The 69,864-nt window shown below is 46.9% G+C and overlaps 4 protein-coding genes across 9 annotated transcripts; 3 read left to right on the top strand and 1 right to left on the bottom strand.

The window, feature by feature from the left end:
* Positions 1–15,884: 15,884 nt before the first annotated feature.
* LOC129678522 (tubulin alpha-3 chain) lies at positions 15,885–22,609 on the top strand. Its single transcript, XM_055609371.1, has 5 exons — positions 15,885–15,931; positions 19,338–19,560; positions 19,792–19,940; positions 20,654–21,334; positions 22,285–22,609. Exons 1-5 carry the CDS (start codon positions 15,929–15,931, stop codon positions 22,579–22,581), a joined length of 1,353 nt encoding a protein of 450 aa, XP_055465346.1. The 5' UTR covers positions 15,885–15,928; the 3' UTR covers positions 22,582–22,609.
* A 9,031-nt stretch (positions 22,610–31,640) lies between these two features.
* On the top strand, positions 31,641–46,147 carry Cd27 (CD27 molecule). 5 transcript variants are annotated; one of them, XM_055609446.1, is made up of 8 exons: positions 31,641–31,872; positions 36,008–36,153; positions 40,694–40,834; positions 40,967–41,098; positions 44,450–44,626; positions 44,807–44,899; positions 45,274–45,393; positions 45,611–46,147. In XM_055609446.1, exons 2-8 carry the CDS (start codon positions 36,057–36,059, stop codon positions 45,730–45,732), a joined length of 882 nt encoding a protein of 293 aa, XP_055465421.1. In that variant the 5' UTR covers positions 31,641–31,872; positions 36,008–36,056; the 3' UTR covers positions 45,733–46,147. The 5 variants fall into 5 exon arrangements, with proteins under 5 accessions (XP_055465421.1, XP_055465420.1, XP_055465419.1 ...); XM_055609445.1 differs by having other exon boundaries at positions 31,641–32,113; XM_055609444.1 differs by having other exon boundaries at positions 31,641–32,156.
* A 677-nt stretch (positions 46,148–46,824) lies between these two features.
* Tapbpl (TAP binding protein like) lies at positions 46,825–53,855 on the top strand. The gene is made up of 7 exons (XM_055609458.1): positions 46,825–47,044; positions 47,783–48,010; positions 48,135–48,407; positions 50,056–50,394; positions 51,646–51,939; positions 53,238–53,324; positions 53,490–53,855. The coding sequence occupies exons 1-7, from the start codon at positions 46,981–46,983 to the stop codon at positions 53,504–53,506; spliced, it is 1,302 nt and encodes a 433-aa protein (XP_055465433.1). The 5' UTR covers positions 46,825–46,980; the 3' UTR covers positions 53,507–53,855.
* A 2,031-nt stretch (positions 53,856–55,886) lies between these two features.
* On the bottom strand, positions 55,887–62,749 carry Vamp1 (vesicle associated membrane protein 1). 2 transcript variants are annotated; one of them, XM_055609431.1, is made up of 5 exons: positions 62,592–62,749; positions 59,371–59,497; positions 59,000–59,158; positions 58,421–58,472; positions 55,887–58,010 (listed from the first exon to the last, which is right to left on the bottom strand). In XM_055609431.1, coding segments are annotated over exons 1-5 (357 nt in total). In that variant the 5' UTR covers positions 62,594–62,749; the 3' UTR covers positions 55,887–57,993. The 2 variants fall into 2 exon arrangements, with proteins under 2 accessions (XP_055465406.1, XP_055465405.1); XM_055609430.1 differs by having other exon boundaries at positions 55,887–56,167.
* Between the last annotated feature and the right edge of the window lie 7,115 nt (positions 62,750–69,864).

Raw genomic sequence — 69,864 nt, 5'->3', positions numbered from 1 at the left:
CCTTGATGAATAGGTGGGAGGGGGGATGAGGACACAGTGTTGGGAAGGTAGGGGAAATGGATCTTGGAGAAGTTAGGGAGGGGTGGATATGTTAAAAGTTTGACTTGTAGGAAATTCTCAAGAAACTAATAAAATATGTAATTTAAGAACTATAGAAAAAAGAGAATATGGACATTTTCTTCGATATAGTAAAGAAGCAATTGCCAGACTGAAATGCTCGTGTCTACCTCACCAGCACTCCTTAAGTAACCCTTCAACCATGCTCTTGTAACCCACACTCTTCTGGGAAACTCCTTAGTCATGCTTCTGTAAGTAACCCCAATAAACTGACCAGTTCTCCAAGCCAGGCAGGTGGAATGTTCCAATGGTCTGTCATTGCCTGAGGTGACATGGAGGTGAAAAGTAATAGATTCCCTAGGAAAAGCTACTCTACATTCAGTATGGCTCTTGGGGAAAATCATGGCTAATCTTTCTAGTGAGGTATCCTGCCAGGCATGTAGTAGAAGTGAAATTGTGTACAGATTTTTAAAAAGATCTATTTATTTATTTATTTATACAGCATTCTGCCTGCATGTGTACCTGCACATCAGAAGAGGGCACCAAATCTCACTCTACATGGTTGTGAGCCACCATGTGGTTGCTGGGAATTGAACTCAGGACCTTTTGGAAGAACAGCCAGTGCTCTCAACCTCTGAGCCATCTCTCCAGCCCTGTGTGCTCAGTTTTTAAGCATTTCAGTCTATGCCTACACCAGTTTTGAAATCACTCAGGCTGGATCTTAAGTCCTGGCTTGGGGTATATGTGTAAGCCAAGCAGTTCTAGGGCCAGAGTGTGTTCTCTGCAGGCTTTCCTCTGTTTGGTTGCTCTCCACACTCTGATCTACTCTGTCTGCAGGCCTCACTCTACCCTGTAAACCTAGCAGGAGGATACTGTGTGCCCCACAGGGCCCTCTCAGCACTCAGCACCTAGACTCCAGGCAGCTGCTGCTGGAGAAGCAGTAACAGCTGGAAGGAGGGGCCCAGTTTCATTCTTAACACTGTGGTACAGCTGTTTAAAAAAAAAAAAAAAAACCCGAAGGATCAGGACCCACCTCTTCCAAACTCATCTCTTCCACTGTGTCCCCAGAAATCAGGGGTCTGAGAATGCGTCTTGGTTTCTGTGTTCCAGTGTGTTTTCTCACATCTCAGAACTAGCAAACCAGGAAAAGATGCTACATTTCCTAAAAGACAGGTGCTCTCTCTCCATCTCTTCCCTTCCTCCCATCCTGTTTTTGGTTTTGAGACATGGTCTCATCCTGCAGCCCAGGCTATCCTGGAATTCATTACAGAGCACAGGCTGACCTCACACTTTCAGGACTCTTCCTGCCTCGGCCTCCCCAACGCTGGAATTTCCAGTGTTGGATCTGAGATCCACTCCTCCATTGGCCCAGCAGTGTCTGTATTGCCTGAATACCACTGACATAGCCTGGAAACGAACAGCTGGACAAACCAGCCACACCTCACTGCCACGACTTGTAGAAAGTCACCTTCGAGTACAACAGCCAGACATGGTGGCACACATTACGGTCCCAACACCATGGAAGATGAGGCAGGAGGACCACCTTAAGTTTGAGGCCAGCCTGGGCTACACAGTAAGTTTAAGGCCAGCCTGAACTACATAGAGACCCTGTCTTGTAAAACACAAAACTTTTCCTAGCAGATATCTTGGCTTTTCTGCTGACCTTCCCCAGCTTTTTGAAGAGTTGTATTTAAACAGTTGTCTGCATTACATGTTCTGGTTACTTTCTTTGCTACCTCATTCCTGGTGCTGCTGCTTCCTCTTCCTCCTCCTTTGAATTCACACAAAACCCCCAACTTCTCACACACAGGAAATAATCACTAAACTTGAATTATGTGTGAATAAATAAATGAATGAATGTTGTTTAGCTCTCTGCTCCTCACGTTGCTTTCCTGAAAACAGAGGGTTTTCCAACTCTAAAAATCTCTTTCCCAACATTATTAAGCAAGCATTTGCTGAGTTCTTGTTGAGTTCCTCACCAAAGGGGAATCCCTTTAATGACTAGTTTATTTTTATGTGCATTGGTGTTTTGCCTGCATGTATGTTTGCGTGCAGGTATCAAAGTCCCTGGAACTGGAGTCACAGCCAGTTGTGAGCTGGTATGTGGGAACTGAATCCCAATCCTCTGGAACAGCAGCCAGTGTTCTTAATTACTGGGCAAACTCTCCATCCCAGGAAATCCTTTTTAAGTGTGTTGAAGGGACAGATATCGATTTGTTGCTCATGTTTTCTTCTAGAAGCAAGTCAGCCTAGCTGGTGAGACTACATGAGATGCTTTGCTTTGCCTCTGTAAACTGTCACAGGCATTAAAACCACCTGATTTCTATCCAAAATGGAGTTTGAGGAGGAGGCATGGCCTTGGGAGGTCCTTTCAGAGTGTGGCTTGCCTTCCATCTCAGTCATATCCCTGAAACCATGTAACATAGAGACAGTCTCTGGCTTAAGATTCTAAGTCTTTGTCTTCCTCGGTCATTTTCGAAAAAAGAACATACCTGTCTCGATACACATTTTTGCAGCTAATGCTGCTTATCTCGTGAGAATAAAATCACCCCAGTGTCTTCCTCCCTCTCTAGGGAACCAGTGCTGAGACCTATCTGACCTACCTCCTCAGAGGGTGGCAGATCTGTCTGAAAGCATCAGATCCCAAGAAACTGACAGCAGCAGAGAACTAGAACGGGAGATATAAAATCTTATGAGTTTGGTCCTAGAGACCACTAGCTTCCCCAAATCCTAGTTGCAGTATTCCAATTATATAACTTTCTAAGTAAAAACCCCAACACATGTCTTAAGCTGCTTAAAGGGAACCCTGATACCTACCTCTGCCCCTTCCCTTCAAAAAACCCACCCTAAGAACCACTGGTCTAAAGTCTAGGCTAGAAAAGAGCAGAAAGCAGATCATGTAAGGCCCTGGTGAGTTCTTTCTAGTATATTACAGACAGCCACAGACGGGTTTTGAGGCCAACTGCTCTGCCCTAGTCAGTGACCTTTCCTCCTCCTTAGTGATGATGTCCTACCCCTCACTTTGACCAGCCTGTTCTGCAGACAAAGCTAAGCCCTGGGAGGACACAAGGTGCCCAGCATCTCTGCCAGTTTGGTTCTAGGGATTGAACCCAGAGCCTCGCACTCTCCTCCGCTGAGTTACACCCCAAGCCCTTTGCCTTTTCATTTTAATAGCAATGACCTTGTAGGTAGATTGCAGAGGCGACACTGTGAAAACCCAAAAATCAATATTCCACCACCAGAGGGCACCCAAAGCCCAGGCAACAGGGACATGGTCCCTCCTGCTTCCATTCGACTTATGCAGAAGTGCAGTGTCTGTAAACCAAGGTTCCTCTGCGAGTGAGGCAGAGCTTGATGCTCCAGGTTATGCAACTGGCCCACACGGTCCTGTGACTATTCCTTCAGCAGCCTCATCTGCTCCCCTTAAATAGACTTTGTCACCACAGGTCCTTCCTAGGGAGGACCTCCACCCGGTTGTATAGATGTATAAGTTCCTGGTCCTGGGAGCATACATGTTCTCCATTTCCTGGAATGTTCCAGAAAACCTGTAGGTTCTGTCCAGTGCTTGGGTCATTGCTATGATTTCAGCATTTGGAATGGTGTTCAGAGGTTCGCAGAAACCCAGGAGACAGCAGATCTAAGCTTGCTGTGTGGATTTAAGATATCAGAACTATTAAATGTTGAGTGTAGTTAAATGCCTTAAGGAACTCTATGTACTGAATTTTCTAGACTCTGCTGGTTGTTTTTGTTGTCAAATTGACACAAATCAGGCATATGTAAGAAGGAATCTTACAACAACAACAAAAACTTTGTACACTTATCCTATAAGCAATTTCTGTGGGGCATTGCCTTGATTAATGACTGATGTGGGGAGGCCCAGCTCTCTGGGGGCTATGACATCCCAGGGCATATGGTCCTGGATTATATAAGAAAATGGGATGAACAATCCATGAGGAACAGGTCAGTAGCATGGTCTCTGTTTTAGTTCCTGCCTTCAGGTTTCTGCTTCAAGTTCCTGCCCTGACTTCCCACAGTAATGGACTCATTATCTGTAAGCTGAAATGAACCCTCCCTACCCAAGTTGATTTTGGCCAGGGTGTTCTATCACAGCAATAAAACCCTAACTAAGATACTCACATAGATGTTCGTGGGCCCAAATATGGGCCTGGGCCCCTGCATCTCTGACAAGGAGAGTACCCAGGCCTCCTGAAGTGGTAACTTCAAATTATAGTCATCCAGTGACAGTGTTCTCAGTGGGCAAGGGTCCTTTAACATTAGGAAAAATTGGAGCCGTCATGTTCTTTCTACCATCTCAGAGAAGATAAGATCACATTTCCTGGATATTCCTCCTCTTGCGGCTCTGGATAAGGGCTGGCCACAGGAGAAATGTGGAGAAGCATGGAGAGGCAGAGAGCAGGCTGGAATCTGTGGCCACAGTGCTCTGAGGGACACTGGCACAGGAGTTGCCGAGTTCACTTGTCACTGGCTGACTGAGGCTACATGAAACCCAACGAACAGCTAGATTTCTATCTCTCCCAGGCCCAGCTGGATTTCCTTCCCTCTCTAGCTTCTCGGCCGCTTGTGCATGAAGTTCCCTGGTAAAGAGGGCTGCACCCTTCAACAGACAACTCACCTGAGGTGGAGGTGATGAGGAACAGGTTACTTGATTGTCTCCACTTCACACCAGTGTGTCTTCTCTCCTGACCTGCAGTGGTCCTCAGGCTCACCACAGACACAGGCAGAGGTCCCAGGCCTGCTTGGTCCTTTTTCACAGTCACATAAAGACCTAAGCACTAAAGTGAGCATCAGCAGTGAAACAAATGCCACTCATGCTAGACACTATGATGGGACAGCCAGTATGTTTGTTAATGTCCTACAAAGGTTTTTATAAAGGATTTGACCTGGAGAGCTATAGAAGTGCCTCATTGTGCTTGAGAAATATGTAGTTTTAAAGATATAATCATTTCAATAGTGATTCTGCTGGCTAGTTTTATGTCACCTTGACACAAGCTATGTCATCCATTGGAAGACAGGCTCTCTGGGTTGGTGGTCCTTGGCTCTATTAAAATGTAGGCTGATCAAACTAGGTGGAGCAAGCCAGTAAGCAGCACCCCTCCACAGCACCTAAGTTCCAGAAGAAAGAGACACACACTAACACACTGGACTGGAAAGCAGAATCCATCTTTCTGCTTTGCCCAAGAAACATACCTCACCTTGGGATAAAAGGATAGGAAAAATATTCCACACAAATGGAACCAAGAAGCAAGCTATTTTAATATCTGACTAAATAGATGTCAAAGTGCAAGTATTTAGAGAAGATAGAAAAAGACTACATGCTCATGAAAGGAAAAATATAGCAAGAGTTTAAACACTGTGCATCAAAAATGGCATCCAATTAAATGGAAGAAACAGTACTATAGCTCAAATATTACCCTAACACAGTGATGTTGGCATTAATGTCCAACTTGTACCTACAGACAGGTTATCTCAAGGCAAACACTAAACAGAAAAATACTGGAGTTAAATAATTCCATAAATCAAGCGGACCTAACAGACATCTATAGAACAGTCCACACAAACACTAAAGAATTTACTGTCTTCTCAACATCCAGTAGAAGTTTCTTCAAAATTAACAGCATCTTAGGCCACAAACCAAGTCTCAGCAGGTATGAGAAAATTGAAATAATATCCTAAATCCTATCTGACCACCATGGGTGAAAGATGGATATCACAGATATCCAGAAATAGATCTATCCAAAATAGGTATGGTGGAAAGTATGCAAACTCATGGAATCTGAACAACTCACAACTGAAAGAACAATGAGTGAGGTTGAACTGAAGGAAAATGCAAACACAGCAAACCCCATTGTATGTGGCATAATGAAGGCAGTTTCAGGAGGCCTGTCCATAGCACTAAGTGCTGCCTCAAAAAACTGGTCTGATGTCATTTTAATAGCTCAACGACACAGTTGAGTGCTAGAAAACCAAGAAGGGACAATATAGAAGAAATCATTAAAGTCAGGGCTAAAAGAAATAAAACAGAAACTGGTTCTCCCTACAGGGATCACACACCCTGGGAACAGCTGATGGCTAGTTCAACTTTAATTCCGAAGAATATATAACCCTAGGGGAGTGGTTACTGGGCTCCAAGAATAGGTGTACATAATTGGTTGAAACTAGGCACTTCAGGGATGCTTGATTTGCATATAGGCGCAGGGAGAAGAGAGCTAGCAGGGAGCTGTGTCAGAGGCCATATATCAAGTGTGGCTAGGGGAATCTGTATCTAAAGGAACTCTCCAAATGAAGTCAGGCAGAGAGCAGGGGAGCCCGCTGAGGGAAGGGGGTTCAGCTGGCGCTCCTAATGTCTATCTGGTGCAGGCAAGAACCGCAACCTCAACCAGCAGGGTACCTCCAACAAGAAACAAACTGAAAACAACAACAAAGCATCAATGACTCTTTGGGAAAAAAAAAATCAATCTGTTTAACAAACCTTTGGCCAAAGTCATTTTCAAACAATGGAGAATGAAGATACTGACGACTAAAATTAGAGATGAAAATGGAGACACAATGGAAGGAACCTCTACTGAGAAAATGCCTCCATAATATCCAGCTGTTAAGCATTTTCTTATTTATAGTGTTGGGGGGGCAGCTTATGGTGGGTGGAGTCATTCTGGTGGTCTGGGTTCTATGAGAAAGCAGGCTGAGCAAGCCATGAGGAGCAAGCCAGTGAGCAGCACCTGTCCATGGCCTCTGCATCAGCTCCTGCCTCCAGCCCTGCTTGAATTCCTGTCTGGACTTCTTTCAGTGATGAACCAAGATGCACAGTGTAAACCAAATAAACCTTTTCATCCCCATGTTGCTTTTGGTCATGGTGTTCCATCGCAGCAATAGTAATCCTATCTAGGACATGATTCTAAGTTGGAGATGTTTGCATGCTGACTGTAATCAATTATAATCTTTCCAGGAATCATGATTGCTTAATGTAAACCTTTGTTAGGCTGATAAGAAGCATTTAAGTAGTTAAGAAGTTTTTGTGTTTTGTTTTGTTTTGTTTTTTTTCTCATTAGGGTTAGATGTTGAACTAGTGGTATTATACACTTAAAATCCCAGAATTCAGGAGGCTGAAGGAGGAAGATAAAAGTGTTCAGGGACAGCCTAAGCTACACAGTAAGCTGAGGCTAACCTTGGCTACATTGCAAGACTATGTCTAAAAAGATACTGCCCTGTCATGCATCTAAATGCCTAAAAAGAGAACCAAATATACTTGATGTTAAATTTAGACAAGCAATTTAAAATATTTAAGAGGATCCAATGGACCATATTTATAATGGAGTTTAGACTGTTCAAGTTGAGTTAATAAAATTTTAATTTTAAAAAGGATAAATGGGAACTAAGACACAGTGGCAGATTATGGAGCCAATCAGGGCTACATAATGAGACCCTATCTCAAAAGAGAAAGGGGGGAAAAAAAGATGGGGTCTGCAGAGAGGGCTCAGTGGTCGGGCAAGGAGTTGCTAAGCAACCTGAGGCCTGAGGTTGAATCCCCTGCTCATACACATGTACTGCTTCATGATAGAATAACAAAATGTGTAATTTGAACCCAAAAGGCATAAGGAACGTGAGAATGTTTAATTGATTAATAAGCTAATGTTTATTTGAAATGTCAGCAATTATTCCCAGACCATTCTTCCGTGTTCTCTAATCCAAACTACACAAACAACTGGCCATGGTGCTAGGAGTCTGTAGTCTCAGTGCTTGGGAGGAGGAGGCACGAAGGTAAACAGCATGAGGCCCGTTTCTCTGTGCAGTAAGTCCTAGGTCACTAAACTATGCAGAAGACCTTGTTTTAAAAATAAAAATAATCAACCTACCTCTCTGCAAAAAAAAAAAAAAAAAGAAAAGAAAAGAAAAGAAAAAGTGAGATCTGCTAATAAACTGAGCAGATATATTTTATAGACCTTTCAAGTCATATAACTTAATAATTGGATACTTGATCGTTTAATTTTATTATGTAATCAATAAAATAGTGATGTGTACTTGTGTTATTCAACCATATATTTATACTTTCTGGGAATATATGGTAATTGTTCTGTGGAAGAAATAATATGTCTGTGTTTAAGAGCTTGTAAAAACTTACTGTGAGAGCTTCACCATCTAAATAAATGATGAAGCTTAAAAAAATGATAATGCAAAAATAGAAAAAAAAAAAAGAAAAGAATCCAAAACCACATGTCATCCTCCCTCCTAGTCCCCTGCGGTCTGTCACATCCTTTAGCATGGAAATGTGCTAGTCACTTCTCAGCCCCAGAAGGGTCCACACTGTGCTCCTCAAGTTCCCGCTTTCCCATCCCACACTCTAAGAAAGAAGATAGTTTGTCCTGTCTGTACTCTCTACCTTGTCCTCCTGGAACCTTTACTCTTTCCCTTCCACTCTGTCCGGCTCTGCCTCAGGAACCCTGAGTTCCCACGCTGCTCTCACCTGGCGAAGAAGGCAGGAGCTGGAGACTGACTCGTTCCCGGGCACGTTTTCCACCACAGGCACCCTGTGCAGCTCATCATCTGACACCATTGCTCATATTCTCCCTCTGAGGTCAGCGCCAGCATGGTGCCTCCCTGTCACAGCAGAGCAGACTCACTCAAAGACTGAGCATTCAGCCACTCAGGGGCAGAGGGGTGGCCCCGGGGAAGGGCAAACAGATATTTACCTCAAATGGCCCCCCCCCATTCCTTCAGATCTTTGCCATCTGACTGATCCTTGGGTCTTTTTGAGACTCCCACCTCAGTCTCCTCTGGCCCCATCTTGCTGGTCTTATCATTCTCAACATTTTTCTCTAGACATTGGGCTCATCAAAAAGCCCATTCTGGTCTAATTTGTATGTAAAAGAGAAGAGTCGAGTGTCCAGTTTTGACATGAGCACAGTAACTGAATAAAACCTACCTCCTGACAGTACATACAAAAATTTGATAAATAAAATAGGACAGTGGCCAGGCATGGGGGCACCACACCTGAAATGTCAGCATGTGGACCATCCTCAGATCTATATCCAGAGTTTGAGGTCAGCCTAGGCTACATAAGGCCCCATCTCAAACAGAAAAGAAAAAAGAAAGGAAGGAAGAAAAGAAAAGTCAACACATCCCCTGTCCCCTAAGGAAGTCCCTGTTCCTCCAGAAGATGTTCGCCAAAATCCTACACAAATGAAGGGTCGGGGAAGGCATCTAGAAGAAATAAGAACTCTTTAGACACAAACTCACACTTCTGCTCAAACTTTCCCAGCCCAGGGAGCCACCAGAAGTGAAGGTGGTGTGGGAAAAGTTAGTCAGACACGTTCCTCTTCCTGTCACAGAATTTAACTCTCCATCTGTGACTTGACGTTACGTGACACAACCCCAGCAACAGCACACAGGCTGTCATAGAAACACACCCACACACCGCGCTATCATCGTCCTGTTCTACAGAGAAAACAGTTGCCTTCTTCAAAAGACAGCATGCAGCCAGATGCATGGCACTCACCTGTCATCTCAGCACTTGGGGGGGAGGGGATTAAAGGACATCTTCTGCTACACAGTCGGATGGAGACCAGCTGAAACTACAGGAGACCCTCTCTAAACAAACAAACAAACAAACAAAACAAGCAACACAAGCGATGGATAACTTGAAATTAGCTGGATGTAGTGTCACATCTATAGTCTGGGTGTTTAGGAGGTGGGGACGGGAAAATCCGATGTTCAAAGTCAGGCTTAGCTACAAAATCAATTTGAGGCCACCCTGGACTGCTGAGACAGTGTTTTAAAATTGATTTAATAAGTAAAATAAGACTAAGGACCCAGGTATGGTAACACAAACCTTTAGTCCCAACACTAGGGAGGCAGAGGCAGGCAGATCTCTGTGAGTTCAAAGCCAGCCTCATCTACAAAGCAAGTTCCAGGACAGCCAGGGCTCTGTTACACAGGGAAACCCTGCCTCAAAAAACAAAACTGAAATAAAAATAGGGGGAAAATTCCACTTACAATAGCATCTATGTAAATACCAAATGACAAAACCTTACCAAGAAACTCAACAAATGAATTGTAAGGCTTTTACGTTGAGAACCACAAAGCAGTACTTAAAGGCATTAGTAAATACTAAATAAATCAGAAGATTTTGTTGTTTGTGGATTGAAAGAGCTGGTCATATTATGGGGGTAATACTGCCAAGTTCCACCTGTGTATCCAAGGCAATGCCTATAAAAATTCCAGCTGCCCCTCTTTGCAGAAATGAAACTGATCCTAAAATTCATATGGAAGTTCAAGACACACAGAATACCCAAAATTATTTTGGAGAAGCCAGAAAGATGACTCAGTGGATAAAAACATTTGCCACCAAGCCTGTGACCTGAGTTTAGTCCCTGGGACCCGCAATGATGGAAGGAGAGTGTCAGCTACGGCAAGTTGTCCTCTGACCTCCACACGTGTGCCATGACACACTCATGCCCATACCCACACGGAAAGTGAACACACAAAGTAATGTAAAAAATGCTGTTTCAGAAAGGAACAAAAGCAGATGACCCATACTTTCCAGTTTTTGTTTTGTTTTAATTTTGAGACAGGTCTCACTATGTAGTATGGGCTGAACTTTAATTTGCAGTAATCCTCCTGCCTCAGGCTCCCTACTGCTGGGATTACACAGGCATGCACCACCACCCCTACCTTATACTTCTTGTCAAAACTTAACTATAAATCTACAGTAATCAAAACTGTGGGACTGACGTAAAGGTGGACACAGCTTAACGGATAAAACTGAGAGGCCAGAAATCAAGCCATAGGCTTCTACAAGACTGTTCAGTGGGGAAAGAATAGTCTCTTCTGACTTGAGGTGCTGAGACAATTGCATATCCACCAGTGAGGGACTGGAGAGTGGCTTCTATCATATTTTTAAACGAACAAACAAACAAGCAAACAAATTAATTAATTAATTAAAAAACCTGCTCGACACAGGGGTCGAGCACTTGCCTAGCCTGTATGAGGCCAGGAGTTCAATCACCAGCACTTAAGTAAAAGATTAACTCAACACAGATCAAAGGACAAAATACAAGAACGAAAACTATAAAACCGTTTGAAGGAAACCTCTGTGGCTTAGAGTAGGCAAAAAGATTCTTAAGCGCATCACCCAAAGCATAAGCAACAAAAGAAAAAAAATAGATGAATTAAAATTTAGGATTTAAAAACTTCACACATCAAAAGATAGCACAGAAGGAGGAAGGGGAGGGGTCAGAAAGAACTGAATGGTAGGAAGTAGCAATTTGGGTGGGATTATTATTATTTACCCTTATTATTAGTGTGGGGGAGGTGTTGGGTGCACGCACACCCGGACACAGGCACATGTGCCTTTGCATGCCACAACATGCATGTGCAGCTCAAGGGACAACTTTTACATTTGTAATTTTTTGTGGGGTTTTTTTTGTTTTTTTGTTTTTGTTTTTTTCAAGACAGGGTTTCTCTGTGTAGCCCTGGCTGTCCTGGTACTCACTCTGTAGACCAGGCTAACCTCAAACTCAAGAGATCTGCCTGCCTCTGCCTCCCAAGTGCTGGGATTAAGGGTGTGTACCACCACCAAACCTAACATTTTGTTTTTGTTGATGTGTATGTGCCCCACACGCATACAGTGCCCACAGAGACCACAAGAGAGCATCAGATCCCTTGGAACAGGAGTTATGGGTGGCTGTAAGCCACTTGGTGTGGGTCCTGAAAACTGAACCGAGGTCCTCTGCAAGATTTGCAAGTACTCTTAACTTCTGAGCCATCTCTCCAGCCCCCAGAGAGATGGCTGTTCTCTCTATTCACCTTGTTAGTATGATCTCTCATTTCTGCTGCTCTGCGTACTCCAGGCAGTTGGCTGTGAGCTTGCAGGCAATTCTCTCTCTCCTACCATCTCCCCATGGTAGGTGAGACTGCAGATGTGCGCATCAGATCAGTGTTCTCACATGGGCTTCAGGGACTGAAATATGCTTAATAGTTTTGTGCTGAGCATTTCACCAGCCCCAGAAGAAGGCACTTCTAAGTTGCATATTCATTAAAGAACTAGTACCTAGACTAATTAAGAAAAAAATACTTCTTACACAGTAGTATAAAGGAAAAACAATCCAATTATTTGGACTGTCTATTAATAAAGTATTAGTCGTAGGCTATTGATAATATTAATTATTAACAAAATGTTAATGACATATTTTATTATTAATAATAATAATAACAGAAATGTTAACAAAAGTAAACCAACAGAAAATTCAATAAACATTTTCAGAAATATATATAAATGGCCAATAAGTACCTAGAAATATGCACATTACTGGTCTCTCAGAAAAGTAAATCAAAATCAAATGGACAGTCTACTTATGTTAACTGGGAAAACGATACCTTTTTTTCTTTTTCCATTGTTGTGTGTGAGTGGTTTGTTTGTGAATGTTTGCTTGTGTGGTGGCACATGTGTGGTTGGATGCAGGTTCACAAGGGTGTACTGCGTGAGGAGGCCTGAATCATGCTAGAAACACACTCAATTATCCTCCTGCCTTGTTTCTTGAGTCAGGGTGACTCAGTCAAACAGAATACATCAGTATACACGTTTGCATGCAGACACACTCAGAAGGCCAAAAAAAAAAAAAAAAAAAAAAAAAAAAAGCCTTGGATCTATTGCACCAGGAGTTAACAGGCAGTAGTAAGCCAGGCATTCTAGGATGCTAGATGCTAGGAACAAGAACACCTCAGGGCTCCTAATGTTTTTTAAGTCTGTGTATTTTTGCTTTTTCTCGAATTTCACAATTTCTTGAATTTTATACAGCACGTAGCCTTTCAGGCTGACTTCTTTCAATTAGCAACACACACTTATGGTTCCTTCCTGAGTTCATTGCTTGTCAGCTCTTTTCTTTTTTTCTGCTGAATGATATTCCAACTGGACAATTCAGAGCTCACCTCCTGGAGGATATCTTGGTTGCTTCCAAGTTCTCAGAATTATGAGTAAGCCTGAAAAGACTTGTGCAGGCAAGTTTTAAGTTCAGACGCAGCTTTCAACTCATTTGAGTAAATACCACACAGTGGGGATGCGGAGCAGAGGTAAGGTGTTGGGAACTGGCAAGCTCCTTCCAGAGAGGAAGCATCAGTTTGCCCTCCAGCAAGCAGTGGCTGGGCGTTCCCTTAGCTCTTGGTGGTCAGCACTCTGGCCTGTGGCCTTTCTGATAGATGTGCTGTGGCAGCTCACTGTTTCAGTCTGTATTTCCCTGACAGTCGATGCTGTGAAGAGTCTTTTCCTTTCCGGTATAATGCTGAGGTCTTTGGTCCACTTTTCGGGCAGGCTGTCTTCTTGTTGTTCTAAGGGACCTCTGTCTATTTTATCTCCTGGCCTTTAGCAAGACACGACTTTTGCCTGTGGTTCACCCTTTCATATTCTTGAGCATCTTTCACAAAACATGAAAGAAACCTGGCTTGCTAATTACTTCTTTGTGTGCCTTCAGTGTCAGACCTAAGCAGTCATGGCTAGGCCAATGTCATCTAGACTTTCTGTGTTGTCCTTTAGGTTTATGTTTGCATTGGGATGTTAATTTTTAGGACACTGTAGGTTTATTTGTTTGTTTTTTGAGAATCAGCCTTGGCAAGTAAGTGCCCAGCTGCTTTAGCAGTTGAAAGACCATTTTCCCCCATCATGTTGCTGCTGCCCCTTTGTTAAATCATGTTTATGCAAGTCTGTTCCCACGTTCTCTGTTCTGTTCCACTGGCTGTTGGTCACTTCTTTCACCACCAGTACGCTGCCATTTTGATGGCTGTAGCTTTCTACAAAGCTTGGGTCCTCTTGGTCTCCAGGTCTCCAACCTGTTCTTTGATACCACATTAGCTCTTGTGCTCATTACTGTCCTCACTGCTCTGATAAAGACATTGAATAAGAAGCAACTGAAAGAAGGAAAGATTTTATTCAGGCAGGGATACTGAATATTCAGTCAAGGGATACTGTCCATCATGATGGGGGCGGGGGCAGGGAGGACATGGTGGCAAGAAGGTGAGAGAGCTGACCACAATGCCTCCAGTCAGGGAGCAGAGTGATGACGCGACTTGGCACACTTTCTCCTCTTTCTGCATTCACATGCAGGGTGAGTCTTCCTACTTTAGTTTCCTGAATCGAGACACCTGAAACAACAGGAGAGGTTCTGGAGCAGGGCCCATCCACTGAAAGCTCCAGTTCGTGAGGATGCAAATTTAGTTGAAAGGAGAGAATCTGAACTAAGAATGAACTGAAGGGGCTCCCTGCTCGAGAACAGCTACCTTTTAGTCAGGCAGACTGCTGGCTGTTTTCACCCACTGGATTCTAAAAGAACTGAGGAGGAGTCTGCAGCTGGTAGCAAGCACAATGAACCATGAGCCAGCGGCTTCCCTTCAACAGGGCCTCCCTTTCCTGCTGGGATCCCAGAGGACACAGAATGCTAGCAAAGCCAGCAGGGTGTCTCATTCCACGCTAGCCTCATTTGCAGCTGTGATCCGGTAGCTGAGGTGGCATTCTGTATGCTGAAACTGACATACATGAAGAACAATATTTACTCCTGTGATAAGAATATAAATTGACCTGTTTTCAAGCGCGTAGAGAACAAATCGAATACCCAACAATAAAACTGCAGCAAAAGATACTGTTCAAAAAGTGTTTACTGCAGAAATAAAAATTGTATTTGATCCTTGTTACAAAAAAGTCATAAATATTATACGCATGGGGATGAGAGATAAACAGTTGAAATGTCTCTCTCTAGAGACATCATGTGAAGCTATTGATTTACCTTTTTATTTCACCTTTCCCACACTTCCTGCTCTGAATGTGTTAATGTCATGATTAGAAAAACAGTCTTTCTTTAAAACACAGCATTGGGGTTGGGGTGTGGCTGGGTTTGGTAGAGTGCTTGCCAAGCATGTCTGAAGCTATGGGTTGGCTCCCCAGCTTGAGAGGCCTACCTGCAATCCCAGTACTCAGGAGGTGGAGACTGAAGGATCACGAGTTCAAATCCATTCTTGGTTACAGGGGAGTCAAGACCAGGTTGGGATACATAAGATTATGCCAAAAACAAGAACAAAATACAAAACAGGATGACACAGCCTACAATTCAATTACGTGCAGTTAGCTATCCCGAGGAAGGAAAGATATGTTGACTAAATACAGAATGAAGGTCTGACCCCACCAAGCATGGCACACATCTACAGCCCCAGCTCTGAGGTAAGCTGAGACTGAGTTTCTACTGATGCCAGCCTGGGCTACACAGACTTGGAGGCCAGCCTGCGCTGTGAAGCCATTCAGCACCTTCTCCCACAGAAAATAATGCCGGAAGAGACGACCATTCACACAGACTTCCAAACCGGCACTGGGTCCCAACGCAGGACTCTTTTGACAGGTGCCCAGAAACTCACGTCTCTCTGCAGAAGGGAGATCTGACGACCTCCCGGGCGCGGCTGAACAGCTCTTCTGCACAAGGTGAGGTGAGAGGAGGAAAGGCGAAGACGAAGGGTTGGCAAGTGTACACATCTGTGGCGCAGATCATCAGCACCTGAGTGCCCCACTTGTCCTGAGCTAAGCCGGTTGTTAGGGCCGCGCAGACGCCCAGACACTCTTCAACGTTCGTCCCCCTCCAGCCACTCAGGCGTCTTCCCGCCAATGCCACCTCCAATCAGAAAGTGCCAGCACTGCAAGCCGAGCCGCATCCAATCACAAGTGGGATGTGGGGCCTGCGCCCGCCCCTGGCGCGCTCGGGACCAATGAGCCACGCGCATCTGCGCAGGCGGCCTGGGCTGTTGAGCGCGCAGGCGAGAGGCGGTTGAGAACCGTGGTGAGGAACGGCTGAGGCAGCGGCTGAGCTGGTCGGCGGAGTGCAGCATGGTGAGAGCAGCCCGGGGCCAGGGGCTCTGGGCCGCTGAGGGTGGACCCCGCGGGAGGGAGACCGCCGACCCCGCAGAGCCCGGGCTGCTGCCAGGGTGAGCAAAGGCAAAGCAGCCCAGGAGGCCACAGTTTGCCCCTGACTGACTCCTCACGGTGCCCCGAGCAAGGAGATGCCCCGGGCCTTAGGTCGTGTGAAGATCCAGGATGGTGGGGAGGAGTTCTGACGAAAGGGGCGAAAGAGTTCGAGGCCAGCCCCAGCCTCCTAGGACTCTGACCTCAGGAAGATGCAACACAAGAGGGTGGCAGCAGGGTTTTCAGAGAGGGAGCTTCTGCTTTGCTTCCTGATATCAGTGCCCTTGACTGAGAGATCAAGAAATGGCGTTGGTTCCACAAGAGTCTAAAAGCTACCAAGCTTTCTGGTCTGACATTCACGGTAGGAAAGTGAAAGGGACTGAGCCCCAAAGAGCCTTTGTTTGGAATTTTAAGACAGTCTCCGAGCCCATGTTGCTCTCCAGCTCACTGTGGGCTGTGTGTGTGGAGGGGGTGCACTTGAACCCCTGGTAGCCCCGCTCCCTGCCTCCCCAGGGTCAGGATCATAGGCCAGCAGCTCTGCCCACCTTCCCAAAGAACTTTTGTGTTTTGTGGCTGCTGTTGTTTTCCATGTTACGTGGTTTATAGGTCGGATAGTTCTTGTTAGAAAGTAAATCTGAGCTGTGTGCTGTGGCAGGCCGTGATCCCAAACACTGGGTGGGCTGAGGCAGGAAAATCGGACTTCGAGATTAGTCTGGGTACATTTGAGGCCAGCATAGGCTATGAGAACTTAAGAAAAAACAAAATAACAAAAATAAATAAACAAATAAAATAAAAATATAAAAACCTGCAGGGGCACAAGTCTGTAAGCAGGTACATCTCTGTGAATTCAAGGCCAGCCTGGTCTATAAAGCGAGTTCAGGATAACCAAGGCTACACAGAGAAACCCTGCCTCCAAAAGCCAAAACAAAAAAGTTTAAAAAAAAATCCTGAGATGGCTCAGTGGTTAAGAGCACTGCCTGCTCTTCTAAAGGACCTGGGTTCAATTCCCAGCACCCACATGGCAGCTCACAACTGTCTGTAACACCCATTCCAAGCGATCTGACACCTTCACACTAATGCACATAAAAATAAATAAATAAATTCCTGAGAACCTATTTAAAAAAAATTTTTTTTTCTCAGTTTGAAATTGTTGTGCATGTGTGTATGTGAGAACTGTGTGTCCATCAGAGCAGTTTCCCAGACAGGCCAGAGGAGGGCATTGAAGGCCCAGGAGCTGCAGTCAGGCAGTTGTGAGCCTGGGAACCAAACTCTGGTCCTGTTAAGAGAGTGCTCTCCTAAGCACCAGACCAACTCTCCAGCCCCAGCAGAGAACTTCTGAAGTACTTGTATTGACTTAAAAGGACACATGGTAACAAATAACATAAAATCTAGGTCTAAAGAGCAGAATTTATCTTTGTTTCTGTGGATCTCATCATCCCTGACATCCTTAAACTCACATTTTGGTCTCATCCTCCTAATTGAGCTGGTCACTGCCATGTACCACCATGCCTGGTTTGATCATTGTTTTTTTCTCATTTAGAAGACATTTTAGTCCCATCATTTGTTCTTTTGACACAATCCTTGATATGCATGGAATTTGGCAGCGTGTTCTAAAATGCTCTCTGTTGCTGTGATTAAACACTGAACAAAACACCTTGGGGGAAGATTTTTCTGGTTTACAGGTTATAGTCTGTCATCAGGAACTCTGGGCTGCAACTGGAGAAAAACATGGAGGAATACTTGCTCAGCCTGCTTTCCTAAATGGCCCAGGCCCTAAAGTGCCTGCTGTGGGTTGGGCCCTCCACATCAGCCATTAATCAAGAAGATGCCCCACAGACACGCTCTCATTCCCTCCTCCCAGGTGGCTCTAGTTTGTGTCAGGTTGACCAAACCTAACCACAATGGTTTTGCATGTGCCTTTTGAAATTAATCTTTGAAACTGATATTGCCTGCAAAGTAAGTAGATTCTTACTTTTTGCCTCAAAAAAAAAAAAAAAATCCATATATGTTTCATTGAAGAATCTTTGTAATGGTTTTTTTTTTTTTTTTTCCTTTTTGGGAGAAGCTTCTGTTGATTTTTGAGACATTATAGAAGAAGCCTTGCTGGGCCTTTAAGAAATGAGATAAGGAACTTTTTTTTTCTTCTTTACATCTGTTTCAATGAATGTGCACTTGGCTGCCAATGGAGGTCAGCAGACAACTTGCAGGAGCTGATTCTCTTTTTCCCCCAAGTAGGTTCCAGAGATCAAAACAGGCCATCAGGTTTGGCAGTAAGTGCCTTTAATCACTGAGCCATGTCTCAAGCCTTATATTTGCTTTTATTAAGAAAGCTGGTGGCTGGGCATAATGGTGTATGTATGCCATTAATCCCAGAACTCTGGGGGCAGAAGCATCTTTGTGAGTTTGAGTCAGCCAGAGTTATATGGTGACAGTCTGTCTAGGAACAAAGGAAAGTAGAGAGTAAGGGTTTGAGCCTTTCCAACATAAAGTACCTCAGAAGGTAGCCATAGTAGCTTTATAGTTAAAGCTCAGCAATGATTCATGAGGCCTGTCTAAAGTATAGAACTATGCTAAGTGAAATTTACCTTTCTGCCTTCTAAACAGCAATTAACACCTATTCTATTGTGAGCACTGGTCAGATAAAACACTATGTTTCATTTTTCATCTGACCAAGCACATCTCACAGCTGATGCTACTAATTCAACCATCTTCTCCTGAAAGATGTCATGTCAGAAAGTTGCATACCACCATTTTCATAATGAAGTCACACATGAGTACTAATAACAAGAACACACATGTACTTTGCATGACATTGCAACAGTGGTCTCTGAAATTATGCTCAAGAACCCAAGATTTATGTACATATTACTATACATAGTTTATATCCACATTTACAGCGAGCCTGGGTCATGTTTGGCCCATGGCCCACAGGAAGGACACCCTGCTGTAGAGTATGTGATATGACATCCTCCTGAAATTTTCGTTTGACCTCTACATATTTGTGGGCATAACTTGTTTAAAATTGAGCACCTGGTTGCTGTGTATAGTTAGGACTTTGCATGAAATATGTATTCCATGTATAATTGATCAGTGAATCAAAAAAAGGCACAACTTACAAAAGTAGGGTTAAAGAACCCATAAATTGTTAATGGCCGATCTCTGTGAGTTCGTGGCCAGCCTGGTCTACATAGGGAGTCCAGGACAACCAAGGCTACAGAGAGAAACCCTGTTGTGAAAAACCAAAAGAAAATAGACACTGAGGCATTACAAAAAATTACATATCTGTCATACAGTTTCAAGTGAATAAGCGTCATGATTTTGCTGTGTTTTCCAGCGTGAGTGTATCTCTATCCACGTGGGCCAGGCAGGTGTCCAGATTGGCAATGCCTGCTGGGAACTGTACTGCCTTGAACATGGTATCCAGCCTGACGGTCAGATGCCAAGTGACAAAACCATTGGCGGCGGCGACGACTCATTCAATACGTTCTTCAGCGAGACTGGCGCTGGCAAGCATGTGCCCAGAGCAGTGTTTGTGGACCTGGAGCCCACTGTGGTCGGTAGGTGCCTGGGCCCTGGCTGGAGGCTTGCCTGGGTAGCAGAAGCCCGCCCAAGTCTCTACAGAATAGACAGGCTGTCCACTGTATGCTTGTGCCTTGGTCAGGTAAGACACTGAAAGGGCGTGTGTGCTGTATGAGTTACCGAAGGCTAGGAGACACGGTTGGCATACATGCACAGTGGAACTGAACGGCCCCTGCCTGAAGGACTCACAGCACATATGGTCTCTCTAGATGAAGTGCGCACAGGAACCTACAGGCAGCTTTTCCACCCAGAGCAGCTGATCACTGGGAAGGAAGATGCGGCCAATAATTATGCCAGAGGTCATTATACCATTGGCAAGGAGATTGTCGACCTGGTCCTGGACCGGATCCGGAAACTGGTAAGGGGATTGCAGAGGAGGCTTCATAGGCTGGCTGTCCTGATGGAGAGAGTCGGTGGTGATGGTAGTGGTCATTGTCCTAGTTAGGGCCACCATGGCTGTGGTAAAACACCATGACCAGTCCTCTCAGGGAGGAGAGCCTTTATTTGTCTTACATTTCCACATCACTGTTCATCATGGCAGGAAGATAGGACAGAAGCTCAGACAAGGCAGGAACCTAGAGGCAGGAGCTGATGCAGAGACCGTGGAGGGGTGCTGCTTACTGGCTTGCTCCCTGTGTCCTGCTCAGCCTGCTTCCTTATAGGACCCAGGACCACAAGCCAGAAATGAAGCCACCCACAATGGGCTTTGCCCTCCACCATCAGTCACTAAGAAAATGCCCTCCTGGCTTCCTGAAGCCTGATCCTATGCAGGCATTTTCTTTAATAAAGGATCCCTCCTCTCAGATGACTTTAGCTTGTGTCAGATTGACAGAAAACTACCAAGCACAGACATTTTGGCAAATCTGTTAGAATCAGGAATCTTTCATGAGTTTACCAAAATACCTCACACACCTGCGCTGCTGAGCTGCATCCATAGGTCTTGCTGTATTCAAAGTGCCCTGTGTATGTTGTAGACAGTCTGAATTTGCATCAGTTTGCAGAAATGGAAGTTGTGGAGGTCAGGGTTGCAGCATGGCAGGCATTGGCTTACGTGCTCTGGTTTTACCACAGGCAGATCTGTGCACGGGGCTGCAGGGCTTCCTCATCTTCCACAGCTTTGGAGGTGGCACAGGATCTGGGTTCGCATCTCTGCTGATGGAGCGGCTCTCGGTGGACTATGGCAAGAAGTCCAAGCTGGAGTTTGCCATCTACCCGGCCCCGCAGGTCTCCACCGCTGTGGTGGAGCCCTACAACTCCATCTTGACCACACACACGACGCTGGAGCATTCCGATTGTGCTTTCATGGTGGATAACGAAGCCATCTATGACATCTGTCGGCGCAACCTGGATATTGAACGGCCCACGTACACCAACCTCAACCGCCTGATCGGGCAGATCGTGTCGTCCATCACGGCCTCGCTGAGGTTTGATGGGGCCCTGAATGTGGACTTAACAGAATTCCAGACCAACCTGGTGCCATACCCTCGCATCCACTTCCCCCTGGCCACCTATGCCCCAGTCATCTCAGCTGAGAAGGCGTACCACGAGCAGCTGTCCGTGGCAGAGATCACCAACGCTTGCTTCGAGCCAGCCAATCAGATGGTCAAGTGCGACCCCCGCCATGGCAAATACATGGCCTGCTGCATGTTGTACAGGGGGGATGTGGTCCCCAAAGATGTCAATGCGGCTATTGCTACCATCAAGACCAAGCGCACCATCCAGTTTGTCGATTGGTGCCCCACTGGATTTAAGGTAGGACTGGGTGCTGTGACAGTCATATCTGCCGGCAAGCAGCAGGCTCTGCCTCGGAGCCATAGCTTTGGCCAAGAATTCCCCTTTCCATGTCAGGCTCCAGAGAAAGCATGTGTAGTAAGTAGTTAAGTTGCTAAGTGACGTAACACTTTTCTAAAAAAGTTCTGTCTGTGTGTTCATGGTGGCACATGCCTCTAATCCCAGCACCAGAGCAAGTTGAAGATCATTCTTGGCCACGTAGTGAATCTGCAGCCAGCCTCGGCTTTAGAAATGTAGAGCCTTTAACTTATTAAAAAGAAATTAGCATACTCTCAAAACCATAGAAATTTGAAAAGCTGAATTCTCTAAAGCCGTTTGTCCTTATAAGCCAAGAGGTGATCTCAGCATATTCAAGGTGTAGGATGCTTTTTATACAGGTGATGTTGGTTGACAGGCCAGCAGAGAGGAGCAAAGGAGACAACTTCCTCTTAAAGTGGGAGTGTGCTTCCTGATCTCCGTCCTTACCTGTTCCCAGCTTCAGTCTGGCTGTGTTCCGAGCTGCTGCAAACAGCCACTTGCTCATCAGGGTGTAAAACATCACCACCATTTTGGCATATTTCTGTGTTTATCATCCTTCCCAGAGCTCACTGCTGCGTGGGTGTTTTCTACACATGAAGATTTCAATCGCATTTCTTTTAACTAAGCATACAGTATGCCTTGGACAGGGTTCTCATTTTTGGCCTTGGTTGTACTAGGTGAATGTAGGACAATTCAGTGTTGTTTCCTGTTTGGCCACTGGTGGTTCAAGGAAGTACTTTAAAATCTTTATACATGTTGCTTGTGTAGGTGAGTGGCCATTCTCCAAAGTGACAGTATGAATGTTTGTAGTTTGAGCAGGGTCCACAGTTCCCTGCTGAAGTTACCATTTCTAAGGTCACTGTACAAGTCACTGTTTTCTCCTTCTCTGTCAGGTGGGCATTAACTACCAGCCCCCCACCGTGGTCCCTGGGGGAGACCTGGCCAAGGTGCAGCGGGCCGTGTGCATGCTGAGCAACACCACTGCCATTGCAGAGGCTTGGGCCCGCCTGGACCACAAATTTGACCTCATGTACGCCAAGCGTGCCTTTGTGCACTGGTACGTGGGAGAAGGCATGGAGGAAGGGGAGTTCTCAGAGGCCAGGGAAGACCTGGCAGCCCTGGAGAAGGATTATGAAGAGGTGGGCGTGGATTCCGTGGAGGCAGAGGCAGAAGAAGGGGAGGAGTACTGAGTGCGCGGGTCTGGCTGGCAGCCGTCCGTTTATGTCTTCCCCACCCCTGAAACTAAAGGATATATTTACTTATTAAAATTTCTGTATTGAGGTAGTGCCTGCCGTGTGTGCTGTACTTTCTAACAATTCCTTTCCAGATGCCTGCCTTTCCCATTAAGTTTCTCTGAGGAAAAGATTCCGGTTACCAGTTTTTCCCTAAGAAATGATAAGCACGTCTGTATGTTCAGTTTTAAGTTCTAACTAAGGACATTAGGAAAAACTGCTTTATTTTAAAAGGATTTGAAGGACACAAAAATTGTCTTCTGCCCTGTCTTCGGCAGCTGGGGAGGGTTACCCTGGGCCTCAGTTGTGAGTCCTGGGGCTGTAGAAGCTCCATGTCTGACACTTGATTCCACTGATATCATTGGCTTTCTTCTGTTGTCACATTGCTGCTGGATACACACCACCTACCCTCACAGTGCCCGTACTGTCCTTCAGTGGCCCCCATCAAGCCTTTGTTCCTGTTATAGCATTAAGTGTTGAGCACTGGCCTTAGCAGTTTCCTTTATGCAAGAACAAAGGGTTTTCTTGGTGTCAACCCCTTTTTGGTCAAAGGCTTCCCAGGACCATATCTCAGCGTAGAAGGTTCTCGGACCACACCACATACACCTACATGCAGTTGCTCCATCCTAGTCAACTAGTGGCGATGCTTAGGTGCACAAATGAGCCCCGTATGTTAAGGCATGAATCTTCCAGAATGACTGGGGCCATCTGCAGGTGAACATGAAACTTCTGGGGGGGGGTGGGAGGGTCCTGGTAGTACAGCCAGAATAGGTAGACAGGTAGTCTTGCTGGCCAGCTTGCTTCTGGGATGCCCTGTCTCTACCTCTGAGGCTGAAATTACAGGCAAGCCACAATGTACATCTGGTATTGACGTCAGTGCCAGGGCTCTAACTCATGTCCTCACCCTGCAAGGCAAGCACTTTAACCACTGAACCATCTCCCCCAGCCACAGCTATACATTCTGAGTGACATAAGTTAACATGGAAAAAAAAAAATGGAGCTTTCATGCACTGCTAGTTAGGATGTAAACTGATGCAGCTGCAGTGGAAAACACAGCTGCTATATCTGAGCTACTTAATAACACCTGTAGAGAAATTTTAACCCAGCAACATGGCTGTTCTGGCAAGAGATCACATCCAAAGACCTATGTGATCTGGCTGGAATACAGACATACCCTTAGTTCACACCTTTAATCCTTAACAGTGAAGGTAAGGTTAGTTTTTAGGAGGAGACGGCCATGTTGGAAAGTGATGCCTAGTTGAGGGTCATACAAATTGGTGAATCAGAGAGATTTGACAGAATGAGTCACAAGAACAGGACAGAAAAGAGGGGCTACGTAAGAGCAGCACAGGGACAGTTTTACAGAGGCAGGTTGCAGAGAAGACAAAAAAGCCAGAGAGTAAGAAGGAGCCAGAATATTAAAGTCTATTGCCAGAATTAGTTTGAGGCCAGGCAGAGCAATTCAATCAGAAGCGAAGAGAAGCCAGTTTGAATCAATCAGCTTGGAGAGGAGTTTGGGCCAGAAAACAGCTGAATTGAACCAGCCAGGGAGAGTTTCAGAAAGCTAGAAAGGCTTGGTAACAGCTCTTATCTCCTCATCTGAGGAAATAACACATACAAACACTTGCTTGGCAGGATGTGAAATCACCCATGAAGCAAATCTTTAAATATGTTTCTGAATGGGTTTCTAGACTGGTTAAACTGAAGTAGGAAGACCAATCCTTAAGGTGGGTGATGCCATGCCATGGTCTTGGGTACCAGAACAAGAAGGAAAGAGCATGTGGAACACGCTTTCAACTCTCTCATGTCCCCTTACGTGGTGGACTGTACCCTCTTGAACTGTGAGCCAAAAGTAACTTCGTCTCCTACATTCATAAAGTATAATCAGTATCAAGAAGTGGGCCACTGCTGTGAAAAAACCTCACTCCTGGTTCTTTGTAAGCCTTGAAACAAGTTTGCCAGAAGAACGTTCATGAAAGAGTTTGAAGCTTTAAGCTACAGAAACTCTAGAATATTATACAGGGACTTTAATGTGCCATCTGGATAGGAGTTCAGGAGACAAGAATACCAAAAGAAGTCCAGACAATGGAGGCCCAGTTCGTGAGGTTCCAGAGAGAAGCAAGGACTTTATCAGAAGCTGAGATGGAATCCAATAATTTAGCATTTCCCACAGAATCTTCCTGTAATCTGCCCATGACTTGAGAATGTGAGTAAGGCCTAATCCTTTTGAGAAAATTTCAAAACAACAGGATGACATTCAGACTGTGTTATGGTTACTGCTTAGTGCCCTTATCCAGTGAGGGAGAGAAGGAGGAAGAGTGAGCCGGTTGAGGGGGCAGTAAGTAGAGAAGAAAGATACAAAGATGGGCCATTCTGTGGAGGAAAGAAGGTAGTTTCGGATTGCAGACAAGGTGGGTGCCAAGAAAATAGCTGTAATTAAAGAGACTAGCACCGTTAAGGGGAAACCTTGAACAGCCAGGTGGAGTTGGTGCATGCTTTTAATCCCAGCACCCAGGAGGCAGGGGCAGGTAGATTTCTGAGTTTGAGGACAGCTTGGTCTACCGAGTGAGTTTCGGGGCAGCCAGAGCTACACAGAAACCATGTCCCAAAAAAAAAAAACAAACCAAAAAACAGAGGAAAAAAATGCCACCTATTGAAGGTTCCACCTTGTGAAGATCCGTTTGAATAGTGAAGGCCTAAATTAAGAATGCAGCTAAAGGAGTTTCCTGTTGAAAACTAACCCACCAGAGAAATGTTTCTCCAGGGTTGGCACGCAGAAGCTGATTCAACAGTGGTCCAGTGAGGCCGGGCTACACCTTGAGCTGGCAATAGAACGTGGCAGTGCCGCCCACGTGGTCCTGTTCGGCAGTAATGGAGCCTGTCAGGGTGTAGAGGCTTGTACCAACGTTCCTGAGAGCCTCGAAGGACAAACAGTATGTGTCAAGAGTTGGAGAGGCCATCAGGGCCTCCTGAGGTTGTGAAGGGGAAGCCACACCTGCAGCTGAGACCCCGGGACACTGAGTATGCCAGCACAGTGAGACGCCTGCTGATGAAAGAGCTTTGAGGGTCAAGGCCTGAGCTCTGAGAGCCTTAACAGTCTGGACCCGGTCACCTGCTCAGTGGGCCAGTTGTATTGAAAAGGAGAAATACAGATTTATTCAGTGTGGCCACTGGGAAGAACAGAGAGGTCCAGGGACTCCCCAAGTCCCATCTTTGCAGTCCTGAGAGGAATGCAGCTTTCTTTCTTTTAAATTGTGTCTGTATCGAACACGTGCACACGTGTACATGGCACACACACATGCACACTTATGCCACAGAATGCATCAAGCCAGAGGACGTCTTGCAGGAGTTGGTTTTCTACCACATGGATTCCCCAGTCTCCATCTCAAACTGTCAGCCTTGGTAGAGAGCATCTTTACCCACTGAGCAATCTGGCCAGCCCTGTATTTATTTATTTATTTATTTATTTTAGGTTAATGAGGAGCAGTAAGTGCTCTTAACTGCCGAGCCAATCTCCCCAGTCCTAAAGATACATAAATGAACCTTGACCTCGTTTTCTAAGTAGTTGGAGTCTTGAAAAGAAGAGCAGAAAGTATAAGCAATTATTATCTTAGCAAAACATGGAAACTTGATCATTTAAAATGTACACACACTTTCCCCTCGGGGTCCTGGCATGCAGTGGTTGTGATAAACTTGGCAAAGCTCCCTTGTCTGAGACGCAGCTCTTCTGGTGGCCAGGGAGCTTGAACTTGGCTCTGCAAGGAGCCTCAACCACACAGTGCTTACTGTGCAGCACTGTACATGCAGCCTGTTACCTCTACGAGTTGCCCGAAGGGATCCTGGGGAACGTTCTGGCAGTCACTCAGTTTCCTGACCTCAGTGCCATCTCCAGTGTAGGCTCCAGACAGGTGTGTCATCATGCCCATCGAACCGAGCCCTGGCATAGGGAACAGGTGGTTGAGGCTCCATGCAGAGCCAAGTCCAAGCCCCCTGGCCAGCAGAAGAGCTGTGTCTCAGACAAGTGTGCTTTACCAATTTTAATGCAGAGTTTGAAGGTGTGGTTGCCGAGAATCTTAGTTATCCCAGGAGCAGAGTTCATTTGAATGCTGACAAAATAGACGGACATCTCATACAGACAAAGCAGAGAAATCATTCCAAACTGTGCCTACATACAGAGTCCAGAGTCTTCTAAATGTTTGTCTTAAGCTCGCCTGGCAAGAAGTGTTTTAGAACATCTCTGAGCAGTCTGGGTCAATTCAGCCACCTTTGAGTGTGAGCTAGAGGCAGCCCCTCCCGCCCCACGAGGCTCTGGCGGGTCTGTCCACCTTTCTGCCACACTTCCTTTTTTCTGTCTCTTTCAGCTAAGCTACTTAGCTGCCAGAGGCTAAGTAGCTTCTCCTGGTACTCTAGGCTCCCTTGCTCTTTTTCTAAAGCTCCCTCCCTGCCACGAGGCCATGCAGCCACTTGTCTGCCACATGACTGTGTCTGTGTGTCTGCCACGTGGCTAACCTCCATGCCACTTTTAACTCACACAGCATGACTCTGTTTCCTATCTCCCTCCTCTAGGCCATTGCCAAGAGCTCAACTCTGCTTGTCAACTGTCTTTGAGCTTAAAAAAATAAATAAATAAATAAATAAATAAATAAATAAATAAATAAATAAGGTAAGATATTAGTCATCCATCTTGTAGAAGCTGTAACAAGATTTTTCTCAGCCTCAGTTTTCAGAATTAGCAGCTGCGAGGGTCAGACTCTGCCACAACCTTCCCACCTGGGTGATGGTGAACCAGCCAGTCACACCATTCCGAGCTGAAGCGGCCTCACAGTTACCACCCGCATAGGACAAAAGTTCCGTGAGCATCTCACCCCGGGCATGCTTGCTCGCCTGGTTTGTGTCATTCCACACCTTTTGCAAAAGTAAAAAATTGCCTTGCCAAGTTACTCTGGTTTATTCATGTGTCGCTAACTCTTTCCCCACAGTCAACAGAGTTCGGCCTGACTCAGGTAACGTCCCAGCTAACCAGTTTTGGAGTTTTGGGTTTTGGTTCTTCTTTTTCTTTTTTCAGTCCCAAATGTTACAGTTGACTATTAAATGTCTGTATTTTAGTTAACCTCCCCACCACCACCACCAAAGGAACAGTGAAAAAAAAAAAAAAGACACAGAAGCATAGCTCTTCTATGTTAGAATTCAGAGCAGACTCGGCTCAGGCCACACCCATGTGTCTCCTATACAAGCCACAGGCTGTCAGGGGCGGCCTGCGACACGCCACAGATGGCGGGCACACATTAACTAACTGGGTTGCCTCTCTCCTTTCTCCACATCCCCAAAGTCGGGTATTCCATTCTCAAATTCGAATCTCTTCCTCCATTTGACCTGGCTGCCCAGGAATCAGAGAGCCCATAAACAGGTGTGTGTCATATATGATGCACCAGCCTCATGCCATGGAACCTCCTCCCACCCTAAGAAAACCAAAAGATGCTGTTATTCTCCCACCTGGCCGGAGTTCTCAGAGCCCGCTCCCCCACAGAGTCTATCACTGGGGCTTGAATTCACCTTAGAACCCTTTCCAGGTTGCCCCCTGTGGCATTCATCTACTAACCTCTTATCCAAAAGGTAATCTGTCTCAGTTTCCCCTTGAACACCAAATCCAAGACTTTTCACTGAATGTATCAATATAAGCCCAAATCATTCCTAAACGTTTGCATTCATGAATGGATACACATACTCTCATTTCAAATTAAGTATGCCAAGGATTTTAGTGTTTTGAATAAGTTTAAAGATATTTCAAGAGGCTAGAGAGATGGCTTGCTTAATACCCTTTCAGAAGACCCAAGTTCTGTGCCCAGCATCTACACAGGGCATCACAAAACCACCTCTATCTTCAGCTCCAGGGGATCCAGTGCCCCCTTCTGAACTCCATAAGCACCCACATACACACATACATATGAATAAAAATGATTCTTTTTAAAAACTCAAAACTGAAGTAACCAGAGCTTTGCAACTCAGTTGTTTATTAGAAATTCTAAGAGGAAGTTAATCTTTGCCCCCATGCAAATTAATAACTACCCTAAGTCTATCAGAGGTAAGTCACTAGAATTCTCCCTAGGGAACATCACGATAGTTTCCAATGGTTACACAAATCATAATAGATACCACAATACCCTTGCTTCTCTGTCTCAAATGGTTCCACAGAACCCAAGGGCTCAACAGAGGAGCACCCCAAAAGACCAACACGTTCCAGCCTTCCCTGTAATAGGTGCTGGGATAAGTTCCTGAGGACCCCTGGGAATTGAACACAGGACGTTTGAAAGAACAACCAGCGCTCTTAACCTCTTGGCTATCTCTCCAGCCCTCTCCTGAGGACTCCTAATTTGCTCAAAAGCGCTGCCGAGTTAACAAGGCCTGCCATTCAGAGTACAGTAGCCCGAAGATCTCAGCAAGACCTCAGCTACACAGGGCTCCCAAAGACAAAGCCAGCCACCAGGAAGCAATTGCTGAAATGATACAAACAAACAAATCCAAACAGCTCAAAGGGGACCCAAACTACAAGAAGAGAAACACCCGAGGGGCACCCACTAGGGAGAAACTTACCAAAGGTCAGACTTTCTCAGAGCCCGAAACAAAGTCCAGTTCTCTGCTTTACCAGATAGAGAGGAAAGAAACGGATAATGGATGAGGTAGAAAAGTTAGAAAAAATCCCAGAAACAAAATCGTTTTGGAAGCTATGTAGGACTAGTTAATGTTTCTGCTCCATCGTCTGGGGTCAAGTGGCTAATGCCCAGAATGTTTGTTTTGATTTTTGGTTTTTGTTTTGTTTTTTGGGTTTTTTTTGTTTTGTTTTGTTTTGTTTTTGTTTTTGTTCTCCTCCTGGCCATGGCCTATCAGAACCTGAGCCCTGGAAGCCCTAACATATTAGGCTTGGCCACCTGTCCTCCATAGGCCAGTTAAACAGGCAAGTAATAGTGAAAAGTGGAAAAGGAGGCTGACTGGGTGAGGCCACATTAGGAAGAAGAGCAGAGAGTTCCAGGGACACCCAAGCCCTGGTGTGAGGTTTACATTTAAGCAGAGAAGTTCCTGCTCAAGATGTTGTCCCATCCGTCACTGACAAATCATTGTCCCAACCCTGCAAGATGGTCTAACAAATGTGTCAGAACTGTGTGAGATCTCTTTCCCAGAAACACATTCCTCCTCTGCCGGGCACCAGCCTTCAGACTCGTGAGATTCCTGGGAAATTCCAATTTCTTAGGGAGCCATTATTTACATACAGCGGCAAAAACGCCTGTCTATGAGGAAGGTCACACAGACGTGAGGCGGGGCTGGTCAAGAGGGAGGCTATCTGTGCTACAAGCAGCACTGGGGGAAGAGGTGTGGCTACCAAGCTGCTGGGAGCCTCATGGACCCTTGATGCCAACCACAGAGAGGCAGGAGTTGGTGTCCGCCCCCATGCTCCTCCGTGCAGAGCTTTGGTCTGATCCTTCCTCGCTATGTCCCCATTCCTCCCTTTGAAAGTGGAATAGTCACTATGTGCCATCGGATATACTGGAAGCCTGTGGCTTGTTTTTTATTTTATAGAAGAAATGTTGGACTTTTGGAAACTGTTGGCGCTCTTCTGAACTATGGGGACATTTAGTGATGGATTGAATTCACCTTATAAAATGGCTTTGTGATTATGGAGACAAAAGATGGAAGGTTGTGGCTTTAAAGTCTGGGTGTCATTTTGTCAAGGGGTGGACTTGTAATGGTCAACAAGACTTTTGAACTTTTCCCTGAGGAGAAAAGTCTCTTGAGCATGTCCTCGAGGGAGTTTTTAGATTGGATTAACTGAGGTGCTGTGGTGGTTTGAATAAGAAATATCCCCCCCCCCCCCCCCCCCCCCCCGTGGCCTCAGGTCTCCAGTTGAAGGTGCTGTTTGAGGAGGGTTAGGAGGAAATACGTCAAGGTTGGGGGCGGGGCAGGTTTTGAGGTTTAAAAGCTGCTCCCAGTTCTCCCTGTCCCTCTCCCACCTCCTGCAGCACAGGTCACTCTGACATGATGAGCTGATCCCCTGAAACTGTAAGCCCTCCCTCCCCTAAATTGCTTTTGTTAAGTATTTGATCCCGGCAATGAAAAAAAGTGACCCTCACACACCTATGACCCCGCAATCCCATTAGTTAGATCCAGGAGAGTTAAAAACGCGCTCACACAATAACTTGTGCGTGAAAGACCCTTCATAGCATTACGGTTTCCCTTTTTAAACTGTTTGGCTTGGCAATAAAGGGATTGAACACGGGACCCTACGTATGCCAGATGCCATGGCTGGTGTTTGTCAACTTGACGCAAACCCAGACAAAGGTGGGAAGAAGGAACCCCGTGAAGACTTGCCTCCGCAGACTGGCCTGTGCGCATGTCTGGAGCATTTTCTTACCTGCGAACTGACGGAGAAGGGCCCAGCCCACTGTGGGAGCTGCCCCGCCTGGGCTGCACAAGAAGGTAGCTGAGCAAGACCTGGGAAGCAAGCCAGGAGGCAGCATTTCCCCGGGTCTTTGTGTTTGCCTCAAGCTCAGGTCTTATTCCTGCCTTGAGTTCCTCACTTGGCTTCGCTTTCATGCCCCACACTGCTTTCTATCACAGCAACAGAAAACAATCCAGGACAGGAAACAGGCCCTCTACCACTGTATCCTTGAACCGTTAACTGAGCAATGTAAGGCCCTAGGCCCTGTCCCAATACCACACACACAAACATACACACACTCACTTACACAATCTCATACATACACTCACTTTCACGCATTACATTTAATCTCAATAAGAAAGAACACACCAAAGAGCCCTTCCATCTGAGCTGGGAGTTGGTACAGTCTTCAGGAAGTTATCAAGTGCTCAAGCCCTAGTCCCAACTGTCACCTGACAAGCCAGGTAAGGAACACACCAGCCAGGCAGGGCTGAAGCCTCACGTGGTTACTGAGAGAGAAAAAGGAAAAGTCCATGGTCCAACAGAGGCTTGTGTCCAACCCAGAGCAGAGGGCATCCACGTGACTGACAGGGACCCTGCTCCCTGCAGCAAGAGGACGGGACCCAGGGCTGGGCCTCCAAAGACTTACGGTGACCCAGGGATAGGAAGACATCGGTCACAACAGCGGGGCCACAGACAGCCCCTCCTGTCATAGGAGACCGGCCACCAAAACCTGACCGCACGTTCCTCCGGTTAAAAGCCAGGAAGCACTTTTAACACGCCAAGCAGAGAGAGCGAGAGCTGTCACTGTGCCGAAGGTAGGAAAGAGCACTGGCACAGCCGCTTTGGGAGGCAACTTACCAGAGCCTGTTCAGGAGAGGTGCTCGGCCTGAGACTCGGCAGGACCTGTGGCCAGTTCAGCTTTCACTGCAGACACACTCCTGAGTGTACAGGAAACTCGGTGTCTCTATGGAACACACCGTGTGCGGCCGTGAAAGGTCGGGAGAAGCCTCAGCGTTCGTGAATTTGCGACCCCTCAGATGCCTCTGTACAGTGTTGGTAAGGCGGCACTCACGTGTAACCCAACACTTGGGAAGTGGAGGTACGAGGATCAGGGGTTCAAAGCTAGGTTCAAAGCACGTTTGAAGCCAGTCAGTCTACAAGAGACCATATCTCAAAACAAGGGGAGGGGGCTCTGTACAGATGTCCACTAACAGAACCAACAGCTCCGGGTATAGCGTGAGATGAGCTACAGCACATATAATTGGACTTAAAAGGCGAATTATTATTCATGAACATTATTCATGGTAATACAAGTGTGCTGGGGCCCTTGGGAATTCCACCTGGCAGCCAAAGACACTAGACCAATAAAGGGAAAAGCCTGTTTGGGGTGTTTTGTTTGTTTGTTTTGAGACAGGGTTTCTCGGTGTGGCTCTAGCTGTCCTGGAATTACTCTATAGAGCAGATCTGCCCGCCTCTGCCTCCTGAGTGCTGGGGTTAAAGGTGTAGCCACCACCACTCAGCTTGTTTTAGTTTTCTTTATCTGAGAAATAAGACTTTAAAAAGCAAACCATGAACATGTGTGGGGGTGGGCCTGGGGAGATGGCTCAGCTGTTAAGACACCGGCTGCTCTCCCACAGAAACCAGGTTCAGTTCCCAGCACAACCATCCATACCTCCAGTTCCAGGGGATCTGACGCATCCTCTCCTGGCCTCCAAGGGCACCAGGCATGCACGTGACCAGGCGTGCCCGTGGTGCACTGTTGTTGATTTTTAATATTTACTATTGATTTATCTTTTAGTTAAACAGTGGTTATTCCTAAACCAGCTGTATACCCAAATCCCCACACAGAGACTAGGATGTATTTAATTAACCTAGAGCACAATGCTGGGCAATAGTTACTCCATCCTAAACCTCCAAGCCTGCATAGTTTCCTCCCATCCAGATTTCCCACATTATACTTGCTTTTAGTCATATCTTAGGTCCGGCTCATCTCTCCTCATGATTCCAAGTTCTCTCCTGCCAATCTCTCCTCTCTGACCCTCCCACTCGGTTCCTTCACCTCCCCTCCAGACCAGGATGTCCCACCCTATTCTCTCCATTGCACAGCATTGGCTGGATGCTTAATTGACAATATAGAGAACAAATGGTGGCATGTTTACACAAACTTGAGACAGGTGATGCTTAAAATAAGCATCACAATGCAATGTCTGGATAGAGAAATCAGCATCTGAATGAACAAGAGTAAATTGTATACATTCCACAAGAAGATTATACCAACTGTGCACAGACATACAGACAAAATACATATACAATAGTAAAATAATTTCTTTAAAGACAAAGAGTGTGTATCTGTCAATCATACACTGTTTCATTTCCAGAGAGAAGTTTTTAACTAGTGGAAAGACCTGAGTAGGATTTCTTCTTCAGCCTATATTTCTGGCTCTGTGTTCAGAGACTAATAACAGCTTTATTTGATGTTTCCCTCAGAAAACAGAGGTGACTGTCATGCCTCAAATAAGACAGGAAAAGTCAGTGAGGCAGGATGACACACCCTTATAATCTGAACACTTGGAAGACAGAGGCAGGAAGAGTTCAAAGTCAGAATTGGTTATACAGCAAGTTGAGGCCAGCCTGAGCTACATGAGACCCTGTCTCAAAGAACCAAAACACAGACTGATGAATGGCTCAGCAGAAAAAGCACTTACTGCCAAGCTTGACAACCTGAGTTCAATCCTTTATTTTTAGCAAAGAATATCCCTAAGATTAATTTTTTGGAGACAAGTTACCATGTGACCCAGGCTGGCCTTGAACTTGCCTTATAGCCAACAATGACTTTGAATTATGCATCCTCCTGCCTATGCCTCACGAGTGCTGGGATTATAGGAATGTGTTCCCGGGCCTGGCTTGCTACAATAATCTCTAAAGACGCACATGAGTATTTATTTGCCTAGTGAAGTTCTGGAAGAATACTCCTGAATCAGTGCTCTCATCTTGGAAGCAGACAGAGAACCAGCCCTGAGAAAGGAGACAGGCCAAAAGGGAATGAGAGCCAAGCTCCAGCACACACCCATAATCCCAGCATAAGAGAAATGCAGGCACAATGAGTGGAACTACCCTGTCTGCATACTAAGTTTGAAGTGTTTAAGTTAGCCTGGGTGACTCCATTTTGAAATGAGGAGCCATCTTGACCGGGAGCTGAACTCAGGTACCTGGAAATATCACAGAATATGCAGTTGGCAGAAAACAAAGTTAACTCTCCTAGCAACAGCCTCCAGGAAATATCACAGAATAAATACTTGATAGAAAATAGAGACAATCTCCCTGGCAATAATCAATGAGAATCTGTTGGGAAAATTCTCCCCAACGTTCCAGATGTAGCTTAGAAGAATGGCAATTGTGATTATGTAGAAGGTCACCTCACCCCTATGGCTTTTACCCAATCCTGTAACATCAAGGCATGAACCCCCCTGCTTGCTGTCATGGAAACCCCCTGCTTGCAGTTTTTCCCTTTAAAAACCCTGCTCACTCAGGGCTCGGGGTCGTACTTCTCTACTGCTGCATCAGTGAGACTTGGGTCCCGAGTTCGATTGCTCTCACAATGAAGCTCTCTTGCATGGAGTCCTCTCCTGGTGGTCTCTAAGGGTCCCGTGATCCTGGCATAAAAAGTTCAGGCTGGGCTACATAAGAGCCAAACTCAGGGGGCTGGAGAGCTGGCTCAGAGGTTAAAAGCACTGTCTGCTCCTCCAGAGGTCCTGAGTTCAATTCCTAGCAACCACATGGTGGTTCACAACCATCTATTGTGAGATACATATTATATATTATGTATATAATACATAATAAATAAATAAATCTTTAAAAAAAATTAAGAGCCCAATTCGTAGAAAGAAAAGAAAGAGAGAGAGAGAGAAAGAAAGAAAAAGGGGGGAGGAACTATTATCCACAAATTTTGATCTTTTTTTCTTCACTTAAAAATCTTAAAATGTAATTTACAGTTTTGTTGTATCATGAGCTCTGTTACAGATGTCTGTATGATATGAATGTCCACGGTGAGACAGTCTCTGGTTAGGCAGCACCAGCTCTGGTCATGTCCATTATCTCTCACCGTTCTGACCCCTCACCAGCCTTACCATTGATGTGTGCACTCAGATAACAGGGTTTTGCATCACATTTGGGAGCTCACGCCTATGAAATACATCTCACTCACTTTTCAAGGTTTTTTTTTTTTTTTTTTTTCCTTTTTTCTTTTCTTTAAGTTTTCAAGAATTATCTCTTAGGGGCTGGAAAGATGGCCCAGCAGTTTAGAGCATTTGTGGCTCTTGCAGAGGATGAGAGTTAGACTCCCAGCACCCACGTGGCAGCTCACAACCATCCACAACCCCTGTTCCAGGGGAGAGACACTCTCTTCTGACGTGCAAGCACACACCGGGCATGCGTGTGGTGCACAAACATAGATGCAGGCAAAACATTCAAACGAATAAAATATTCTAAAGGATGTCTTGGGCCAGCTAAGGGCTTTCTGAGGCTCAGGTTGTAGGGTGCCCTGATAGGCTGATTGTGGCCACGAAAGCGGGGTGAAAACTAGAACCAATCGTGGAAGAGGTAGTCAAATCAGATAAAGAGGGGAGACCCTTTGGGGTGTCTTTCTGCATTGTGAGGCATAAAGAGAGCAACACGCGGGACCCAAATGCTGCATGTGGGAGGCGTGTTCGGCCCAGCAAGCCGCCTCTGTGGCCTCCGTATGCCACCAGTTCAGCCCTGACTGCCGTTCCTTCAACCCCATCTCAGAGGACTTGCAGTCTCAAGTACCAGTGGAGGGGAAGAAGACATGAGTATCTATTGAGCACCTAAACATGGTGTCTTATTTTAGGTTTTATGGCTGTGAAGAGACACTATGACCGAGGCAACTTTTATCAAGGCAAACATTTGATTAGGTCTGGCTTACATTTTCAGAGGTTTAGTCCATTATCATGGTGGAAAGCATGGCAGTGTGCAAGCAGACATGGTGCTGGAGAAGGAGCTGAGCGTTCTACGTCTTGATCCGCAGGCAGTGGCTGGAGACTGTGTGCCACACTGGGCATGGCTTGAGTATAGCTCAGGTAATACGTTGCTCCCTGGAATGCACTCAGTTTTTGTTTGTTTGTGTTTGTTGTTTGGGGGGGGGTTGTTATTTTGTTTTTGTTTTCTGAGACAGGGTTTCTCTGTGTAGCCCTCGCTTTCCTTCAACTCCCTCTGTAGACCAAATCTGCCTGTCTGCTTCCCACCTGCTGGGATTAAAGGCATGTGCCACCTCCTCCTGGCTGGTGCTATGCTTGATACTCAGCACTGCACAAACTGGGTGTGATGGTGCATGGCCATCATCCTATCTAAAAAAAAAAAAAACAAACCTAAAATCAGAAAGAAATGTCAGACACAGACAGCATCCATGGGCAGTTGCCAGCAAGCACCAACCAGGACTTCATTAACCCAGAGTCTGGGAGAGAAAACCTTGGGAGCCACCAGACAGGAAACTAGAAAATATGTCCTCCTACATGAAAGTAGAAACCTAAACAAAAAGAACAAGAACCCTACTCAACACAAGTTCAGTCAGAAGTTCAGTATAGCCATTTGTCTGCCTCCATCTGAGTAGAAAGAAATAAAAGTTCTTCAGAGGCCCCCAAAAACAGCACATGCCATTGCCACTGCTCGTGGTGTTCACCACAAGTAGATGTTAAGACCCTATTACTGAAATCATAACGCACTGTGGGTGTTATGTCCCTAGAGAAGTAGTTCTGGGTTATATTAAAAAAAAAAAAAAAAAAAAAAGGCAGGCTGATCTCTGCTTCAGTTCCTGCCCCCCAAGTTCTGTAAGCCAGAAGTCTAAAGAAGTCTAAACTAGGCCTCAGGCTATGGATGTAGCTTGATGGTACATCACTTGCCGAGCACAGGGGAGACCCTGACTTCAGTCCCCAGGACAACAGGACAAGATGGGGATCTTTTGGTTTGCTCCAGTCAGGGTCGCTAGGCAGACAGCAGTGACCCTGCTGGTTCTTCTTTCTGGACATCCTGAGCCTCACAGCCTTCATCTTTCAGCTTCCAAGTCAGTAATTTTGGGCTGGGTGTTCAATCCCAGCACTCAGGGGGCAGGAGGGGCAGACAGATCTCTGGATTTGAGGCCAGTCTGGGCTACAGAGTGAGTTCCATGACAGCCAAGGCTACACAAAGAAACTTTGTCAAAAGAAAAGAAAGAAAAAAAAGGAAGAAAGGCAAAAGGAAACCCTTGTGGTGACACTGGGTCCGCCTGATGAAGCAAGACAAGCATTCCATCAGGGATAAGTGATTAGCAACTTTGACTCAACGGTGACTTTAAGTAACATCCCCCATCTAACATATTCAGTTCTGTGGGTGTAAACAACACCAAGAGGTGAGGTCCCCCTGAAGCCCAAGCTTCAGCCTATTCTTTCTTCCAATTTTTGGGGGGACCATTTTTGCAGTAGTTTCTGTAGCCAGGGGATATCTTCATTCCTGACAAGGCACAGGGGGAAGGGAAGCATATATAAGCATAAAATAAACCTTTTGAAGTTATCTAAGAAAAGTATTTTCAAAAACCTATTTCCAATAAGAGATCTGTATCTAAAACAACATGATGAAAAGGCCTTAGAAACATTGCTCCAGAGAAGAAACACAAATATCAGTAAGCATCTGAAAAGCCAAGGAGAGGAAAAATTAGATTGTTATTGTTCAGTGGGTATGGCGTTTTGATATATCTTGTGTGTATGTGAGAGGGGAAGAGAGAAAAGAAGGGAAAAAGGGAGGGAGGAAGGGATGGAGAGAGAGGTCTCACTATTTCGGTCAGAATGATCTAAAACTCCTGGACTCGAATCTCCTGAGGACCTAGAAGTGTAGAGAGATCATGTCTAGCTTCAGAGCTCCAAATTTATATGATGAGAAGAATACAGAGATGAAAGGTGGTGTGTTTGTTTCCATGGTTGTGGCAATACTTCAGAAGGCGACTTCAGAGGAGAAAGGACTTGTTTCTGGTTCACAGTCGCAGAGATGCCAACCGTGACTGACTGGTGCCATTGCTTCTAAGCCTGCGGTGAAGCAATACTTTATGACAAAAAGGTGAGGCGGAGTAAAACTACTCACTTCACGGCAGCTAGAAAGTAGACAGAGAGGGACAGAGAGAGAAAGGAAGGGCCTGAGGACAAGAAACAACCTTCAAAGGCTTGATCCTAGTGAACCCTCTTCCTGCTTAGCCATGAACTCATCAAAGGACTAAGTCCACAGATGAAACTAGCTAGCCTCCCAATACGCTGCTGCTCTGGCCAGGACCTTCAATACATGAGCCTTTTGGGATTCGCTTCAGATAGAAAGCATAACATCAGGGTTGCTCCTGGAGAGCCAGGCAGGCCCTGTCGCTGTTCCAACCCCTGTGGAGGAGTAAGTAGAAGAGGAAGCCTCAGGGGAGTACACATTTCATGGTCTGATCAAGATGTTAAGTTCTCTGCGCACTCAAAGCCCCCTTTTAGCAACTTTTTCTCTGAAGTTCCTCAACGCCGGGGTCACATCCATTCCTATAGGTCTAGCTATCCACTGCTCAACCCCTCACATCTGTCTGAAGATTTCTGGTTAACAGTGAAGATCCGAGAGCCTGGGAATGAGGGAGATAATTCCTCTAGTCCTAACACTGTCGTGGGCTGTGATGGCCACGTGCCTAGGGTGCTTTCCGTTGAGCAACTCTAAATCATAACGCGCTGTGGCTCCTGGCTTGAGTGGACCCTTGAAGTGCCGTAGAGGGGGGCTGGGGAAAGGAAGGAGGGTGGAAAAATTGAAGAGACAGGAAACTGAAGCATGAGAGACAGAGAGCAGATCTAACATCCCCAGGTGTGACCACAGGGCTGTGACATTTCACCAGCAGTGTGGAAACAACTGTGAAGCCCCCAAATGAGATAAGTCAGCAGGGGAAGCGTGGGGGACTTCAAAGGCCCATGCACCTCCAGGGCAGACTCCGACATCCTCAAGTCAGAATTCCCAGAGAGTAGTCAACAGACTTGACATAGGAGCCACCTTTAATGCCACGTGCCCAAGGCCACAAGAGGAGATGGTTCAGGTGCCCAAAGACACTGGTGACCAGGCCAGCCAGAATCAGGAAGGAAGAATAAATGAGATCAAGTCAAAGAGAAGGGTTGGCAAGAGTCTCTACCGACAGTGGGTCATATCTGTGTCACAGGCTGGCCTTAAGAGGAAAGGAAATCAGGCTGGAGTGGCGGCTTAGTCAGGAAAGCACAAGGACCTGAGTTTGACCTCCAAATCCCATGTTCTTTGGTTTGGTTTGGTTTGGTTTGGTTTGGTTTGGTTTGGTTTGGTTTGGTTTGATTTGGTTTGGTTTGGTTTTCAAAGGCATACGGTTGCGTGTATTCCTCTCCGTGCTGGAGGAGTGGAAACAGGAGGATCCCAGGGTTTGCAGGTCAGCCAGCCTCCTCCACTAGGCAAGTGACAGGGCAGTGGGAAATACTACCTTAAAATAATAATTACTAGTAATAATAATAATAACAAATAGATGCACCTAAGCAATAAAACCACGGCTGTCCTCTGAGCTCCACACACAAGCTTACATACGTGCATACACGTACACACGAGTCCCTGCACACACATGCGAACACACACAAGGATTAATGGGAATCACAGGCGATTTTGCAGCACAGAAAGGAAGACAGGAGACAAGGGCCAACTCTTGGCCTTTAACTATAAGCAATGCTGGAAGAGCTTTTGTGGTCAGAAAAGCAAACCCCAGTTATGCCAGGCTGGTTGCCATGACTCCTCCCCTGGGCACATGCAGTAGCTTTTGCATGGCCACCTCCGTACTGGCTCTACACGCCGGGGACCTCGCTGTGTGTGTGTTACGTCTGAGGCTGGCAATGTAGCCTAGATGAACGTCTCCGGTTCAGTCCTCAGCACCACATGAACCTGGCATGGCAACATACCCTTGTAACACCAGCAGCAATAGTGGCATGGCGGCACACCCCTGTAACAGCTGCAGCCCTCAGGAGACAGAGCAGAAAGACCAGAGTTCGAAGTCATCCTCAGCTACAAAGCAAATCTGAAGCTACCTTGAGACAGACAAGACTGTCTCCCAAAGCTGTCAGGTTTAGCCGTGTTACCTCACCTCTACTAGGGTGTTTTTTGGGGTGCTACTTCTATGCAGAAGCTGAAAATGTCACGACTCTAAAACTAGTCTGACCCTCTGAACTTCAGAGACGATCTGCAATCTGGCCCTTTTTCTTCTTTACACTGGTCATCTCTGGAAAGAATGAGAGAGGAGACACACCAAGGAGAGATGAGGGCATCTACCGGCCAGCCCTGTGACCAGGACAGGCAGCGTGTGCAGATAGACTAGACACTGGCTTCCTTAGCGAGAGTGGTGCCCAAGGAGGGCATGTGTCTGTGAAGAGCAGCAGGGCTGGGCTTGCCCCTTCATAGTCTCTCTAGGGTGCGGAAAAGAGAAGGGGGTGGAGGCTGCTGTGAGAGAGAGAGAAACAAAACAGCTGCAACTGCCGTCAAAGGTTCCACCCAAGTGGAAGCTGCTGCCCAGAGCACAGAGGAACCTATAGTGGCTCCCACGACCAGCTGGGGCTCAGAAAAGACCTCCCCGGGCAGGAGCCATGGCGTGGCCACCTCCCTACTGGCTGTGCATGCTGGGGACCTTGGTGAGGCTCTCAGCTGCCCCAGCCTCCAAGAGCTGTCCAGACAGACACTACCGGACTCGGGGTGGACTGTGTTGCCAGATGTGTGAACCAGGTAAGAGTGGGCCTCAGCAGGGCTGGGCGATTGCTGTCTGAGATGAAGGGAGGTGTGCGGGGTGAGGCTGCGCTCAAGCAAAGCGAGGCAGCTGCAGAGCCCGGGGTTTGACGCGGGACCCTCTGCTCACAGGTACATTCTTTGTGAAGGACTGTAGCCAGGACAGAACAGCGGCTCAGTGTGATCCCTGTATCCCGGGCATCTCCTTCTCCCCAGGCTACCACACCCGGCCACACTGCGAGAGCTGCAGACACTGTAACTCTGGTGAGAGGGGCAGAGGGTGCAGAAGGATGGCACCGAGAAAGATCTGCGGCCGCAAGGCCGGTGGGGCTGGCTGTGGGGAAGAGTCGGGGTCCGAGAGCTTCAGCTGCTCCAAGGCTTCCACGAAGCGGGGCCAGTGTTGACGCACTGCATGCCTTGGGCAGAGCGCGTGGGGAGAGGTCTAGGGTTTCATGGGAGATGCGCAGAATCTAAAGGATCCACCGGTGAGGAGGGATCCGTAAATAGGATTGAGACAATAAAGGGAGCGATGGGGCCCGGCGCAATGACACACGTCCATCAAAAGCCAACTAAAAGGCGGGCTGAGGCAGGAGGATTGCTTGATCACAGGAGTTCAAGGCCCACCTGAGCAACACAGCAAGACCCTGTCTCAAAGAAAAAGGGGTGGGGACAACAAGATGGCTTCGTCGGTGGAGGTACCTGGCATCACCACGCCTGGCGACCGGAGTTCATTCTCTGGGCCACATGGTAGAAGGAAAGAGTGAACGTGCAAGTTGTCCTCTGAGGTCCTGAGTACACAGAAACAATGAAAAATTGTTATTTTTATAAAATTTGGGGGGGTGGTGGCAAGGTAATTCCAGAAACCCAGGTTTCAGAAGAGCATCTTCCAGCGAATGAACCGCCTGTGTGCCCAGGGCACATCTGCAGGTCGGCTGCTCAGAATTTGGAGCTGGGGATAACGTCAGAAGCCAGAGCCTCGCAGCCTTTCTGCACAAAAGCCTTTCTGGGGGAAAAAAACAAATAGATCTGTCCTTTCTCCTAATTTATAAACTTCTGCTTTTTGCAAACGGAGAGGTAGGATATCCGCAGCTTTCTTTTCAAGCTTGGCGGTCATTTCCCCACCTCTGCTAGGGATTCAGGAGGCCTGTGTTATCTGGCACTAGAATAGGACACTTTAAAGAGGCCCCTTTGAAATAATGTTTGTCAGCAAGATACTGTTTTGTATATAGAAAAAAAAAAAAAAAAAACAAAAAAACCTCTTTACCTGCTGTTGAAAAAAAAAAAATTGTAGGAGCCGGGCACTGTGGCACACACCTGTGATCCTAGCACTCGGGGAGGCAGAGGCAGGCAGATCTGTGAGTTCAAAGCCAGCCTGGTCTACAGAGTGAGTTCCAGGACAGCTGGGATACACAGAGAGACCCCCATCTCAAACGATAGCAACAAAAGTTTTTCCACTATCAAAGAGATCCATCTCCCACCTCAGTGGTCTGGGCTTCGTCCTCAGCACAGCATTAAGAGATATTAGTCATGGGCTCACATCCGTGGCTCATGTGCTGAAACTGGGGAGATGCAAAGATTAACGTGCAAGCATGAAACATCCCACGCTTTTTATACACCAAGATGAACAACATCGTAATGAAAGCAACACAGGCTCTAGTGTGTCTGTTTCTTTGAGACAAGTTTTTTTGTTTTTGTGTTTTTTTTGTTTTTTTTTTCTATGCAGCCCTGGCTGTCCTGGAGCACTAGGTAAGCCAAAGTAGCCTCTTCATAGAGATTCATCTGTCTTCTAAATCCTGGGATTAAAGGCAGGTTCCACCACATTCAGCAAAGCAACATAAATATTCCTGACGCAACTTAGAAGTAAGATTCTCTCTTCCTGGCAGCAGCCTCCACATGGCTGGGAATTTCTTAACTGAAGCCTCCTGCCTCACTCTGTAGCCCTGTCAAAAGGCCTTCTGCTCAAACCCAGTCTGCCCTCGACCCCTTCACGAAGCGCCAGGTTGGATCCTTCACCTTTGCCTGTGGACTCAGCCTAATCCCAAAGTATCATGACAGGCCTCGAGCAGAGGAAAACCGTTACAGTTGATGCAAGTCTTTGCCATGCGCTGTTCCTACGTCCCTGTTCTGCCCGCAGGGCTCCTGGAGCTACCTGAATTCCCAAGAGCATTGTCCCCCATCCAGATGTTGCCTTCCAGGGAGTCACCTCCCTACTCAACCCCAACAACCTGTAAGCCCAGCCCAGCACCCCTGGTACAACTACTGGGAGCTCCCAGCATTGGTTCCTATACTAGATCAAACTTTCTATCTTCCATGTAAAGGGTGCCTACAATCAGTAAAACACACTAGGAATCATAAGCATACTATTCCTAATGGTTAAAAACTGGTGGCTCCTCGGATGTCCACTGGCTGTAGAATGGATGGATACATGCATGGTGGTATATCCATACAGTGGAATATTACATAGCCATGAGAAAGGGTGGCCTGCAGTTAGAGCCAACAAAATAGCTAAAATTCACAAAGCAATTAAAGGGAAATTTGAGTTAAGTAAAAAGTTAAGCTGGTTAAGTGAAAGAGGCCAGACAGAAATAAGATCATGCTGCGTGATTCCACTCACACAGCACAGATGTTGTTTTATGATGGCAGAAGTAGGAGTGATAACCACTTTGTGAGAGCTTAGTTACCAAAAGAGGACAAAAGAGTTAGTTAGCTATGTACTGCTTTTGTGTTTTGGTTTGAGTTTTTTTTTTTTTTTTTTTTTTTTGAGACAGGGTTTCTTGGTGTAGCCTTGGCTGTCCTGAACTCTCTTTGTAGACCAGGTTGGCCTCGAACTCGCAGCGATCCTCCTGCCTCTACCTTCCTGAGTGCTGGAATTACGGGTATGTGCCACTGTGCCCAGCTTATGTACTGTTTCTTAATATGTTGCTGTACTTTTGTTTTTTGAGACAGAAGATCACTATGTATGTAGCCCAGGCTATCCTGGAACCCACACACAGCTGGACCCAAACTCATAGAGATCCTCCTGGCTCTACTTCCCAAGTGCTGAGATTGAAGGTGTGGGCCATCATACCTGGCATTTAAAAAAAAAAACAAAAACTTTTAAAGTATATTTATTTGTTTGTTTGGGGGGTGGGAAGTGCTTGCCAGCCACAGTGCGTGGGTTAAAGTCAGAGGGCAACTTGCAGGGCTCATTTCTCTTCTTTCCAACATGTGGGTCCCAAGGACTGAACTCGGGCTCCTGGGTTCAGCATCAGGTACCTTTAGCTGCTAAGCCATCGCTCCGCCTCTCATGCTGAATCTCAAGCTTTGTTTGTATGATGGGCACATCTCTATAGAGTATTTGATATGCCAATAAAAAGCTTCAAAGTAGCAATGAGTAGGAAAGAAAATCATACAATCTTCTACTTTCAGTTTCTGTGCCTGTGAACTTCCTGTCGACCATTCTTCTTCAAAAACAATAATAGCAAGGTAGCAGGTGCCAGTGGGGGGTGGGGAGGTAAGGTGATAGGAATGAAAAACACTCCTATCCTTTGAAACGGTGTCAGGTGAAGGTCAGGGGCAAGCAGGCACCTCGGCTCTCTCAAGACCTGTTGTACCCTGTTTCTCCTGTCTCCGAAGGCCTTCTCACTCAAAACTGCACAGTCACAGCCAATGCCAAGTGCACCTGCTCCAAGGGCTGGAATTGCCGGGACCAGGAGTGTACAGACTGTGATCCAGCAGGCCTCACGCTGACCAGACAGCCATCTGAGGCCTCCAACCCACACCCGCCACCCACCCACTCATCTTCTGCCACACGTATGTACTGCTCCTGGGCAGGCAGCCAGCCTGCCCAGCATGGTCCACTCTGCACTTAAGCCCCAGCTAGGTTCTGGGTCAGCTTGTCTCTCTCTCTCTCACTCCTGGGGATCACAGGCTTACAGCCCGGTGCATCATGGGAAGTTCCCTGCTGTGATTCATTCTGTCTGTTCCTCCCAGAGATGCCAGAGGAGGCCGGGACCAGCTGGCCTCTACACAGTGCAGCTGACTTCAGGCAGCTCCCTGACTCAACTGTCCATACCCACTTGCCATGTGAGTGTGCTTCTTCATCCCTACCCCATGGAGAAAGCACTGAGGAAAGAGGCCAAGAGGACAGCCTTTGGGAAACCCCTGAGCATGGGCTGAGGGATGGGGCTGTAGAGCTGGGGAGAAAAGTTCCCAGCACCCACTGGAAAAGATGCTGGCTATGGACTCTGCATGCACAGACACCCATTCACTACTCACAAAAGAAGGAAAGACAGAGGCAGACAGAGCAGGAGGCAGAGGGAAGCAGAAGCTAGTTAGAGATTAGGAGAGAGGGAACCGGTCCAAACGATGATGACAGTGACAGCGAAAGGACAGGCTGGGCTGAGGGAGTCCAGGGCCAGCCCCTCCTCCAAAGCCTCAGGGTATCTTTGCTTCTGCAGCCCGAAGACCTCTGTGCAGCTCAGACTGTATCCGGGTCTTTATGACCTTCTCCAGCATGTTTCTGGTCTTAATTCTGGGTGGAATCTTGTTCTTCCATCAAAGAAGAAATCATGGACCAAGTAAGAGACAGGCCTCCCCTCCTGCCCCAGCCCACCATCTCAGCTCTGCTACCCACCCCTAAAGCACCCCCCGAACTTCACCCACCTACTCTCACTCTCCATATCCTTCCCACAGCCTCCCCAGCCCCTGCCCCTCCACCCTGCTTTTCTCCTCTCTCCTCACTTTCACCTCTCTTATCCCCACTGCTGACCAAGACTTGGCTGATTCTTTCCACAGACGAAGACAGCCGGGCAGAGCCTGAAGAGCTCTGTCCTTACCGCTGCCCCAGGGAGGAGGAAGGCAGTGCTGTCCCCATTCAGGAAGACTACCGGAAACCGGAGCCTGCTTCCTACCCTTGAACCCTTGAGTGGAACGGTGGGGTGCCATCCAGGGAGATCTGGGTGGTGGTCCGCTCCCCTGCCATCATCATCAGAGCCCTTCTCTGTGTGCATGCGACAAACTGCCCTTCTGAGGCTGCTATTGACAAGAACAGAATCCCCGGTGTGTGGTTCAGCAAGTTCGGAGAGGCTCAGGCTCTAGCTGTAAAACACACTATAAATGAGCAAAACTACCACCAAAGGGCTCAAGATGGCTCAGCAGTGAGTGCAGCACCTGTTGTACTTCCAGAGGACGAGGGTTCGAGTCCCAGCACTGTCAGATGGATCAAAACCACCTGTAACTCCAGTTTCAGGGGATCTGACACCTTTGACCTCCTCTGGCACCCATAGACACATGACATACACTCACCCAGACACACATACATATGATTTAAAAAAAAAAAAAAATATATATATATATATATATATATATATATATATATATTTTTTTTTTTTTTTTTTTTAATTTAATGGGCCACCAGCAGGAGCCTTGGTGCCAGGACTGACCTTCCACAAGAGACATTATCTAATGACACACAGACTTCCTGGCTTTGGTTTTGTCTTCTCCGTAAGTTGTGACACTGCTGTGAGCAAAGCAGAGACTTTCTCCCAGTTTACCCTAAAACTGTAAATAAATTCATTTTTCTAGTTCTATATGCACTGTCCTTGTCTCTCAGTGTAGGTAAGCATCGGAAACCATAGGCAGGCCATATGGCCCAGGGACTCCAGCGACATTGGGGCTGTGAAAGCTCCACCTGTTATTTCCCTTCCTACAAACTTAGAGGAAAAACAGAAACAAGAGGAGGAAGAGGAAGAAGGGTTAACGGAGGCTGGGAAGAAGGTCAGCTTCAAATACGAGCAACCCACATAAGGAAAAAGAAGTAGTCTGGAAGAAGGGTCTAGACTCCTGGGGATCTATGTTCTGGCTCCATCCCCTCTCCAGCTTTCTCACGGTTAAGGCTGGCAGCAAAACCAGGTGGTGAGAGCAGGTTTTGAAATCACCTGGGATTTCTTGGGTGCAGGGCGTATGAAAGGGAGCAGGGTTCCGGCTGCTGCTGCTATTGGCCTCAGGGCGACAAAGGCGGTTGAAGTGAAAGTGAAAGAGAAGCAGGCAAGAGAACAGAGACCACAGGCGGTTAGTTAGGCAAGTGAGGGGTGCTCAGAGAACCCTCTCTAGCCGGGGAGCTGCAGAGAAGGCAGCCGGCACGGAAGGGCCTGCGAGCAGCCTCCATGGGCTCGGAGCCCGGCTGGTGTCTGCTGCTCTGTTTGGCTCTCTCTGGGGCAGCCGGGATTGGTGAGTGCGGAGATCTGGCTGGGGGGTGGGGAAGCAGGAAGGGAGGGGCGCTGAGCTAAGGGAGCTCCAGGGAGCCGGCTACCCGGAACAGCAGCAGCTTCCTCTTGGTTTCTAAGCCCCGCAGATGAGCATTTAACAACATGAGGAACCCAATTTGGAGAGGGGTACAGAACCCACCACACACACACACAAAAAAAAAAAAAGTAGAGAGAGGCTTCCTCTGTGGAAGCAGCTGTGAGAGGACACGGCCCTGTGAGCTGAAGCAGAGGAAGGGGCTCCCCAGGCTAAGAAATCACTTGGGAGGTGACTCCTAGTAGGGGAGGCTAGAGGCCACAGCAATGACAGAAAGCAGAGGACCCGGGGCAGGTTGGGAAATGAGAAACCGGCTGTCAGCATTCCTGGGAACAGCAAGTGCCCCTGCTCCTCTCCGCCATGGCAAATTTTTGTTCCTTTGGTTTGGGTTTTGGTTTTTAAACTGGGAGTTCCCTCCAAGAGCGTTCCTTGCACCCCACGTTTAGAATGTAGAAATATATGAAAGCATAAATCATCTGGCTCTGAGCAGGGCAGATCTAGAACGAACAATGATTCACTTGGGTAGCAGGTGCCTCCCCGAAGCTGGGTTTATAGAGGATGTAAAGACACCAAGAAAGCGGACCCAAAGGGCAACATGACCTGGTGATGGGCCCACGGTTGGGGGAGGGGTGGGGAGCGAGCGTGCTCACCCCACTTTCCCTGCAGAGCCCCCCACAGCAGAAAGACGGCAGGCCACGGACATAGTCTTAGAGTGCCTCTTGGTGGCAGAGGACAGGCACCAAGGGGCTTTTGCCAGCAGTGGGGACAGGGAGAAGGCCTTGCTGGTGCTGAAGCAGGTGCCAGTGCTGGAAGATGGCTCCCTGGAGGGCATCACAGATTTCCAAGGGAGCACGGCAGCCAAGGATGGTTCCCCCGTCGTCTTCGAGGCCTCAGGTAAAAGCTGTCCGTCCTGGGCTTCCTCGTGGGGACAGCCCTGTTCCCAGCCCCACCTACCCACACCCGCTTCCCATCTGCCGGTCCATCCAACATCACTCCCATGTGCCTCTCCTCTCCCCAGTGGACTTGGTACAGATTCCCCAGGCAGAGGCTTTGCTCCATGCGGACTGCAGCGGGAGGTTGGTGACCTGTGAGATCTCCCAGTACTTCCTCCAGGCCAGACAAGAGGCCAGTTCTGAGAGAACAGTTTGGTTCATCAGCAACATTCAGGTATCTAGAGGCGGACCCAGTGTCTCCATGGTGATGAAGACTCGAACAGATGCTGAAACTGGAGCTGTCTGGCATCCTACTCTGAACCTACCCCTGAGCCCCGAGGGTACGGTGAGGACTGAAGGTGAGAAAATAAAAAAGCAGTGGCACAAGAATGGTTTTTTTTTGTTTTTTTTTTTTTAAGTTTTATTACATTTAGTGGTGTGTACATGCCACAGCACACAGGTGCAGGAGTTGGGTCTCTCCTTCTACCATGTGGGTTCCAGGAACTGAACTAGTCTGCTAGGCTTGGCAGCGAGTACCTTTACCCACTCGTTAGCCCCAAGGTTCCTCTGCTTTGTTTTTTTGTGGCGAGAGATCGGACGGAAGGAAGAAAACCAAATCTGTGATCTAACTTATAGGTCCTCCTGGGGTACCCCACAGACCTTCATCTTTTCTTTCTAAAATAGTCCGAGTCAAGAAGAGGGGATGCTGGGAGATCCTTACGTGAGGGTCAAAGCATAACCACCATCAGGTGTTTTCTCCAAAATGGAGAGGCTTTTTCTCTCCCTGGGCTGTCGTGGGAGAGCAATGCGAGGTTACTCTGTCTAGGCAAGTTGTCACTGCTCTTTTATCTCCGCAAGCACCTGTTTCCACCCAGGGAAAAGCAAGGCTGGTCTGACGCTTCGAGGCAGTTACAGCAGGGCACTGGGAGACAGAATTTGTTTGGTGCCTCTTCCTAGTGAACCCCAGTCTTTGTCCTCCAGCACCTACCACCTCCCTACCAGGTTAAAAAAAAAAAAAAGAGAGAGAGAGAACATGATGATAGGTATCTGGAGAGTCCAGCTCAATATCCTGTCTCCAAAGTGGAGAAAATTGAGTCAACAGAAGACGAAGATGAAGGGGTTTCTCTCCTATCCCTAGAAACATTCACCTTCAGCATTTGTCCTGTACTGAGGACTGAACCTAAAGCCTTGTGCTAAACAACTGTTCCGCCACTGAGCTCCAGCTACAACTCCCTTCTCAGTTTTTACTGTTAAACAGGGGTCTCACCAAAATGTCCAGGCAGGCCTTGAACTTGTAATCCTGTTATGCCTCCCCGAGTAGCTGACAGTACAGGCCTGCAGTACCCACTGGCTCAAAGGCCCTTTCTAAGTATACCTCGACACTAGAAGAGACATCCAGCATTTACGACAGGCCTTGTGTGGCTTTAGTGATTCTCCCTTTCTGAGATTATTTAGACCTACAAAAGGGAAGCAGCATACACCCACACAGCCTTGACCTACTTCACCAACCGTCATACTTCCCCTCTACTAAAACAGACACATATTCTCCCTGCGAAATGACTAGGCCACAGGTACCACAACACCTCACCCCCAAATGTTCCTACGTACAGTCATCGCTCATAGCTGAAAGTCAAGGCCATTCCCTTCGCAATCACCAGTGACCTCAGAAGCATATCAGGGTTGGGGGCGCTTCACTCATAGTAGCAAGGGGGTCCTGTGCACATAGAACTTAGGAGTACTTTATTCATGGAGAGAAGAACAGTAAAACTGGGTGTGTTTGAACACACCCGCAGTCCTAACACTGGAGAGACTGAAACAGGAGGATCACGAGTTCTGACTCTCACGTATGCCGTGCTGCCCTTGCACCTTGCAGAGCGCCATTTGTTTGTGGCTCCATTGGACAGGAAATGAACCAATCAATCAGTACAAGCTGTCTGTCCCCAGTTTGGAGGCCAGGGGACCTCAAGGAGGAAACAGTCCATAGTCACCTTTTTCTTCTCTCTGCAGTGGAGTTCCAGGTGACATCGGAGACCCAAACCCTGAGTCATCTGGTGGGGTCCTCTGTCTCTCTGCACTGCAGTTTCTCCATGGCACCAGACCTGGACCTCATTGGCGTGGAGTGGCGGCTGCAGCATAGAGGCAGTGGCCAGCTTGTATACAGCTGGAAGACAGGGCAGGTGCAGGAAAAGCGCAAGGGTGCCTCGCTGGACCCTGAACAGCTACACACGGCGGGGGATGCCTCCCTCACCTTACCCAACCTCACTCTGAAGGATGAGGGGAACTACATCTGCCAGATCGCGACCTCTCTGTACCAAGCTCAACAGATCGTCCCTCTTAACGTCTTAGGTAAAGTCAGGCCTCAGTTATTCTGGGGACAAGGCGGGGGGAGGGGGCGGGTATGTGCCTGTGGGAGTGTTTTCCAGACTAGAATCCAAACCCAGAGGGACTTTTTCCTGAGAGAAAGTGCACTCTCACAACCTAAACGCCACCCTCATCCTGGAGGCACTGGTGGCACCAGATTATCTGAACACCAAGATAATTCCCCCCAAAGAAATAAATAGCCCAGAATCTTACAGCCCTGGCTGGCCATCTGTAATTTCAGCCCCCTGGGCCACTTCCTGAGGGGACGCTGCAGGTGTCTAGGCAGGGAAGCAAACCACGAGGAGATGAGAATGAAAACTCAGTTCAGATTGACTTTGTCAACCTGGGTCAGACCTGGGGAATATGATATTAGGCGGTTTATTCCCAACAAATTTAAACACAATATAATTGGGGGGAAAAGTTTCCTGATGTAATGCAATCTCCCGTAATTATATCAAAACTCGGGGTACGTGTCATTTCTTCTAAGAAATGGGCCACCTGTACCAGCTTTAGGGCCTAGGGAAGGCTCTGGGCTGGTCTCAGTCGTACAGAGAGTATAGAGATCATTCGGGCTATGAGCCACCTCTGGCCCTGCATGTGGGAGCTTGGGGAGCCCCTGGCTGTAAGGGTCATTTAGATTACTAGCCACCTACAGTCCTGGTTGTAGATGCTTGATGTGGCCTGGCCCAACAGATCACAAAATCACCAGGCTGTTAATCACCTCCAATTCCCAGCTTTCTGGATGGAAGAACAGGTTTGCCATCTTTCCTATTAGAAAGACAATCCTGCAGGCCTAACATTCTTGGTTTCTCTGGTGATCTGAAGACATTCTAGACCTTCAAGCTATGCTCCCAAAACTTCCTGAGGGGCAGCAGGCAGCCAAGGACAGCGAGAAGCAGCAGTCCTGATCGAAATAAGCAATCACTGGCTGCAGAGGTGATAGGGAGCAGACCAAGGGCAGAGCGTGTGGCTCAGTGGTATAGCACTTGCTAGTCCTTGGAAGGTCCTAGGTTGAATTCCCAGCTCCATTAAGAAAAAAAAAAAAAAAAAAAAGCGTGCTGTCTCGTCATTGACTTCAAAGTTCCAGAAAAAAGTGTATCCTTTTAGAATCTGAGTCCAAGTAGCGCCCTCTCCCTAACCCCTTCAAACACTGAGAAGCTTCCCTCTCTGCAACCTTCCTTCCCTCTCAAAATGTGTCATTCGCCGCCGTAATCCTATTCCTCACGCTTTCTGCAGCTCCCCCCAAAGTTCAGCTGAACTTGGCAAACAAGGATCTCATCTGCAGCATTGCTGGCTACTATCCTCTGGATGTGGTGGTGACATGGATTCGAGAGGAGCTGGGTGGAATTCCAGCCCAAGTCCCCGGTGCCTCCTTCTCCAACCTCAGGCAAAGCATGGTGGGAACCTACAGCGTCACTTCCACCGTGACGGCCGAGCCAGGCTCCTCGGGTGCCACTTACATCTGCCAAGTTACCCATATCTCCCTGGAGGAGCCCCTTACAGTCAGCATGAGCGTTTCTCCACACACAGGTACTCGGAGTGTCCTTTCTCTTCCTCCGTACTCAGGCCTGGACTCCTCAACTTCCATGTCATCTTTGGCTTTGTGCTGATGCCCATGCAATCTTGACTTTATCGTCCCCAGAACAGATACTTGAGCCCAGTTAGGTAGTTCAGCAGGAAGCGATCCCTTTAGACAGGAAGCACAGCCCACATGAAAATCAAATTGTCCAACCTACAGAGAACTTATGGCCATAGCTAAGGGTATGTGAGACAAAGGGCAGGAGGCAATGATATTTCAAGGTGATCACACTTGCACACCGACATGACCAAGCTCTGAATAGTTTACGTTTCAGTGGTTTGCCTGGTATAAGTGCACTGTGTGCATACAATGCTCATGGATGCCAAAAAGCGGGCCTCAGATCCCCTGGAACTGGAGTGGCAGATGGCTACGAGCCACCCTGGGGGTGTAGGGAATGAAACCAGGTCTTCTGCAAGACTCTTAACTACTCAGGCAACTCTCCACCCCCAACATACTCAGCCTTTAAGGATGCTCTCACACATTCCACCTCCTATTTATTTTTGGAAATAGGTCTTACTGTTACTCAGGCTGGCCTCAAACACCTCTGCCAAGCAATTCTCCTACTCAGCCTCCCCAAGAGCTAGGACTGCCGACACCATCTCCATACCCAGCACTCATCTTCTGGTATTTGCACACTGAGCAAAGGTTCTCTACCAATAAACAGTAAAAGAGGAAATATAAAGGAAAGCCCTTACAAGTTTACACCCTATAATCTCAGTGGGCCACACACTAGAACTTCATCCCAAAGGCCACGGAATGTTTGAGTTTTAAGCAGGGGAGGATATGCACCTCAAAATGAAAAGATCCAAGAGCCCAGGATATTATCTGGTTGCTCACTAGACTATGAGCTTCTGCAAAACTGAGTTTTGTTTTGGCTCACATCATTCCCCCGCTATTTGCTGTCCGTCATTAGGACAACCGCGATCTCTTTTGTAAAACATTTCCGAATGTCCTGAGGTGGGGTGGGGTATAGCGGCATGTGTCTATCATCACAGCACTAGAAGGCTGCAGGATTCTAAGTTCAAAGCCAGCTTGGATGTCAGTGAGACCCTGTCTTGGAACAACAAAACCCTGATGTGAGAAGAGGCAGAACAGCAGTGCACAATCTGACAGCCTAGAGCAAATGCAGGTGTTGCTGTGCGCATGGGAATGGGTCCTCCAGTGAGGATTCACAAGCATCTACCCCAGAGCTCGCTTCCGAAAGAGAGGAAGGCAAGGGCTCAGCACATGGTTTTCTGTTCATTCTCAGCCACAGAGCAGAGAGGAGCCTTTGGAGTCATCTTGGCCAGCACTCTCTTCGTTTTGGGGCTGTTGTTTCTGGGACTTCGGATACAAGGTGAGTTTGTGGATAAATCCACTACTAAGTACCTACCCACCCAAACCAGGGATGAAGCCCAAAGTGCCAAGTTCCAGATGTTTCTACTGTACCCCCAACATCTGCTTGTGGAATGACCCCATCTGAAACCAATCTTGTCTGCTTTCTCTCAACTTCTTCGTCAAGGTCTACCAAGACTATGAGGCACTCTGGGTAAAAAGGAGAGCACTCGTGCTGCAGCTACTGGAATAACCTTATGCTGAGGTGTGGGACTGAGAAAGGCCTGAAGGAGGCACCACATGTGGGAGTGAGGTACTGGCCCTGGTCTGTACTGGTCTCTGCCTTCCTTCACCGTTGAGAAGAGAACCCTGGGCCGATGAAAAGGGAGGTGACAAGAGAGGGCAGTTATCTGAGTGGAGGCTGACACCAAAGGATATATTTGACATGAGAAACCAAAGAAGGGGCAAGTAAGGAGAGAGGGGGAAAGAGTGTAGGGGTTGGCCACCACTCACAAACTCTAACATTGTAAAATAAAAACACGTTGGGTCTACAGCCTTTCTACTTTCTTTTCTTTCTCCCTGTTGGTCCTGACAGAGCCCTGGGTCGCCATTCCTAGCTGCTCCACCTTGCAGTTTCTTCAAGGTCTGAAGCAGAAGCCCTCAGAGGCCTGACAGGCTCCATCTCCACTGTTGTATAATCAGAGATTAGGGTTCTCACCTTTCAGACAGCTGCAGGAGTTCTGTGAGGCTCAGCCTACACTCCCACACTGCAGGAGAGGCTTCTTGGGGTCACTTCTGTGAAATACCATGTGGCTGCAGTGCAGCTAGGTATATAAAAACTGGATTGTAAGGTCTATTTAAAAAAAAAAAAAAAAAAGGACAGGGGAGGCCGGAGATAAGTCAGTGGTTAGGAGCACTGATTGCTCTTCCAGGGGACCTTGATTTGGTTCCCAGCAGCACATGGCAGCTCATAATCATCTGTAATTCATTCTAAGAGACCCAACACCCTCTTCTGGCCTCCTTGGGTACCAGACATACATTTAGTACACAGACATACATGCAGGAAAATCAGGTATACACAGCTGGGCACAATGGTGCACACCTATGATCCTAGCACTCAGGGAGGCAGAGGCAGGCAGATCTCTGTGAGTTTGAGGCCAGCCTAGTCTACAAAGTGAGTCTAGGACAGCCAAGGCTATACAGAGAAAACCTCCCTTGAAAAACAAAAACCAAAACAAAAAAAGAAAAGCAGGGATACACATAACATAAAAACAAATATCCCTTTAATATCTTTGTTTATGTACGTGTGCCTGAGTGTGTGTGTGCGCACCACGAGGTCACATGGGACACTGGATCCCCTGGAACTACTGTTATCAACAGCTGTGAGCTGCCATGTGGGTGCTGAAGACTGAATCCAGGTCCTCTGAAAGGTCTTTTTAGATTTATTTTATTATGTGTGTTGAGTGTTTTTGTCTACATGTAGGTATGTGCACCACCTATGTGCCTGGTACCAGAAGAGAACATCCCCCAGGACTGGAGTTACACCTGCTTGTGAGCCATCGTGTGGATGCTGGGAATCAAACCCAGGTCCTCTACCAACAAGTGCTCTGAACTGCCGAGCCCGCCAGCTCTCCAGCCCGAAATACATTTTTAAAGATTAAACCAAGAATGGTGGCGCATGTTTTTGATCACAACACTCGAGAGGCAGATCTCTCTGAGTTCGAAGACTCTGGCCTACAGAGTGAGTTCCAAGGCAGCCAAGGCTACACAGAGAAACCTTGTCTCAGGAAAAAAAAAAAAAAAATTCAATGTTTAGAAGCCAGTTTTTTGTAGACATTGTTAGGAACAGAACAATGTCTTTAAAGGAGATGGGGGAGGGGCTGGAGATGGCCCAGTGGTTAGAGCACTGGGTGCTCTTTCAGAAGACCTGGGTTCACTCCCCAACACCTACCTGGTGGCACACAACCACGTGCACTTCCAGTTCCGTGGGCTCTGACACCCTCTTCTGGGTTGCCAGGCATACGTGTGTAAATACACACGTGCAGGCAAACACTCCCACGATAAAAGGAGTATGAGTAGATCTTAAACTGAACTTGCTATTTCAGAAGACTTTAGTATGGAGAATCCATTTATGAGATAAGCACAATGGTGCACACTGGAAAAAAAAACACAGAAAATAAAAATTAAACTAAAAGAGGGGGCAAATTACTAATGAAGATGAAAGGAGGTACGGGCTGGGAAGCCTCATACAACCCTTAAAACATGACAATCAGGTGGAGGCCTGGGAGGGGCCTGAGAAAGCCCGAGACTGTTTGCCAGCATGAGGTGCCCACTCAGCTTCCTGTCATCACTTCCTGTCACCAGCACCTGCAAGGGCTGGCTGCTTCAGGTACGAAGGGTAAGGGCACAGACCACTTCCTCTGCCAACACAGGGACTTTAATCTCCAGGAAGAGCAAAGAACACACGTGCGTCAGCCCTTCTGGCCCGCAGCCAGCACAGAACAGCAGCTTCTTCCCCACCCCATCTCCCTGGCACAACCCAAACAACGAACAACGACGAAGTACGACCCAAACAACAATGAAGTCGGTGTTGTGGTAGGAATCTGTATTTTTCGCCTTTGTTGAGAATACATGAAATTGGTAAATATGTCACATGCCTTTGGTGGAAGAACTCTTACTGCTATACATAAACTATGAGACTGGGTTAGGAAAAAGACAGACAGGTAATGACAGACACAATGGAAACCCCACATCATCTCATGGCAAACCAAAGAAGGGGATGTGGGAAGCTTGACTTCAACTGACGGCAAAGTCCCAGGGTTTACTGTATACTTGCTCATGCACATGGGTGGAGGGGGAAGGAGACTGCAAAGACACAGAAGAGGGTTCAGGGTGGGGTGAGAAAGAAAGTAGAAGGGCTAACACCCCCAAAAGAACAAAGCCAACTACACCTGGTAAGCCTCAGAGGGGCAGAACCCAGGAAATAATTCCTGTGCTAGGGCTGGGTGGGCCAACAGGGTAAATTTGCTCCAGGCTTGGGATACATCGAGGACACTGTTGGTTCTTCTCCAGCGGTGACCCCCCTGAATTAGCAAAAGAAGCCCAGAGGATAGTGGAGACCTTCCAGGGGAACGCTGGGAGGGTACACTGACTGCTTTCTTCCAGCTCTTCAGTCCTGCCCTGAGGCAGGACGAAGGGAATGTGGGAAATGGGCAAAGGGAAAGGAAGAATGGTTTTGCAGAATGAAATGCTGCTGCGTGGAAAGTGGGTACCCAGCCTAGCATGACTCCAGCCTGTTCCTGCTTGTGGGCCAGAGGACAGAAGGAATAAAGGCCTGAGAACATTCCCCTCCGGCTCCCACCTGCCCTTCTCCCCTCGCACCTGGGTTTATCCCATGCAGCAGCCTATTGTGAGGCTTAGCAGAAGCTCCCAAGACAGACTGAGCAGCTCCTATCCTCGGATTCCAATGTCTGTACTCATAAAGCATGCAAGGGTAATGAAAGAAAGGAGGCAGTGCAGAATTCAGATGGGCAAGGGTGGTTCTGGGAAGGAGCTGAAGGAAGAGTAGCAGGCAGCTGCAGATGTGAGGCCTCATGCGGCACAGCAGTTCACAGTACACCTGTCACAGGCTGCTACCCTCCTATCCAAGGCCAAGCTGTGGGCTTTGCTGGACTTCTCTCAATCTGGAAAGGCCTTCCTGCCTCATCCCGGTCTGAGGCAAGAACACAGGGGTGGTGTGGAGGAAAGGGTTCTGGGGGAGCCGGGGAGCCTCACCATTTAACTCTCATATCCCTTTATCAACAGCAGGGGAGATAGAGGACTTCCACTAATGAGGGGTCAAGAAGCATATTCCCAAAAGCCTGTTACTGTCAAAGCCCCCGATCCATTGAAATTATCCGGTGCCCTCATGAACAACATAAAGTGCTTCAGGAGACATAAAGGGAGCAGCTCCTAATCAGAAGCACGTGGGCAGCTTCTAGGAGAAAGCATCTCCTGCTGCTTTTAGAATCAGTAAGGACTTGTTTTCTAGGCCTACAGAGAACAAGGTAAAAGGCTGTAAATCCCCCAGAGACAGAAATTCTTGGACTGACAGGCATTAACTACAAAATACAAGTTTGACTTTCTAAAAGGGACTCAAAGTTGGTCTTTAAACAGACCTCTAGGACTCAAGATAGGCCTGGTATGGGGTAGGGGGAGTTCCAAAATGAGGGCAGCAGGAAGTAGTTCCCAACTATTACATATATATAAAATAGGCAGCAAGCTACTACTTCCAAACTATTCTTGCTCCCCTTTCCGAAGGAGAGCCTTTCTAAAAGACGCTATGGACACAAATATCCTTCTCCCCCCCTCAGCCATGCCAGCTTCTCAGACACTTCACCTCTGCCATTCCTGTCCTCCTCCTTCCTTTAGCCACACTCTTTTAAGCTCTGGGGTACACACTAAATGGGTAAGGAGGAGGTGCCAGCTGTTGCTCTTTGGATAGTGACTTCAAGACTGTGTGTGCCACGAGCAGCATTTCCAGTGTTGAGGAAGAGAGTGCAAATGAATGCAACAAAAAAGGAGGATGGATGATGGAGAGGCCTGGGCTAGAGTGGAGAAAGGTAGATGGAGGAGTTTGTTGAGAGAGCAAACAGAGGGAAAAAGACATGAGCTTGGATGGCAATGGAGAACAGGGAAGGGATGGTACATTCTCAAGTAAAAAAGTAGACTGGACACAGGAATCAGGAAGTCCCAGATGGAGAAGAAAAAAAGAGACAGGAGAAAACAAGAGGGCAAGTTACATCACATTCCTAGACATTCGGGTCTCTCACTTGCAGTTATCCCAGCCCCAAAGTCTCCCTTGGACCCAAGCCAGTGACAAAAAGCACAACCCCCCTCCCTCAGCAGAAGGGGCCTTCTCCCCACAATTCCTTGCTGGGGGAAGGCTTATCCATCAAGGAGTTGCCTTGTCTTTGCCCTTCCTCCCTCCCGAACCAGGCGATGATCCCACAGCAGCGGTCTCCATACCTCGGTCAGGCAGCCCCACTCCCCAGGCAGGCAGGCAGGCAGGCAGGGCTGGGAGAAGAGTCCAGGACCTTCCCACCTCGTCACCCCATCGGCAACCTCAGCGATACTTACTTACAATAACTACCACGATGATGGCGCAGATGGCTCCCAGCATGATCATCATCTGAGGAGACACGGACAGAGCATGAGCCCTTGGACTCAGGAAGGAAGGAAGGAATCAGGACTAGAGATGGGAGGGCACCCACAGACCTCTGCTTCCCGTAGGGTCACAACCTCGGGAAATAGGCCCTGAAACCTCATTTTGTTCAGTTCCTATTGCCCGCTCTGTCTTTCATGAAGTTCCAATGGGAAAGGCAAACTTCAGGAAGTGTTTGCTGGACTCACAGAAGTTGTAGATATTTAAGTTACATATACTGAGCCAGTATGTTGCTGTTGGGGGTCTGAGAAAGAGCCAGGTGAGAATTTCTGCAGAAGACGCAAGTGGGAAAAAGCTACTTCACCAAATTCTAAATTCCTCTACATAGGGTTTTCTCAAGTGGCTTGGAATACTCTAGCCTATCCTGGTGGCCAATACAGGTAATGCATGCCAAGGAGGCTTCCAGATTTCAGAGGAAGGCAAAGGAGAAGCTAATGGGTTTCTTGCCTCCCAGAAGTGAGAAAAGGGAAAGCTCTCAGGGCAGGGAAACCCACCTTGCAGTTTTTCCACCAATACTTCCTCTTTAGCTTGGCAGCACTGCTCTCGAATTGTGACGCTCCGGCCTGCAAGGCGTCAGCTCGGTCATCCAACTCTGACAGCTTCTGGTCCCTCTCCAGGACTTTGTCCACATTCACACGCATGATGTCCACCACCTGAGGGGGTTGCAGAGACAAAGCTGCTGAGATTCACCCCCCCCCCGAGACAGAGGAAATGAATGATGCCAGGGAGATCACAAGCCAGGGCCTATGAATCCAAGGGATGCTTTGCATGCCAGAGCCTTTCCCCCTATAAAAAAGAGGAAAACAGATAAGACAAGCCAGGCTTCTTGGTTTAGAAACTCTCATAGAGCGGGCCAGGTGCCTACCTCCTCCACTTGTGCCTGGGTTTGCTGTAGCCGTCTGTTACTGGTCATGTTGGGAGGAGGACCAGGAGGACCCCCACCTGGAGCAGCCCCTTCTGTCCCTTCAGCGGGTGGCTGAGCTGGAGCAGACCTGTGGAGAGAAACAAACAGTACACAGAGTAACTGAGACAAGAAGAGAACCCCATGCTTCCTCGCCGCATACCACCAAAGCAAAGGTTGAATGCAAATAGAAGGCACTTTAGCTCCTCAGCAATCCCAAGTATGGGGATGAAGATTAGAGTGAAGCAAAGGATGAAAGCTCTCCTAACCTTTGGCTCAGGCTCCCGGTGCCATTAAGAGATCTGGACTGGGGCTATGCTGTGATGCAAACTCAAGCACGTCCTCTGGCACAGCGGCCATAGGGATAAATATGCCAGTCTTGACCTTAGTGGAATTTGCCAGACCATTAGAAGCTCTTCACATGAAGTAAAGTGGGACAATCCAGGGGAAGATATCTGTAGGCAAGACTGAACTGTCAGGACAACTGAGCTCACCCTGCTTATGGGAAGGACGGGGCTCTGTTTGCTGGTTCGTTTCACAATGTAATTGGTACACTGCAGCTGCTGCAGAGACAGTTTAGAGAGTCAGTAGGAGCAAAGTCTATATAGGTGGAGCGACTCAGAGCTGTTTGCATTGTTTCTGCCAGAGAACACAGGGGTCTCATTTAAATTAAATCTGGAACCTAAAACAATTACATTACTTGTTCCAAAAGCACAGGCCGTAAGTAAAAATGCTAGAAATAGCCTCCATGTGCATGCAGCATAGACACTCTGTCCCATCCTCCTTAAGACATGGCAGTGTCTCAGGATACTCTCCTAGTCCCCTGCATCAGAAAAGAAAAATTGAGCCAGGCATGGTGGCGCATGACTTTAATCTCAGCACTCAGGGAGGCAGAGGCAGGTGGATCGCTGTGAGTTCAAGGCCAGCCTGATCTATGTGAATCCAGGACAGCCAAGGCTACACAGAGAAATCCTGTCTCAAAACAAAGAAAAGGAAAGAAACAAAGAAAGAAAGGAGGAGATTGAACTATGCTACTATGCATGTACGGACCAGTCTCTCTTCCAGGACCACAGAAGGCAAAGCATTCCCATGGCCTTAGAAGGGAATAATCCAGAGTGGGTTTGTTTTTTGTTTTGATTGTTTTGGGTTTTGTTTTGTTTTTGAGATGAGGTCTCATGCAGCCCTGGCTGTCATGGAACTTTCATTGTGGACCAGGTTAGCCTGAAAAGCAGATCCACCTGTCTCGGCCTTCCATCTACTGGGGTCAAGAGCATGGTCCCACATGCAAAGCAACTGTGAGTCTTTAAGATAAACTTCTGACATTCACTGGCTAACAAGTTCCCAGAATCAAACCTACAGAAGGAGATTTTTTTTTTTTCCTGCCATTGTGGGAACCTCACAAGCAAGGTAAAGAGAGGTATCTAAAATTTGATGAAGAGTGGAAATTTCTTAAACTCTACCTTTGCCAGAGAAGTCCACGAATAAATACAGTAGAAGTTAAACCATCAGAAAGTTGCCGCAAAAAAGTAAATTCCTTGATTATTTACACTAGTATTAACACCTAGACTCTCCCTTTCCACAACTGAGTGAAATTGCCTAGACAAGACATAACAGCCTCTCAGAGAGGCTGTATCAGAAGATTACACTGGCTTGTTCCCTTTAAACAGCCACTTTCCCATTTCCTTCCTAGACACAGAGGAAGGGGAGGATGCTAAGCCCTGGGAGGCACAAGGCTTGCGCTGCTGTTCCGCTAGCTAAGCAATCTAGAACGAAGGCAGGGATCTCAATGAGTTGGTGGCAGCTAGTGTTGGAAGTTCTCCAGGATGGTGGCACCAATGACAAGATTAAGGTCAGAGACCTCGTGATTCCCCGCTAGCCATGGTTCTTTACCTACCTCCTTCTAATCATCACACATAAAACTACCTGGAGCCAGTCAGCCAAGAAGGATCCCTCCTCACCCCCTCCAAAAAAAAAAAAAAAAAATCTAGAACCTATGGGCTTGTAAAGAAAAAATGCACAGAATGTTAAAGCCACAGAACTCAAAGAGAAAGGATGAAATAGCATTAAAGCTCTTAGTGGGCTCACTTCCCTTTCTACTTGTAAACACTCTACACTAACCTATCCAGGGAGTTATAATCCTTATGTAATACAACCTCCCCCCCACCTTTTTTTTTTTTTTTGTCAAGAGAAGCAACCCAAGCTGAGTATGGTGATACACACCTTTAACCCCAGCACTTGGGAGGCAGGGGGAGGCGGATCTCTGAGTTCAAGGCCAGCCTGGTCTATGAAGGAAGTTCTGAGACAGTCAGAGAGCTACACAGAGAAACCCTGTCTGGAAAAGCCAAAGACAAAAGACAGACAGACAGCATGGGAGGACACACATACATCTAGCACCAGGCAAGAGATCCAGGCAGTAAATGGAACGAAAGAAAATCGTTCATTCTGTGTGTGTGAGATCCTAAAGGGGAATTCTTAATTTACCTAGCCACAGATCTTCAAAAGGGATGATGCCGAAGACAGCTGAACACTAAATTATGTGTTTTGGATAAAATGAAGAATTTGTTGTTCCCCCTGTTTCTCCTCCACTACTTGGCTAGGACTTGATCACTGGAAAGCACCGTAGCATAAGCGACTGCATTAGGATTTCATACCACTGTCCCCCGAGACTCTCTGAGATGCTCAGAGGCGCCACAGAACTAGCAAGTAAGTTTCTGCAGCTTTGCTTACATGAGGCACTACACACTGTGGGTGGGGGGAATGCACAAACCCAGGGACTGCAAGCAACCCGAATCACGAATGGACAGGTGCACCTATAAAAGTCTGCCCAGGGGCTTTAAGAGACAGATTCTGTCAAACAAGAAAGGGTCTCGGAGTTCCCCGTCTGAATCTATAGCATCCCCGCTTTTCCCCCTCTGGGGTTCCACGGTGCAAAGACAAGAGGAGAGAGTGCAATGGCCCGTGGGACCCCCACGCCCTCGCCCTGCCGTGGAGTGCCAGCTGCAGCTGGTGCGGGATGGAGCGCTGCCCGCATCCCGGGGTGGCCCAGTCTGGGGGCGGCGCGAGCTGGTGGTTCCCGGCGTCGCCGCAGCTGCTGCAATGCGCCATTTTCCGTCCCGCAGAGTCGGACACTGCGGGGGAAGAGTCGGTAAGGAGGTGTCGAGGACCCGAGACCGGAGTCAACTCACATTTTTCTGAAAGAGGAGGTGGAGGTCCGTCCCCTCTCTGGAGAATGCAACGAGACAGGCGGGGAGACGCTGCGGCTGAAGCAGGCGGAACCGCCGAGCCCCGCCTCGCACGGACCACCCGGAACTCTAACCGCGCTGGAACTTACTGCGGGTGCGGCGCCGACTCCCGGCTTTATTAGAGATGGCCGCGCCTCTCGGGTGACGTTGAGCTCTCCAGGCCCAATCCACGCGGGGCATGTTCTGGTGGCCCCGCCCCTACGGCTAGACCAATCACAGTTCTCCCCTCGTCGCTGGCCAACATCGAGGGCGGTCTCAGAGTTTGAGTTAGGCCCGCCCTATCGACCAATCGTGGAGCTGGAGGCTCCTGCCACTCTTACTGTCCCCGCCCACAGCACCTGGGGACAGGAAACCCAGGTGACCTAGACGCTGGACTCCTACAGGCCCTGGTGGTTCAGCAGTGTATGAGTATTCATGACGCCCTGACCACTCGCCCACCCGGCCACACTGCCTGCCTGAGACCGTAAAGCCTGCAAAGACTTCGTTCCTGTGTTTCGATAAAACCTGCCCTAAATTGAATGTCATCCCTAAAACTGCTCTTTGTAGGTCACCACAGCGACTTAGTTAACTCAGAAACCTGAAACAAATTAGACTCACCTGATTTCGAAGTCTCTCTCTCTTCTTTTTTTCTTTGCCTTTAAAAAAAGAAATTTTTTAATTTATTGTTATTTTATGGTACAGGTTTTTGCTGCACGATCGCATACCTGGGCCCTTGGAGGTCAGAAGAGGGCTTATCCCCTGGAACTTGAATTGCAGGTGGTTTTGAGTACATGCGCGTGCTGGGAACCAAACCTCTGCAAAAGTGTTGGGGTCCGAGAATCCAGAGCAACCCAAGCAGTCTCAGGAATCCAGCAAAGCAAGGTCTTTGAATTAGGCAGCAAAACTGACCAGTCAGGGACAACACAGACTGAGGCGCTTACTGCGTCTTAGAATGTTCATCTTAGTATCTATTTAGCAGATGACAAAATGTATTGTACTCAGGCCGTTAACGATCGATCAGGGCCTCAGAACAGACAGAGGAGCTGGACTGTGACCCTGAGCCAGAATGTTAACAGTGCTTTTAAGCTCCAAAACCACAAACATCGGTGCCAGGTTATCCCACCAATCAGGATTTAGGGATAAAGGACTTCCTTCGGAACATGTCTTTGTGGTACACTTATCCTGTTCCCATTGGTTGGGTTATTCATCTGTGGCGGGAAGACTTGCCTAGTGTTCATGTCTCAGCTTGCCAACCAAGATGGCAGTTACCCAGGAAGGTAACTTAAACTTTATTTGACCCTTATTCAAAATGGAAATTTTATTCAAAATGGCTTTGGTTTTGCTCCTTCTTACAAATGCCGTGTGCCCTCTCAACCACTGAGCCATCTCCCTCCAGTCCCACTCCTTTCTTCTTTATACCTCCTCCAAAAACTAAGTGGAAGCGATTTTCCCCTCTTAATACGTAAACATTTTTCTTCTTTCTTCCAATAGTATCCCTTTCCTAGGCATCAGTTGTAAAACTCAACGTCATTTGATGCCTTACTTCTTTAAAAGTAGTTATAAATGTGATTACATTTTCTAAGCCTAAGAATTTTTATTTTACATTTATTGAAAGCTTAGGTTTCTATGCAGTGTGAATTTTATATCTCTCTCTTGGACATTCATGAAAAGGAAAATAGAAAATAATAACATTAATATAACGCCTAAAACTTCACGTTCAGAGACTTTTTAAAAACAGAGATTACTGTAGTTCAGGCTGGCTTTGAACATGAGATATAGCAAAGAATGACCTTGAAATTCTGATCTTCCTACTTCTGTTTCCTGAGTGCTGGGATTACAGAAGTAAACCACCATACCTGCTTTTGCATGCTCCCAATCACTCTGCCAGCTGAGCTACATCCTGTTCCCCAGAGATTAGTTCTCAGTGATTCATGTTTTTTACTCAGATGTCCACATAGCCACATAATGTAGTTAGTCCCACGTGCATGCCATTAAGTCTTTGATGATGCAGCATTTCCTGAAAGACAGATGATACTTCTCTTCTCCCTCTGGAATTTTCTTTAAAGCACCTGGCATTCATTTTACAAGTTTTGATGCTCCTGAGGAAGTATGACAAATACAGTGTGAGTGGATCTGACGTAAGAGCTAGAGCAAAATGTCCCAAATCGGTAGATGCCAAAATGGCAGAAGAACGAGGAAAAGAAAAAGGAGAAGATCCTAGATTCAAGCCCGTGCCCAATCTTGTTACTAAGGAACCTATTTAAATGCCATAATTACCACACATGACATTTATTTTTCTTTTTTAAAAATTGTTACTTTAAATGCTGTTTTGTTTTTGTCTTTGTTTTTCAAGATAGGCTTCTCTGCCTAGCCCTGGCTGTTCTGGAAACAGGTCTATAGACCAGGCTGACTTCAAACTCAGAGATCCACCTGCCTCTGCTTCTGGAGGGCTGAGATTAAAGGTGTGAGCCACCACCACCAGCTTTTTTTTTTTTTTTTCTTTTGCCTCATGGAGGGTGTGACTTGGTTTGCTTTTCTGAGATGGATCAAGAGATAATCTGACTTGAGCCTCCCAAGTGCTGGGGTGACTTTGGCATTTTAAAAGCGTGCTCATGAGCTGACAAGAAAGAAAGCATGACCTAAAGACCGAACAAGTGAAAGCTGATACGGAGAGAGGCAGCTGAACATTGGGCCTGAGCATGGTGGCCTCACGGGTGCCATTGTAGCATGGGAAAGAACCGATGGTCTTACTCGGAGTTAGAAATCTAGTAGAAAGTCCCTGCATAAAGCTGGAACCCCTGTATTGGCAAGTAAGAGAGTTTTTAAAATACTGTCATCCAAGTGATCTGCAAGTGAAATTATTTGCAAACTCGGTGCCTGCTGGAACTCTCTTTGTCCTTTTAAATATTTGAATTCATAACCTCAAGCTACGCTTTTAATACTTTGCCTAAAATCCTTCTTTTATTCACTTTTGAAAGTTTTGGCATCTCTTCTTCCTAAAATCAACATGGCAAGAATTTCGAAGTGGTCCAGTATTGACAGTAGCACCTAGCATCCATCAGCAGAAGCAATGCAGACCCCCTTGCTGAGTTCCTCCTCAATGGCAGCCTTGGGGAATTTCCACAGAGAAATAAATTGTGGTCCTATGCTGAAAACAAATCAGGGAAGAAATGCCAAGAACCAGAGAGACGGAGACAGGAATTAAGGAAATTAAAAAGTTATGCCAAGTAGTTCAATGTCTGAGTAATAAAGGAGCTGAAAAGGAGAAGACGGGATACAAGAGGAAAGGAAATGCGTGGATGGGGAATTAATTATGCAATAAATGTAACCGAAGTTTCCAGAATTAAATGAGCTTTTCCAGACCAAATAGTGAGTTCTAGCTACCAAAGAGAATCACACCAAAGACAACTTTCTGCAGTCTCACAACAGCAGAGAAAGATAGATGGTTTTTAAATCTTTCAAAAAGAGAATAAAATTGGGACAGGAAAGAGAATGGCATCACAACACAGGAAAAAAGAGCAGCGGCTCCTAACACACACACACACACACACACACACACACACACACAAAACTTCCGGGGGCTAGGGGGATGCTCCATGGGAAAGAGCACCGGCTGTCCTTCCAGAGGACCCACGTGGTGCTCCACAACCATCTGTAACTCCAGTTCCAGGGGACCTGGTATGCTCTTTTGGTCTTCACAGGCATTGCACACAAACACATACAAATATACACAAAATAAAGATTTTACCTGGGCAAAATGATTATTAACTTAGAATTCTATAATACCTCAATGTGAGGGGAAACTAGGGGCTGGTGTCATAGACCAGTAATTTCTCTACATAGGAGAGACTAGGCAAGAGCATCTCTGGAGGCCAGAACATCGATCAAATCATAACAAGACCCAGTCTCAAAAAAGACGGAAGTAAAATAAAGACATCATTCAGATATGTAAGGAATCACAGATGTTGCCATCGCTCCTGTCCAAACAGTCTTCTATGTGACAGACTCTGGGTAATAAGAAAGAGAAAGGCAACAGACCCAAGGCATGGAACACAAGGCTGGTGACGAGATGCTTGGAATGGAAGCTGAGCCACAGACAGAGACAAAACCTGCCTTGACTAGATTAGGAGAAAGTAAGTCCTATGCTGGACAGTCTCCAGGCAAGACACTAATAGTGTATCTGACATGTTTAGACATTTGGAAACTGTCTTGGTTAGTTTTCTATGGCCATGACAAGACGCCATGAGCCATGACCAAGACAACTTATAAAAGAAAACATTTAATGTGAGCATTCATGGTTGCAGAGGTATTAAAGTCCATGACCATCATGGCAGGGAACATGGCAACAATCTGGCTAGAGCTTACATCTGGCCAACAAACATGAGGCAGAGAAAGTGAGAGAACTAAGTAGAAACGAAAGGGCTTTTGAAACTCCAAAACCCACCCTCACTGACACACCTTATCTAACTAAAGCCACACCTTCAAAGAATTCTCAAAGAGTTCCACCAACATGCCCACCAAGACTTAAAATATGTGAGTGAGCCTATGGGGACCATTCTCATTTACGTCACCAGAGAAACTAACATGAACAACGTTTTCACAGATCCGATAGCATGTAACTGGAGGAGAAATAATAAGGCTAACTTTTTAAGTTTTAAGTTTCAATGAGCTGCTGTTCTTGTTAATTTATGTGCGTGTTTTGACTGTGTTTATGTCTATGTACTGTGTGAATGCAGTACTTGTAGAGGTCAGAGGAGGGCACTAGATTATCTGAGACTGGAGTTACAGATGGTTGTGAGCTGCCATGTGAGTACTAGGAATTGAACCCAGGTCCTTTAGAAGAGTAACCAGGGCTCTTAGGTGCTGAGTCATCATTTCTCCAAAGATAGGAGATTCCTAACTCTTTCAAAGATAGGAATCTTAAGTTACTGAATAGGAAAAAAACATTTCAAATAATATATCTGATAAAGAATTTCTATCTAAAAACAAACAAACAAACAAACAAACAAACAAAAAACAACCTTCTATCTGGAATAGATAAAGAACTGTTGCAGCCCAAAAACAAACTAATTTGAGCCAGATAGCGGTAGCACACACCTTTAATCCCAGTGCTAAGGAGGCAGAGGTAAGTGCATCTCTGTGACTGGGCTATAGAGAGAGTTCCAAGAAAGTCAGAGCTACACAGAGAAACTCTATCTCCAAAAGAAGAAAAGGAGGAGAAGGGGGAGAGAAGAAGAGAAGAAAAACAGGAGGAGGAGATGAAAGAAAGAAAGAAAGAAAGGAAGGAAGAAAGTTAATTTGAAAATAGGAAAAGATGTAGTTAGACACAGACAAAAATGGCCAATAAACACAAGAAAAGGTGCTTCGTGTCATAACAATCAGAGAAACGCAAATCGAAACCACATTGAGATACCAGTTCACACCCACAGGATGCCAAAAGATTCTAACAAGTGTTGCCAAGAATGTGGACAAAAGAAATCTCCATACATCGATGATGGGAATACAAAACAGTGTGTTTGGGGGTCTATCTTAAAGAGTCTTACAATCGCTCAGAGAGTGTACCCAAGAAAAATGAGGATCTATTTCCACAAAAAAAACAAACAAAACTTGTACATGATGCAAGCTCTCTGAATTTGTGACTAAGGTGGATTGTCTTTTGGGTAAGGTTGTAGCAGAGTCTCCTCTTACAGGTTTCAAGATGTGAGGCAGTCCCATGTCTGTAGTTGATGACTAGCTTACAGTCAAGTCGTCTCTGATTCCTGGGGAGTATGGGAGGCGGGAAAGGTTTGGTCCTTTAGTTAAGGTATGTCCATCATTTGGTAAGGGTAACGGTTTGAATGAGAAGGTCCCATAGTCTCATGTATTTACCTTATTTTTATGTGTGCATTGGTGGTTTTGCCTGCATATATGTCTGGGTGAGGGTGTCAGATCTTGGAGTTACAGACAGTTGTGAGCTGCCATGTAGGTGCTGGAAATTGAACCGGGGTCCTCTGGAAGAGCATTCTGTGTTCTTAACCACTGAGCAACTCTCCAGCGTCTAAGTTCATGTATTTAAATGCTTGGTCCCTAGTTGGTGGAACTATTTGGGAAGGATTAAGAGATTTAGCCTTGTTAATGGAAGTGTGTCACAGGGGGTGGGCTTTGACGGTTCAAAAACTCGTTAGTTTCTCTCTCTCTCTCTGCCTCCTATTTATGGACCAGATATAAGTTCTCAGCTTCTGCTCCAGCACCATGGCTGCCTGCCTGTTTTCATGTTCCCCGCCATGAAGGAAACAGTCTCTAATACTCAGAAACTGTAGGCAAGCCCCCAATAAACTCTCATGTAGGTTGCATTGGCCATTATGTCTCAACACAGCAATGGAAAAATAATTGCGATAGAAGGTGTCACTTACAACTGAAAATGTCGAGTCCCTGTTAAACTTTCTTTCGGGAAATGAGGATTACAGAGTCATAGCCAGTCACAGTGTGGTGCCTGCCATTTCTTTTACAGTCTTTGAGAGTAGACGTGGGAAAAGGCTGCTGCGGGCGACTGTGACCTGAGTCTCCCTTAGCCTGAATCAACACACAAATGTTCATAGTGTCATTTAGAACATCCCAAAATTGGACATAACCCAAATGTCTATCAACTGAGAAGAGGGTAAATCACAGAATGTGGCATAGCCATACAAACAAATTGTGACGTGCCATCAAAGAGGAATGAAGAATTATTAGTCCATGCTAGAGCACATGTGAGCCTTGCTGAGCCTATGAAACCAGTCCCAAGTGCCTATGTGTTTATGATAAATTTACATGAAATATCCATAATACATAAGAAAGCAGATAGCAGTAGTTGGCCAGTTCTGGAAGGGAAGGGAAGGGGTACCTGGAAGTGATGGCTAAGGGAGAGATGATGAAAAGATTCTAAAATCGATCGTGGTGATGGTAACACAATTCTAAACAGATGAAAAGCCACTGAAGTGAATTGTATGATGCATAAATTACATGCCTATAAAAAGAGTTTTAATCGCTCTCCCGCTTCCCTATAAGGTATCTTTCCATAATTCTTTCTTCCTCTCTGCCCTCTTTCCTCCCGCCAGTGGGCATCCCTCACCATGAAGATTTCAGCAGATACAAGATGTAACCCAAACAAGGACAGGACTACACCGAGACTGACCAGAAGTTTTCCCTGTTTTTTAGTGAAAAATGATAGTGTGCCTTCCTTTCCAAAAACAGTCCTTGGCAGGTAAACTGGACAGTC

Source organism: Psammomys obesus, unplaced genomic scaffold (assembly GCF_907164565.1).
Source record: "Psammomys obesus unplaced genomic scaffold, mPsaObe1.curated_primary_1811, whole genome shotgun sequence".
In the NCBI taxonomy this organism is placed as follows: Eukaryota; Metazoa; Chordata; class Mammalia; order Rodentia; family Muridae; genus Psammomys; species Psammomys obesus.
The sequence above is the reverse complement of the archived record's forward strand: the minus strand, read 5'-3'. Positions and strand labels throughout refer to the sequence as shown.

Coding starts and splice junctions, on each gene's coding strand:
- Tapbpl (XM_055609458.1), top strand. CDS start 46,981: ATGGGCTCGGAGCCCGGCTGGTGTCTGCTGCTCTGTTTGGCTCTCTCT. Junction 48,011..48,134: donor CGTCGTCTTCGAGGCCTCAG/GTAAAAGCTGTC, acceptor TCCTCTCCCCAG/TGGACTTGGTACAGATTCCC. Junction 48,408..50,055: donor GGGTACGGTGAGGACTGAAG/GTGAGAAAATAA, acceptor TTCTCTCTGCAG/TGGAGTTCCAGGTGACATCG.
- Vamp1 (XM_055609430.1), bottom strand. Junction 59,159..59,370: donor CCCAGGCACAAGTGGAGGAG/GTAGGCACCTGG, acceptor CAACCCCCTCAG/GTGGTGGACATCATGCGTGT. Junction 56,168..58,420: donor CATCGTGGTAGTTATTGTAA/GTAAGTATCGCT, acceptor GTGTCTTTGCAG/TCTCCTTCCCCCTCCACCCA.
- Cd27 (XM_055609444.1), top strand. CDS start 32,095: ATGCCTCTGTACAGTGTTGGTAAGGCGGCACTCACGTGTAACCCAACA. Junction 40,835..40,966: donor TTGCCAGATGTGTGAACCAG/GTAAGAGTGGGC, acceptor CTCTGCTCACAG/GTACATTCTTTGTGAAGGAC. Junction 44,900..45,273: donor TGTCCATACCCACTTGCCAT/GTGAGTGTGCTT, acceptor TTGCTTCTGCAG/CCCGAAGACCTCTGTGCAGC.
- LOC129678522 (XM_055609371.1), top strand. Junction 19,561..19,791: donor CCTGGAGCCCACTGTGGTCG/GTAGGTGCCTGG, acceptor TGGTCTCTCTAG/ATGAAGTGCGCACAGGAACC. Junction 21,335..22,284: donor GGTGCCCCACTGGATTTAAG/GTAGGACTGGGT, acceptor CTTCTCTGTCAG/GTGGGCATTAACTACCAGCC.